The following is a 72,089-nucleotide window of genomic DNA, read 5'->3' as shown; positions in this document are numbered from 1 at the left end:
TCCAGTGGTCAACTCACTCGTACATTGACTAGCCTTAAGACCTTAATTCTTACTATTATTTTAAAAAGTGTCATAAAAACATCAAATCTTATTAAAATAGAAATCTCCTCAAACCATCCCTCAAGAGAGATATTAACAATTTTGATCTAATATTTTTTTAAAAGACACAAGTTAAGGTTGCAATTAATAGAAATTTTTAAATATTTTATTTTAATAAATACAAAATATATTTTGAAAACTTAAATTTGATATTTTTTATAAAAAATATTTTAATTAGTAACTTTATCATATGTAAGGCATATGTTATAGCTAAGGTTGGAAGTGGACTAAGCTATCCATCAGAGTTCGTGGCTTGACTCATTTTAGATTCGTCTCAACTCAATTTGTTTTATTAAACATGACAGGTCTAGGCTTTTTGTAAAGCCTATTATTTTTTTTTTTTGGTTTACACCAAGGTGTCTATTAGGCCGAAATCCCAATAACTAATTCCTCGGGTACTATAGAGGCACAAAGTAGGCGACCCTCCCAAGCAAGTAAGTTCCATTTCTATCCTCCAATGAGTATCAAACCCGAAAGAGATGGTTAAGGAACACAGACCCTCATCCATCTGTGCCAACTTGCATTGGTTGTAAAACCTATTAGTTGAAAATGTCAAGTCGTAGGTTTAAAAAAAAAAAAGCTTACCAAGCTCGTTAGATCGGCTCATCAAAATAATTTTTTTGTAATAATAAATTAGTTTAGACTTTCAATTATTTACTTGTATTAAATGCAAAATAAAACTAAAAAAAATAATGGTCAAAGATTAGTTAAGATTGTAACTTTTTTTTTGGTTCAAAGAAAAAGTTTAAGGATTGTAAGTATGGTTATGATATGTGATTAACGATTGATATATAAATGAATTATGGTTTACAAATTATAAATTATAAATTTTAGAATGCATTTAATAATTTCAATTTAGAACTTTTAAGTTTATTGTTTTGAGATATAATTTACGAAACAGGCTTTTTAAATAGGTTCGTGGGCTTATCAGATTTTATATCGACCAAATTCGAGTTTGAAAAAAAGCCTACAAAAAATAACAGAGAGACCTAGACTTGAGTCATCTGTTTACAACATAAATCAGACTCGTCAAAGCTAATGTTCAGCTTGGCTCGACCCATTTTCACCCGTAGTTATAGCTAAACCATTATTTATTATTATTATTATTATTATTATTATTATTATTATTATTATTATTATTATTATTATTAGGTAAATTCTACTGTACCCTTCTTATAATAACATATAAATTATCCTCTGTGACATGACGTTCTTTAATTGGTTGATATGTTAATTATGGTTAAACTATTTTAAAATTAAATTATAGTCCAAAATGGATAATTATATAATTTACTAAAATATTAAAAACTGAATCTTTTCTTCTTCCCCAAATCATGCTCCCAGAGAACCCTAATTAAGGGAAGGTATTAGTTGATGCAGTGGAAGCAACAGGACCAATTCTAGAACCTGCTCTACTTTCAATGAGTGAATATTTGATGTCTAACTTCAATGAATCCTACCAATCTAGGTTCGTAAACGTCAACTTTCTGATCCACTCTTGATTTGTCATATTTCAGAACTGTAAGCATTTGTGATAAGAAATTATATCAGACTTGGAAAGAAATATATCATTAATATGGGAAGAATGGCATAAGATGGGAGGATAACAGACCTGTCTTATAAAAAGAAAAAATCAAAGAGAAAAGAAAAAACAACCGGTGAATCATAGCCTTTCGATCTTACAATATATCTAAGTAGGAAAGTCCTCTAAAAAGATGTCAGTCTTTGCATCGTATAAAGGCTGTTAGTTCTGTCCCATAAAACTTGTTTAACCAAAAATCTACCATTGAAGGTGCATAAATTGCATTTCAGTCAAATATATGTATAAATTTTCTAAAATAACTAAAATGAAAAAAATAAAAAGGCGAAGGCGAATCTTAGTAGGAAGGAATAGTGGAATGGAGGAAATGTTCTTACTCACCAAGAGAGGTGTTTTTCAATGAAATGGTGGAACGAATCAAATTAATATTGATTTGGTAAAAAACATATAAATTTATTTTTTAATATTTACAAAAATTATATAACCATCCATTTTAAAAAAATATTTAATTATAAAATGACCCTACTTTAGTTAAGATGTTAATTTTTATTGGGTTAAATTAATTCAAATTAAAACTAAACATCAGAATAATTTACATGTTGATTTAGAGGGATTGGGTAGAACTCACCTTATTCTTATTATTATTATTATTATTATTATCACAGGAGGGATTAACAATTTAACAGTTGAAACTTGAAAGTTCTAAAAGTTAGTGGCCATTTGCAGAGTTAATGAGTCGGTCCGCTCCATAGACAAGTATGCATCAGCTGTGACCAACTGACCATCTTCAATTCATGCATATTTCACGGTCCTTTGTTTCTTACCTTTTTCTTAAAAATAAAATAGATTCCTTGGTTGCCACTTATCAGTAATAATTTCACTTTCAAGACATGCCAAAAAAGAATAAAAAAAGAAAACGATGAAAAAGAGAACAAATCAAAGGTTATTTGGGAAATAAAATGGTTAGAAACTTAGAATTAGGGGGAAGGGGGTAAGTAAGCTGCATTAATGATAAAGAGAAAATAAATATGAAAAAAGATGATGATAATATTTTAAAAACTTTGTTTTTTTGTTATTTTTTGGGTATATGCTAAACATGGGACTCCTAGCTATAGCAGCCATATATTAAAAACTATTACTGGCCTGGGGTGCACTTTCTCTTTTCCTCGTTCTTCATTCAAAGAGAAGTGACACCACTCCACCAACAAAAACATGAACTCCCAGCCAGCCATAAATTTAATCGTTAACGAAGAAACAATTAGGAGCTTTAGGGTGTGTTTGGCAAACCCGTTGGAAGGGAAGAAGCACGTTTAAATTTCTTGAAAGTTTCAACTTTTGGTTTGGCAAATTTTTTTCTCATGAACGCAGAAGTGATTCTGCTGCCAAAACCAGCGTTTACAAGAAGCAGCTATTTTTAACTTCTGCGTTTTCTTAACGGGCTTTTAGCCATAGATAGTAACCTTTTATTTACTTTTTACCAACTTTATCCTTTGTATATGTTATTGTATTATTTATAAAATTCTTGTTATTTCTATTTATATGAGCTCTAATTTTCTATTATTTATTATTTTTATTTTTTTAACTATTTGTTTGACATTATACACTTTTATAATCGTGATTTTTGTGTATTATGTTTGTTATTATCTTTTTATAATATGATTTATTAATTCTATTAAGTAAAGTAAATTAAATAAAAAAATTAACTGTAAATAATAATAATAGTAAAAAATTATAACATACTAAAAAAAGAGTACTAAAAATACTAAAAATATATTATATAAAAAGATCATTAAGAACTTTTAGATTTGTTTCAATCACTATAAAGTAAATATTTAATTTTTTTTTATTATTTTCAGTACTATCTTTTATAATTGTAATTCTCCTATACTATATTTTAGTATAATTTTTTATAATATAGATTATGATTCCATTAAAAAAGATATATTAAATAAAAAATTAATCATATATAATAATAAAATCATAAATGTTGGATTTTAAATTAATATTAAGAATAAAATTATTGAGAGTACTAGAATAAGAGTACGATGTAAAAAAATACTAAAGTAACATTTAATACTTAAAAAATGTAACATATTTGATTAAATATTCTTATATATATATATATATATATATATATATATATATATATATATATATCTAAAATATATAATTTTTATTTTTATTTAAAAAAATATTTTGTCTATTTTTATATGTTATTTTTATTTTAGTAAGTAAATATTAATTTTATTATAAAATAAACTAATAAAATCTATTTAAATATCTAAATTAAAATAATAGGATAATATAAAAAAAATCTAAGTTGATGTCCATTTTAGTAATTTTTTATCTAAAAATGATTTTAAATGGTATAAGTCAAACAACATTTATTTTACTATAATCCATTTTGATACAAAAATTACCAAACATAAATCACTTTAACACAAACCTACTTTTGACCAAAATCAAGTTTGCAAAATCAATTTTATGCAAACTCCCGTTTACAAACTGTAATCCAAAAACACACTTAATTTCATTTCAAGGCCATAGTCAATAAGGGTAATGATTAGAGGGTAGATCCCTTGCCCTCACCAACAAAACTTTTCACATCAATGGCCAATTCCACAAATTAAACAAAAACCAATCCCATTATCCCATCACATTATTATCCCTACTACTCTACTGCTAAGCACTAACTAACAAGTAACAAGGGAATTTAGATATAATAGCTATTAAAAACTTTTACTCACCATTGCTTTTTCCAATGATATTTTTTAATCTTACTTATTACTATGTGTCTTAAGAATATATTTTAGTATTATAAAAAAAATATTTTATTAAAAATTATTAAAAATATAATTTTTTTATAATTATATTTTTAAAATATATTTTTAGAACACAAAATAATTAAATCTTATTTTTTTGTTTATTGCAACAATAAAGTGTTGTTTCATTAATTGTGGTCCTTATATTTATCAAATGACATTATCACGAAGTTATTATGCTTTTTCATAAATTATGTATAAATTTAATCTTATATTTATTCTTAAATATCTTTTAGTTAACTGATTTAAAGTCTTTTAAAATGTTTTTCTTTTTCTAATTATCTGTTTATCACTCATTTGATATATTTTTGTAGCTAATATTTACACCTAATAATGGATTATAAAAAAAAATATTTATAATTTTGACATTAAATTGTAATAGTTTATTTTACACTGCTAACATTTTTTATTACTATTTCTCTTAATATATAATATAAATAAAAAAACAAAAGAGTATATGAGAGTATTTAATTTGGTTACTTTTATTATGCATGTAGTTAAGTTAACTCTCTTAGCAGCCCCTTCACTTACCCCACTTATAAAGTAATTAAGAAGCTTGTATGGTTCTCCCAACAGCACAACAAAATTAAATGATCAAATACTAATTAAAGTGATATTCCTCTCCAAACAAATGATTCTCTATGTTATCTTTTAAAAAAAGAAACACATAAAGCAAGAAAATTTTTCTACAAGCTAAGTCTCCTACAATGTAGGTGGTCAGAATTTTGGACTAGATGCAAAATAAAATATTAGAAGACACTGAAGATGGAATAAATAACATAAATTAGTTTATTTTTATTTTGAAAATTTTATAAAAAATAAAAATAATATTTTTCATTTTGATAACATCCAAAAATTAAAGAAGACACTTAAACTAAAAATAAAAACAACTATATTACATAAGCATTAAAAATCAATCACATATATATAAATTCATGTAAAAAAATGAAATAACTACCTATCAACACTTGGAATCAATGTTATAAATAATATAATCGAATTAGCTTTACATTTATGATAAAATACAAACAAATATAAGCAAATATAAATAATTGATTATAAAAAAATTTTTATTCTAATAATTGATAATTCTAACCAAATATATTACCTAATTTTTAATATCATGGACATTTTTTAGTAAAAACAAATAAAAAAAATAAAAGAGAAATATACCTTAATTAATAAAAATTAAGATGTTTTTTTGTCTCATGGATCTTTTTAATGTTTTTTTTTCTCAATTGATGTTATGAAGTGTACTCCTTTATTATTCTAACATTTTTTTACATTTTTTAAAATATTACTTAAAAATTGTATAATAAAATATTAGACTTTATTAATTAATTAAAAAATTTTTGAGAAGATAGTGTTTTGTGCATGCATTAGTGGGTTTACCAAATATTGCCACATAGATCTACTAGAGGGATTTGATGTGGCACCATGACTAGTTCATTCAACTGAGATTCCATATTATTGGTCAAGCTCCTATTGAGCATAAAAAAACAAGTCAACAATATGCACTAAATGTAGGGTACACATACATATGTACATTATTACACGAAGAAACGTAAGGCATAAATCAAACGGCCACATATAAATAAATCATGATGCAAACATCTCACTAACTATAACAACACTCCAAAATCCAAGGGGACAAGAGAGCGCCTCTTTCTCTCGCTTTGCTCTGCTTTGTAAAGCGGACAACAAAATGATCTCTGCTTCTTCCCCTTCTAAGGTAACAACAACTTCTTCAATGACCTTAAATGCTTCTCCACCCTCTTGCATTAAATTTCTTACTCTTTTCTACGCTTTGCAGGAAGTTCAATCTGAGCAAAAATGGGTGGAGAATGGCCCCCAAAGAAGGGCCAAATGGTGGTACTCAACCTTCCACACTGTGACAGCCATGATAGGTGCTGGTGTTCTTAGTCTGCCCTATGCCATGGCATATTTAGGATGGTAAACTTTTTTTTTTTACAAGTTGTTTGTGGTTTTACTCAAAGGTGATTAGACTTTTCGTGTCAATTTACCAACTTTTTCACGAAAAGTTTCGTCCTTATTCCTTAACATTAGGACTTTATATCTTTTGTGTTGTAATTCAGAAATTAAATCATAGAATATTAACTTGTAAGAACTAGATTACTACGGAATTACACAATTAAATTTTCTTATTATACGTTTGCCCATTATTCTATATTAGAAATTTTTTGGATCTGTTGCTAAGCTTATCTAAAAATGAAAAAATGTAGAGTTGGAAACTTAACTTCCTTTGGTTTTTCTAATTCCTGACTCTGCAGGGTTCCAGGGACTTTAATGTTATTGTTATCATGGCTCCTGACTTTAAACTCAATGTGGCAACTAATCCAACTCCATGAGTGTGTTCCGGGGACCCGGTTCGACCGATATATCGATCTTGGGAGACATGCTTTCGGAGCAAAACTAGGACCATGGATTGTGCTGCCACAGCAACTGATAGTTCAAGTTGGGTGTGATATTGTTTACATGGTGACTGGAGGGAAGTGCCTGAAGAAGTTCATGGAGATTGCATGCACCAATTGCACGCAGCTCAAGCAGTCATATTGGATTCTCATCTTTGGTGCCATCCATTTCTTTCTCTCTCAGCTTCCTAATTTCAATTCTGTTGCTGCTGTTTCCTTGGCTGCAGCTGTCATGTCACTAAGGTAAACTTTTCTTCAATATTAAAAGCATTCTTTTGTTCTCCATTGGTACTTGTTTAAGAAATAAAAAGATAAAGGTATATTTTTTGTTGGTGACCTTTGCGGTTTTTTTTAATATTCATAAGGTTTAATTTCATTCAATTATTTTTTTAACTTTTCGAATCTTTTAATTTTGCCATTAATATTTTCGAATTGTGTCAAAATTATTTTTAAAATTTTTTAATTTTGTCTCTAATATTTAATATAAAATTAATATTCAAAAATAATTTTAAAATAGATTGAAAACATTAAAAAAATTAAATGTAATTAAAAGACAAAAATAATTAAAAAAAAATACAAACGGTGGAAAACAAAATTAAAAAGTAAACTTTTTCCTACTTAAAGTATAAGTAGACAATGAACAATGGATATATTGGATGTTTAACTCACTAAGGGTCCGTTTGGAAAGCTTTAAAAGTAATTTTTTTTGAGCTTTTGACTTATGAAAAGTAGTAGTATTAATGTCTGGTGTAATTTTCAAAACTAAATTGTAGTTTTCTAAGAAGTTATTTAGGAACTTATAGAGAAGTTAAAAAAAATGACTTCTCTCATAATACTATTACTTTTTATCATATTTTTATAAAATAAACACTTTTAAAATTAAAAACTCAAATACAAAATAAGTGTGTGAATGGGTTATCCTAATAATAAAATTTAGGTGAATAATTTAAGAATGTAGTGTGTTTTTATTTTATTAGACTAATTTTAGAACTCATTATTTACATTGTTCACAAAAACTATTATCTATCTAACAAAGTTCTTAGTTAATATATGTTCTAAAAATATGTGATAAGATTACTAATAATAAAAATTTTTAAATATTTATTTTAATAAATATATTAAAAACTTAATTTTTTTATTTTTAATAAAAAAATTTGTATTTTTAATTTTAACATATATTCTTAAACCACAAATTAACTAAATCTTTATAGTGTGTCAAGTAAGAATTCATTAATTCATTTCTTACTTGAGGAACCATTTTATGTTACTGACTGAGCAACTGCCATTTTCATATATAACTTGGTCTTGGTATAATTATTAATTAATTTTTCATTAATTATTATTTATTATACATTTTTATAAATAAATGTGAATTAATTGGTTAACTCAATAATAATAATAATAATAATAATAATAATAATAATAATAATAATAATAATAAAGTTGTATCCGTTACAAAGAAAATTCTTGAAATTTTTTTGAATTAAATTAACAAATGGAACATTTTAGATATTCAAGTTAAAAATATTATATTTTTCATTAATTCAGTAATTAAGAAAGGATGTGTCTAAAAATATATGTTAAAATATAATTAGGATCAATTAGAATTATTTAGTATATTTGAATATTTATTATAAGAGATTACGTTATTATTATGATTCTCTTAGTACTTATAAAGTTTTTTATATTAAATATTCAGATATATTAAATAATTCTAGTTGATCCTAATTATATTCTAACAATATGTATTTTCGATAAATGTAGGATAACTAGATTTGAAAAATGGTTTTTTCACTACATTATTTTATGTTTATTATTTAAAAAATAAACAGTAACTGTATGATATAAATTTATTCATCACTATAGATAATATTTTTTATATTTTTAAGTGACTTTTTCCATTCAAATTAATTTAACTCCGTGTATCACACCGGTCAAAAAACTATTATTTAATTTGTCTAAGAAAAACGCGTGTTAACTAAAATAAAATAGTAAATAAATTTTATTTAGTAATATTTGTACAAAACTATTTTTCAATGACAACATTTGTGATTAATGTTTATTTAATATATACTTACTATTCTCAATATGACAATATATAACTATTTCTACACTTATTATATAGAAAGAAAATTGGAGAAATTTGTTTTAGGAACTGCACTTTGGACCTTCTTACCCATTTTTTTTTTTATCTCTTTGGCTTGTTGCTCTCTTTCTTATAAATCACAAAATTGACGATTTACTCTATTTTACAAATAAACTTTTTCCAACTAATTTTACTGAGTACTAAATATAAAACAATAATAAATTGATAATAATTTAGTATTTTATTTAAGAAAATATATTAATATAAAAAAATCTTATTAATTACAAAGAGAAACACGCTAAAGATTTAATTTTGACGAAAACAATAGCAAAAGATGAAAATTAAATAACAAAAATGTCAAAATAGTATTAATTTAACAAAAATTATTTTTTATAAGCAAAATTATTTTTTCTATTTGAAAAATTACTTGTGCATTTGATTTGAATTTTTGTAAAAATATTAAGATAATTCTTTAAAAAATGTATGAAAAAAATCCAAAAAATGTTTTATCTATTGATCCTTTTTAAAAAATTTTGGTCATTCATAAAACAAAAATCCCAAAAAATTACTTGGTATAAAATTTCCAAATTTTTCAGATGAGGTCTCACTTTTCTAATTATATATGTAAAAGTTACATTAAAATTTAATCCCTAAAATCCTCTTTATACATTATATATCAAGATAATATTATATTTTGGAAATTTTATCATTTCGTTTTTTAAAATTACTTTTATCTATACTGAAATCTTTCAAGTATACTTTTAGAGTTCACCCTATTGAAAATTTGATAAAACGGCCCACATGATTCATTTTTCCTCTTTGAAAATGCAAATTAATATTCTGTTGATATTAAAAATTTACAAACATTTAGAAATTAAATTTCAAATAAATCTTTTGGAAAAAAAATATTTTGAGATGAAAAGAGTAGTATATATTTGTCATCTGAGTGTTTGGCGAGCTATCTAGTCTTCTAGCAGTTTAAAACTTAACTGTCCATAAAATAAAGAAGAATGGAGGAGTCCCTGGAAAGATATATTTTGGATTGTTTCCCAAAAACCTGTGAGAAAAGCGAAAAGTCCTGTCCCAGAGTTGCTGAATTTCATATATTGGTTTACTTTACGCAGAAAGATCTGAATATATACGAAATAAATAAAATAATTGCAGTTTTGTTTGTCGAAAAGCAGAACCCTCTATGGCTTTCTACAAAGTTGTCGGCACACAATATCCTGCTTTTGGGAAAGATTCTATGCTTGAACATGTGTTTAATTACCACTTAAAACAAAATATTGCACAATAATCATATAATCATTATCTTTTTTTTTTCTTCTAATCTCACTTCCTGCCGTTCTAGTAAAGAATGAAGTTCACACATGTATTGGCCGTAACCAAAACTAGTTAGCAGAAAGTTAATCTGATTTTAGTTGAAAATTATTAAATTATTCAACTTTGATTGGCTTGAAAAAATCATCCATTCTTTTCTTAATAGGTACAACTAGGTGTCCTTTTGTTTCTTTTTAAATTGAAAAGGAGAGAAAAAATAGATAAGATCCGCGAACACCCTTTACAACTATGAGAATAAAGCAACATTTCAAGAACACAGATTTTTATGCCTGTTCGATCTATTTATTTATTTATTTTGGAGAATTTCTATGAGTATTTGATTACCATTCATTTACTAACTAGATACGTATTTTCTTCCCCAAATTTTGAGATGAAGAATTGCAAATAATAGAGTAAAACAAAAACAAGCAATTAAAGCTGAAATTTTATGACCTCTTCGTTATTTTGGAGAATTCTGAACTATTAGTTATTAAATGCTCAAATCCTTTTGAATAGCTAAAGTAAGAAAAATAAAAGACAAATTTGTAGTGTTAAACATAAACAAAATTATGCATGAAAGATTATAAAGATGACAAAGTGATCCCAAAAGATGTTAAAATAATTCAATACACTCTAAAAATTATTTTGTTAAGTCAAAATTGTCATTCTCTGATCTAATTTTCTGTTGGTCTAACCTAAAATTGCAGCCACATGTATTTTGTTATCTTGATGCAATAGCTCAAGAAATTATTTTTAGGTTGTCTTTGTCTGAACCACCATCACTGCATCTATAATTAGAACAACCATTTTGCCTTGTCAAAATAATTTTTGGAATTCCGTATTGGACAATTTTCTAACTTTTGGGGTCTTTTTTCTTCTTTCTGCACTTTTGTTTATTTATTCTTGAATTTAAAGGTGTTCAGAAATTGTATTTGGTCAGAATTTCGATAGATCCACACTAAAAAAGTCGAATTCGATTAAAGTAAATATATATATAATTTTTACCTTTGCAGTAGACCCAATAATTTTGAATCGAAATGGATAAGATATGCAAATATGAGACATTCCAAATTTAAATATATATATTTTAAACATTTTTCATGAAAATACCAATTTTTTTCTCTTTTTTTAGGATGTTTTACTTTAAAAGTATTATTCATACATTATTTTTTTTAATAACAAAAATAAGATAACAAATATAAAAAAGGAAGAAATAATAAAATTTAACCAAAAGTATATCCATTATATATTATTAATTTCATAACTAAAATATATCACATAATACTTTTTTATTGGAATTGAGTTAAAATTTTTTCTTCCAAAATTAAAGAAATTTCTCCCTCTTTTCTTTTTCATCTCTTTTTCCTTTACTTATTCTATCTCTATTATATATTGTTACTAATTACTAATTTGACAAAATTAAACATATCACATGATACATTGCAATTGAAATTAAAATATATTATATATTATATATTATATCACATGATGATGGTGGTTTTGGTTGCATTGATTTTCAGTTATTCAACAATTTCTTGGGTGGCATGCTTGGGCAGAGGTCGGATTGAAAACGTTAGCTATGAACACAAGAAAACGAGCAGAATGGACCTAATGTTCAGAGTGTTCAACGCATTAGGTGAAGTCTCATTTGCATTTGCAGGCCATGCAGTGGCCCTTGAGATTCAGGCCACAATTCCATCAACTCCTGAGAAGCCCTCAAAGATTCCTATGTGGAAAGGTGCTGTTGGTGCTTATTTCATCAATGCCATTTGCTATTTCCCTGTTGCACTTATTGGATATTGGGCCTTTGGGAGAGATGTTCAAGATAATGTTCTTATGGCTCTTGAAAGACCTCCTTGGCTTATTGCCTCTGCTAACTTGATGGTATTCATTCATGTTGTTGGTAGCTACCAGGTATGCTTAGAATAAAATAAAATCTGTTTAGTTAATGAATATATTATCAATTAGTTGAGCCATTTATTTCTTTTTTACGCTACTTGACCTATTAATGCACCTTGGTTAATTTGGAGACCAACTTGATTCAATAATTGAAATTTCGAAACCATTTTAGTTAAAGAAAATTTAGTACAATAGTTAGCTTAATTACTTTTTTACTTTATTCTCTAGCATTAACTTTATATATACTAGCCTCATTAACTTAGTTTTGCAAAATAAAAATTCTTCGAACAATAGTTTTTAGTAATTTCGGTCAATATTTGGTCAACACAAATATCAAATTATCTTCAATAAATAAATTTTATAAATTTATGTGTAAATTCTCATAAATATAAATACAAATTATATTAATTCATGTGTGTAAATTTTAATAAATGTAAGTGTAAATTATATTTTTTTTGTGTGTAAATTTTTGTAAATATGAGTGTAAATTATTATTCATTATCAGGTGCTAACACAAAATGATAATATATATTTGTTGGCTATGTAGTATTGTTATTTTCAAAATATATTTCCTTTTTCCTTCGATTCCAAATAATTCTCTAATTTTAATACGTACATCATACATATAAAGATAATTTAAAAAATAAATAAAAACATCTTCGGATAAATTTGGATGAGTATATATAATTGTTGTTGTTAATTCTCTTTTTATAACACTCTTTTTGGTTATTCTCTTTCCTTCATTTAGTAGAGTTATCTTTCTCTCCACTCATCAGTCATGGAAGTTCAACAAACACAAAGATATGCTACCACCTATATATGTTATTACTGTTTCTGACCTGATTAATGGGGAAAATTACGGATTCCAGGTTTATGCTATGCCTATTTTCGACTTGGTTGAGAGGATGATGACAAAAAAATTTAATTTCCCTCCTGGACTAGCACTCAGACTTGTTGCTAGAACTACTTATGTAGGTAAGATATTTGCTATCCTCCCTATAGTAATTGTTACATGAACTACCTTTTTCTACCTTTTTCAACTAGAATTTAACTTTTATTTAGTAGTATGATTGTCATAAGGATCAAAGTTATATGTCTTCCAATTCAGAAATTTTAAATATCATATGATAAATCATTTTATATCTAGCAGCTAACAAGTTGTATAATTTTATTTTTTATTTTATTCGAAAATGATGTTTGTACACCAAATTCAACTATTATGTATTTGTATATAAATATTTAAATTTTTTAATATGTATTTTGTATATTAACATGTATTTTATACTAATAGCTGATTTTAATGACTAATTTTAGTATATATCTAGTATAATTGAATTTTATTATATTATAGTTGTAAAGAACTGTGTAAGACGTAGAAGGTTTTTTTCTCCCATATGAAAAATTTTCATGTCATCATAATTAAGTTAAGCAATCCCGCTACGTTACCAACAGCATATCTGCCAACTTCTGCCAACTCTTGCTTATAACTGTGTTTAATGGAAGTGTCTTTGCGGATGTATCTAATAAAAATGTTTTTTTTACAGCTGTATTTAATGGAAGTGTCTTTATAGATGTATTTTCTAGATGTGTCTTCTTATACATGTGTTTAAAATATAATAATTAATCATTATTGGCAATAAGTTGGCAGATTGTATATTGGTACCCTATACTTTTCCTTAAGTTTAAAATTTCGCAGCTGCTACATTGTTCGTTGGTGTTACCTTCCCTTTCTTTGGTGATCTTCTCGGGTTTTTTGGTGGATTTGGTTTTGCTCCAACTTCATATTTTGTAAGGCCTACTTTTCCTAGCAATCTTTAGAATTTGTATCAAATCACTAATCTTTGATGTTGTTTGTAAGGCTATGTTTCATCAATCCTTAGGGATAGTAATGAGGCAGGTTGAGGCAGATTTTTACTCTCTTTAATTCTATTTCACTCTACTTAGATTTATAAAAAAAAACTGCACATAATAAATCTTGCACTCTAACCTTTTCTTGTGGGTACCTGTCCTGCCTATGCATATTTTTGTAATCTCTAAAATTCAACATAAAAGAAATTAAATTTTAAAATTTATAAAACAATAAGATAAAAAAATTCAAACAACATATTAAAAAAACAACGCCTTTGAATTTTGTGTTAATTTATTTAATGACTAGACATTCTTGTTTTTTTAAATATGTTGTTTGAATCTTAATTTTGTTTATCATTATTTTATTAATTTTCAAATTTATAATTATTATAATACCATGGTGGATAAAAGCGAATTCACTGTGAAGTCTGAACCCAAACTTATTTTGTCCGACAAGAGAACCCGCCTCAATCGGGTAGGACGGAGCTGGTACCTGGAGGTCCAGCTAGAAATGCCATCCCTATCAATAATGATTGAGACAAAAAAATAAAAGAAAAAAAATAGATAATAAAGATAGACGAGGGACAAAGATGCAGGAATTTTCTGTCTTTCATCTGTCTCGTGGACCAAAAACTCCTTATATATTTTCTTTTGTTTTTAAAAGTAGGGTCATAAAATATTCTTTTTTCATTCAGGGTCTATAACATGAATAATATCCTCTATCTATTGTTTCAGCTTCCTAGTATAATGTGGCTAATAATCAAGAAGCCGAAGAGATTTAGCATGAATTGGTTCATCAATTGGGTAATTATCGATTTACAGTAGAAAATTCACTTTTGAAATACATCAAAATATAAATGCTTACGAATTATGATCAGAGTTGACCCACAATTGTATTTTCAGGTTTCAATATACGTTGGAGTGTGCATTATGTTGGCATCAACCATAGGGGGCTTGAGGAACATTGCTGCCGATGCCTCTACTTATAGTTTCTACACCTAAACTAGATTATTGAAAGAATGTGTTAACTGTAATTAAACGAGTTAATTATTGGACTGGGACTTGCTAATGATCTAGTTAATAATGTGCCCTTGTTTGTTGGAGTAACTATCTTTTTGTAGTCTTCTTTTTTTTTGTGGTCTTATCTGAGCACTTAAGATTTCTTGTTAGCCATATATAGTACCTAAATTTTACTAATATATATTTGTTTGCATTATATTCTGCTTCCATGTTAATTCTTGTGTTTCAGTTAGCTATTCAACCTCTACATTTTGCATTTTTGGATTCTTGTAAGAATTTGTATCTACTTAATTTCGTCCATGATCGCTTAGTTGGCCATTGAGATTTAAATAGTTATATTAGACAGAATTTGTTTGGGGAGATAAATGTTATTAAAATGCATATATGAATGACAAACTTCACCAAATAGCTTTTTTTTTCTTTCTCTGTTTTTAACTCAGTATACTAAGACAGACACATTTTTAAAAGGAATGAAATATGACAACACGATGTATTTTAGTTCGAGTGTAAGAGTTAAACTTTTTTTAATTAAATTAGATTTAAAAAGTATAAATCAGTCTAACCAACTAAATTTGACAAGTGCTGTTTGAGAATTAGCTAATAAATTTTGGATTTACAAAATTATGAAAAAATGAAAGTACAATTATTTTTAACACTTGTGTCATAAATAATAGAATATATTTTGGTCGGCTCCATACTGCCAACGACGTAAAAAGAAAAAAAAAAAACCTAGAAAAATATTTTGGAGAGAGAGAGAAAAGAAGAAAAAGGTTTCTATTCACTTCACTTTCTTCATTATTTGATCAATCGAGGGCTCTAATTAAAATTCTGCTATGGTTAAAAGTTTCACCTCTTTTTTCACTACAAAACCACATAAGTTTTCAAGGTAAAACCAAAATTTTATTTTCTTCCTATCTAGGTATATTTTAGAATTTCTTGATAGAGAACAAGAAAATGACGTTTCTGGATTTGATCTTGTTATGAAAACTTGATTTCTGAACTCTAGAGTTTTAAAGGTCCAGACCCTGAAAACTTTAAAGTAAGAAGAGTGCATATTTTCTTTAACCATAGAAGAGAAACGTGCTCATATGAGCTAGAATAATGATTTTTGTGTAAATGTTGTAATTCATTAAGAGTTCTTGGTGATTGATTGAAGACTTAGAGCTGCAAATAGTTTAGAATCTGAGGTAGAGAGAGATTTCAGATAGATTTTATATAATGCTATATTGAATTCTAGGGTAGACGCTTTGATAATTTGAGATTGATTAATATTGTTGATTTTGAGATTGATATATGAAAATTTGATTGATCATATATATAGTTATGAAATGATTTGGTGATAGTTGTGATTAATGAGGAACTTGGGTTATTGAATAGGTGCGATTTGTAGTGGCTTTGGCAATTCAGTGGCTAATGTGGTCATAAGATTTGAATCAATAGAAAAGGGACATATGTAACCATTGATCATTGACCATAGAGGGGGATTCGTTGATTCTTTTAGTAACAACCATGGTAAACCATTTGGTGCATCAAATTAGGTTAATTAAGATTTAAAAACTATTATGCAATTTCGTGTAAAAATTGGGGAAGAACAAAGAGCCTTCAAAACTATCAGTAGTCACAATTGTTCTTTGTTGAATCAATGGAAAAGTAGGATTGTAGTTACAATTGGGGGTGAAATGTCCGATTGTTGAGCCTTGCAAGTCCCGAATTCGGGAGTAGCTTCTTCACAAGTGGGAGGTCCATCTCAACTTGATTTTGAGGGAGAGAAATTTAGTTGCTGGTGGTTTAGCGAAGAAGGGTGCTCTTGAACCGAGTGGATATTTGGAGTGCTTGGAACATGATAGTGTTACTCTGGATGTTCTGCATCGGAACATGCTAGTTCTCCGAGCAGTGTTGGTAGGTCCCCAACTCAAGTGGGGTACACAAGCTAAATAAAAAAAAAAGTAAAGAGAGAGTGCATTAACACACATACAAAAGAAAAGAAAAACACAAGGAGAAAGGAAAGAATGACATGGAAGAAAAAAAGAAAAAGGAAAAGAGAATAGTGCCATTTTAATCTCATTAAATTGGTAAACTTATTTTATTTTTTATAAAATTTTAGTATGTTATTCTTAGTGTAAAGATGAATATTAGGATATAAATTATTAATTGTATTGTCTTTTCTTTTGTTTGATTTGAGATATTCATTTTGTAGAGGCTTTATGTTGATTCTATCATCTTTGTTGATATATTATGTTGATTGTTGAGATGTCCTAATACTATTAAAAAGACTGATTGTGTACCCATCATTTTGATAGTAAAAGATTTTACTGAATTAAGTCTCATGAATTTTTTTATCTTTTTTTTTTTGGGATTTCCTCATGATAAAATTTCTGGTGTCTGAGATTTTAATTTTTAGCCATTGTATTTGCTACTTTGAGTATCTTTGGTGTTGCCTATTTGATTGAACAAGTTGTGAAAAAATTATCTAGTGCTTCTACTGTCAGACATGTTCTTTTCTAAATTTTAGATTTTTTCAGCAAAGTGGTATCCAGAGTTTCAGTTGTTTATTTCTGTGCTAATTAAATGGAGAAAAATATTCAGGGCTAAATATGGTCAAATTGAATTAAAAAAAATACTCAATTTGAAAGATTCTCATGAAAGATATGTTATATAGCAAGGACTTGTATGATCTTGTACAGTGAGATAAATCCAAAGGTACCAAATCCGATGTTGAATGGAAGAAGTTGAATCCGAAGGTAGTTGTTTTGATTAGACATTGGCTTGATCTTAGTGTGTATCCACATGTTAACATCAAAACTAATGCCGAGAAGGTGTGGAAGAAATTGAAGGAGTTATATGAGAGAAAAATGTGCAAAACAAATCATTCTTGATTCGAAAGCTGGTCAATATGAAATATATTGAAGGTAAATCAATACCAGAGCACTTGAGCATGTTTCAGGAGACTGCAAATCAAAGTACAAGCAATGACATCATTGTAAATGATGATTTGCAAGCCTTGTTGTTGCTGGTTTCTTAGCCTAATAGTTGGGAAGTTCTGGTTATGACATTGACTAACTCAGCTCAAAAAGAAAAGTTGATGTTAGCAATATTAAAGAAAGCATATTGAATGAAGAAGCTAGAAGAAGAGAGCGAGATTTGATCAATACCTCCTCCTAATCAGAAGCAATTGTTTCAAAGTCACGGGGGAGAAGCCAAACTAAAAAATCTCACAATTCTGACAGGTCAAAGAGTCGAAGCAAGTCAAGAGAAAAATACAAGTCAAGAAAGGAGTTTATTTGTCACTGTTGTGGCAAGCTAGGGCATATCAAGAGGTATTGTAAGTTCTTGAAAAGAGAACAACTAAGGAAAAGAAACAAAGACAATGGTAAAGATAGTGATAAAGAAATTGTTCCTATTATTCATGAAGATGTTCTTATTACATATGATGAAATTTATGTTAATCTTGTCTGTGATGAATCCACTTGGATTATAGACTCTGTTGCCTCATATCATGCCACTCTGAAGCTTGAATTTTTCACTTCTTATACTGTTAAAAATTTTGGTAAGATCAAATTGGGAGATAAAAAGGTGTGTGACATCATTGGTATAGGTGATTTGTGGCTTGAAACTAACATGGGATGCAAGTTGCAGTTGAAGAATGTTAGGCATGCGCCAGATATGCGGTTTAGTTTGATTTCAGTGAAGATATTGGATTAAGAGGTGTATTGCACTTCTTTTGGTAGTAAAAAATGTAAGATTACCAAATGAGCTCTCATTGTTACTAAAAAAGATAATAGTCTTACTATTATTGATGACTAGTCATCTTAAGTAGCTTCTAGGCTTTTTTTTATTAGTTTTCTTAGTTTTTACATCAAATTCTTATGATTTTAGTGAAGTTTTGATAACTAATCATATGTTTGAAATTGTGTTAGAATAATTGTAATTTCTAAAGGGATTTCCTGAAAGAGGTTTTAATGAGGCATCATAGCACGGGCTAGGGATTATAAAAAAATCTTTAGCAGCAACTTATGTAAACCCCTTTTCTTCTTATCAATAATAAGATATTTCTTCTACCAAATCTTCCATCCTTAAATGCATTAATTTAAACTCGAAAAACCGTAAAAATCGTTGACCGACCTATATGGTCGGCAAGATGAAGCGACGAGGTACAAATTAATGTAAGAAGTTATATAAGCAATTTGTAAACCAACCTCAAAAGAAAGTCGGAACAAAAACGAAATGTAAAAGTAACTTGGAAAAGTCCGATCACACGAAGTCGGAACTTACAAAGAAAAACATAATATCTGTATATGAAAAGTCTAAAAAGGACCGATCTACTTCGCCAACAATCATTTCTAACTTAGCGAAAAAACAGCCTCAAAAGTTGTCAAAGCAAAAATTTTCAACTAAACAGCTGTACAAGCTAAGATATATTTCAAGAGAAGCAATCACTTAAAACTTAAAAACCACTATCGAAGTGAATAAAGGTTTTTTAACAAGATTCTACAGTTGTTTAAAAACTACTACTAAGACAAAATAAAAATTGTTTAAAACCAACTACTACAAAGATCCAAAGACCATAGATCGGGCCATTCAAAAGCCACGAAGGACGAACAAATTTACAAAGGATTAAGTTTTTCTCCTGTGACAGCATCCTCGCCTTGAGTGGAAGAGGTCAGATCGTACTCAAACACTGGCACTACGGGAATTGGACGAGTTGGAGGAGGAAGGAGTTTGACACCAACGAGCTCGCCACCAGATTGAAGGTTAGGATCTTGGGAAATATGACCGACTTGTGCCCCGATGTTTTCGGGTCGGGAAAAGGGGTATCCTTCTCATCATTTGGAGCAGGAACAATTTTCTCGTCCACCACTATATTGTCCGGGCCGATTAGGGAAAGGTTCGCCTCGGGCGCAATAACTCCTAACTGGGCCTTCAGGTTTTCAACCATCTCGTCCATACCCTTAGCCACAGATTCCTCGAGCTCCGCATACTTGTCCCAGGCTTTAGTAACCTCATCCACCAAATCAAGATTCTCCCCAAAGATCTGGGTATAACTCTCTTAAGCTTTTTTCTTCAACCCCTCTGACATGGCCAAAGCAGCCTCCGCTTATTTGACTTTGGCCCGAGCTTTACCAAGGTCAAAGAGTAGTGCATCCCTCTCTTTCTCGAGCTCCTTTTTGGATTCCTTCAAGGAGGCCACCTCCGCCTATGAAGCCACCAAAGAACTATGGGTGGCATTGAGGTGAGTCTTCTCCAATTCCCTGGCCAAGGCTACATATGTCCCCGCCATCCAAAATCCACCTCGGGCTAAGGGCTGAAGGTAGCTTTTGATGGCCACATCATCCATGCTGATGTAGCCATGAGGAATGATGTGTTTTTTGTTCCACGCAAGGTCGTCAAAGTCCTGCTCATATATACTCCCTGACTCTGAGGTCTTGCGCCTTTTAGGATTTGGGTCGTTAGTAGGAAGTGGAGGCCGAGTTACTTGTTTGGCCGGGTTGGGAGGAGGAGTGGATAGAGAGGTCTAGTCGAGAATAATCTTATGAGAAGATGACGGGCCTAAATCCAATTTCGAGGGAGAGGATAAGTTAGCAGTTTCACCGGCTTCTTTTAATTGTATGTTTCGCCCAACAACGTTTTTCCTGGTAGAACGGAGTGTTTTCATGGCAACCGACTTAGGAGTCATCCTTTCTGGAACATCCAAATAAAGGAACATTAGTCATTAACATAAATATACAAGCAAAATCTATAAAGGGAAGAGAAAACTACCTAGCTCGGACTGAAGCTGGCTCGGGTTTCCTAAATACCTCTTTGTGTCCAGATAAGGAGCTCGGCTCCAAAACTCCTAAAACACCCCAACCACACTCGACTCTACCTCATCTAAATCATCTGAGTTATACTTAACTATCACGGGATTTTCTTCCCAATAAAAGGGAAAATGGGTTCATCCTCATCATTTTAAAAAAAGGTCAGACACCCTCTACAGCTCGAACCTTAAAAAAGTAATTTTTAAAGTCATGAAAGGACTCATCAAAGATAGCAAAAACTTTCCTACCCTGGATAGCACGGAAAGACAGCCAATCTTGTTTTTTAGAACTAAAGGATTTGGTGAGCACAAAGAGGTAAAAGAAAACATTGAGAGAAGGTCAGACATCTAGCTCCTTGATAAACCCCAATTTTGTGGTTTATCTTGTGTAAAATTTGGGGGGTTTTGTCAATATTTTCTGCACTTATTCATATAAATTGCATGGTTTTGTGTTTCCTTCCCAATTTTGCTTCATGGGTGAAAACGTGCTCCTTTGACCTTAAAAATGCTATATTTTAATCCTCTTCTATTACCATTCGATGCTGTGATGTGTTTGTTGAGTGAATTGAGGATCTATAGGGCAAGGATGGCCAAGAAGATGGAAGGGAAGCATGCACAAGTGGACGGAACATGAAGAATTGAGATTTGGAAAATTGGCCGCGACGCGCACGCGTGGCCGACGCGCACACGTGGGAGCATGTTGCTAGGATTGGCGCGCAAAAGTTGACGCATTCGCGTGGCTGAGCAGAAATCCCACCGACGTGTACACTTGACTGACGCGTACGCGTGGATTGCAAAACTCAGATGACGCGCACGCGTGGCCGACGAGCATGCGTGACGCTCGGCACGTGACATCATTAATGAACTCGTGACTAGCTATTTCTGAGGGGATGCAGGCCCAAATCCAACTGGATTCTGCATGGAAAAGACTTAGGAACTGAAGGGGGAAAGGGAGGGGGGATCAATCATTTTACACTTTACACACAATTTTAGCTAGTTTTTGGGGTTCTCATGTTCTAGGGAGAGAAACTCTTACTCCTCTCGAGATCTAGTTGTTTTTTATCTTCCCTTATTGAAATTCTGAATTGGTTTTGTTAATTTTAGTTTCAATTACTTAATTTGAATTTCCTAGTATAATTTTGTTTAGATCTTGTGTTTGAATTTAAATTTTATTGTTATTTCCCATTTTCTTCTCATTTTATGAACTTTGTGGATCTAAAATTTCTATTGACGTATTGATGTTTTCTACGATTAATAGTGTTATTTGAGTTGTTTTCTATTGATAATTGTTAGTGGGTACTTGTAGTTTCCAATTAATTTGCAATTTGAATATGTCTTTTATTAATGCATACCATGTGTTTGATGAAATGTTTCCTTTGATTATGGAGTAGTTTCCTTTACTCTTGGCCTAGGCTAAGGGAATTGGGTAAATTTGAGTCATTGGGTCTAATTGATTTGGTGATTTGAGAGCCCTAGTGGTCAAATTGATACCCATTGACACCAATCTACTACTAAGTCAATTAGTAGTTGGATTGGGACTTATGAGTTGAGACTGATCAAGCCATTTAACGTACTTCAAGCTTAGAAGTAGACATTATACGTACTTCAAGCATAGAGGTAGACTTGATGAGCTTGGTTCCTCATAATTATCAAGATATGGTTATTAGACAAGGATGGTGATCCAATTCCTATGCCTAGCCAAGAGTGCCTTTTATCATTCATATTTGAAACCTAAAAATCCCAATTGTTTAGTTCTTGTTGTAGCTAGTTTAATTGTTTACTTAGTCTTAGAATAGAAGTAGCTTATATGTTCTCTTGCTAGATTGAAATTGCTCATACCTTGCCTTAGTTACTTGATTTAGTTTCTTGCACTTTAAGATTCCTTGCATGTTAAGTTTAGTAGTTTAAATTATTGCTCATGACTCCCAACCCCGAAATTCTAACCAATATTGATGCACATATTTGCCCATTCTCTTGAGGACGATCCGAGACCAATACTCTCGGTTACTTTATATTGGGGTTGACTTTGTGACAACCATAATTCTAAATTTGATTTTAGGGTTATTAGTTGGTTCGGAACTATATAATGACATGACTTTCTTTCAATGAAATTTTAGATCAACAATAATCCCCCTATCACTCCTGACAAAGAAGTTGATATATTTTCAAGAAACCTCAAGAATTGGGATGCAATTGAGTAGGAGCAACATTGCAGAATCTTCTAAGGACCTCAAACTCAAATTCAGAAAACAGGAAGGTAACCCCTAACTTCGTGAAAAAACAATCATAGACATATATGAAATGCCGCTCCAACCTATTAAGTCGGGGAAAGCAGACTCTCTCCTCAGGTCAGCAATGACAATCTCATAGTTCCTCTCATCCTCTCGACTTAAACATAGCCTATGATGCCTACGAAAGGCCTCGGCATATTCATTATCAATCACAGGGACAGAGGTAAGAACAGATAAATCTACCCATTTCAAGTCGGACGGGACCTTAGACGACATGCTATGAACTACTAAATGAGAAATACAAGCTACACCTATAACACAACAAAATAAAAAACAATCACTACAAATCGGGAAAAGCAAACCAAGCAATTAGAATGTCTGGTCAATATCGCCAGATCAACATTAACATCTCGGACGTCAAGCAACAATAGCACAGGCATCAACACAATCCAAAAGAGGTCAGGCCAAATTTGTGAAATCTTTTCAGAACGCAAAATAGATATGTGATACCTCTAATACACAGGAATGGAGCCATCTTCTATATGAAAATGGCATCATTTGAGGGCAACATAGAACCCCACGAATAGAACCACAACAACAGTGAAAATCTTTTCAAATCTTTTTCAAAAAATCATATTTTCAAGAATGCAAAGCCCCAAAGTCAGAGTGATAATTACAAGCAATATTTCACAACTACCATTCATCCACACATGCCAGAATATAGAAAAATAAGAAAAAGATAGATAAGAGCACCAACCTTAAAGAAATGCGAAGATAGAAGGGCACGATTAAGCGGCAAAAATGCGAACGGTCCTCTCTCAAAGCACGAACAAAATCTTTTAAAAGGTTCAAGATAGAAAAATCTCGAATAATATAGTGAAGAACAAAAAAAGTGAAAGGAGGAAAGAAAGTGAATGTTTCAGAGATGGAAAAAGAAAGAAAGGGAAAAAAGTGAAGTATTTATAAGATACAAGGGGCAAAAGAGATATTTCACACCCTCGTTAATAGCACACACGGATTCCAAAAAAATTGCAACGTAACAAATGTTGTGTCATTAAGCAGCCCAACGTTTCAAATTTTTTGAAACACGTCGAGTACCCGACCTCTTGAAGGCAGTGTACCTGACAACAAAAACTAAAGTCACAAATGCTCGAGTCCGACCTTATAAAAGTTCGAATTCAAGCAGGGGTATCGTTCATACCCTATCCCAAAAATATAATGATAGACCCAATAAGAATAAAGGCATCACCCAAAAAATGGTGATTTTCTCTACTTACCCGACCTTCTAGATGTTGAACATGACGAGGATGGCTCAACCTTACTTATAAACCACCTCCTAGAGAAAATTACACTCCCCTCCCCTACGAGATCCTAAAATAACACTCCCCTCCCCTCTATTTTTTAAATGTACATTTTCCTCCCTTCTAACTTTTAAAAAACCTCCTCTTTAATCCATTTTAAACTTTTTGTGTTAATTAATGTTAACTTTATCCATTTTTAAGAAAAAATACATTATTTTTAAAAAAAAAATATCTATTAGTAAAAATTTTATTTTTTATTATTAAATTTTGCTTACCAAAATATCCTTTAATAAATTATTTTTTTATTGATTAAATTATATTTTTTTTTAAATTTAATAATTATATAATTTTTTTTCTAAAATACCCTTTAATAATTTTTTAATTATTAAATTATAATTTTACCAAAATTTTTGTTAACAACTTTTTTATATTTTACTATTAATTTTTGTCTTCAACTTTTTTTTTTTTTACTTTTTTTTTTATATATATATATATAATTTTAACATTAAATAAAAAATTTTAGTAAGATTATTTTTCAATATTAATATATATTAACTGTTATATATATTAACAGTGGTAAGATTTTTTTATTTAATATTAAAATAATATATATTGATATCAAAAAATTAATAGTAAAATATGAAAATAATTGTTAACAAAAATTTTGATAAAATCACAATTTAATAATTAAAAAATTATTGAAGGGTAGGTATTTTAGAAAAAAAATAATTTAATTATTAATTTTTTTAAAAGTATTTTAATAAAAATATAATTTAATCAATAAAAAATAATTTATTAAAAGGGTATTTTGGTAAGTAAAATTTAATGATAAAAAATAAAATTTTTACTAATGAGTATTTTTTCAAAAAATAATTTATTTTTTCTTAAAAAATAGATAAAATTAATATTAGTCAACACAAAATTTAAAATGGATTAAAGAGGAAGTTTTTTAAAAGTTAAAAGGGAGGAGAATGTACAATTATAAAATAGAGGGGAGCGGAGTATCATTTTAGCATCTCACAGGGAAGGAAAGTAAAATTTTCTCTATCTCCTACTATATCTCTACTCCATCTAAAAGAGAGATCTCAACAAATTCTTAAGATGAAGGGAACGGTTACCTATCATCAAAGGTGGAGCTACACTAAAAAAGTGGTGATCTCTCCATTATAAATACATTGACACACTCAAGTATATACAGAATCTAATATACTAAAAATCTGCTAAAAGTTCTTGCTAACTTAAGTATCAGAGTCTCTTGCAGATACCACATTCCATCTCTTCACAAGGAACTCGGACAGCAACACTTCGACATCAGAACAAGTTGGATGCTGCTTCTGTGCTTCAGAAAAAGACTGAACCTTACGTTCAAACCTAAATCACCGTTTCAAGTAACCCTCGAAACACCGTCCAAAATGCAAGTCTCAATAAATAAAATATTTAAAAAGTCCATCTCGTGTCATGAACTCATGATGAATTATCGTAATTATGAACGATTTGAATCTTGGATTCCTGGGAATATGTAAAACCAAAAATTGAACAGGAAAATAAGGGATTATAAAACCGAACACAACGATTTATTTTTTTACTTGCAAGACCATAATAATAATAATAATAATAATAATAATAATAATAATAATAATAATAATAATAATAATAATAATAATAATATCTATACCTATATCAGATACAAATAGAACTTTATAAAACGATTTGTACGAAGAGTCAAATCAAAATCTTTAAGTAAATTATAAATCTTATGCACGTTCTTAATTCATTGTGTTTTAATTATATGAATTTATATCCTTTTAAAATTAATTAATAAAAGTTTAATTTGACTTGTACAGTATGTGTGAGAAGACGTTAATAATAATAATAATATAAAGCCAAACAAAAATTAGCATAAACAAAATGCAATTGTATTTTCGGACAAAAATAAAAAAGAAAAAGGTAATCATATTTCTTCTGAAAAGAGGAAAACAATGCGAAAAAAGTAATAGCTTAGTCATGACCTATAATAGTATCTACCATGATCGTAAAGATTGAACGTTTACTTTTTGCCCCCACAAATGTGCAATACTACAGGGGGTAATCGTTTTATTATGAAGACCAAACGCATGATCGTTTTATTACATGTCACGTGTATTTTCCTAATAATATAAAGTTATTTTTCTTAAATTATTTTTGAAACGGTACTTTAGCAGATGTAATTTACCAAAATGGATGACTCGAGTGATGATATAGGGACATGAATTGGTTTATTTTTTTTAATATACAAATTGCTGACACTTGAATTTCACAATTTGCAAAAAATTAAGAAGCAGTCAGGTCGCAGATGTTTTTCATACAGGGGCACCCTGCATTACACAATCTGCAGAATGTGGAAGAGCAACCATGTATTGTCTGTGGCAAGGAAGAGTTTGTTAATGTGAGAAAGCAAAATCAATTTTGATAATTAAACGACTTGACTTGGATTAAAAGAAATATAAAATTTTAAGAAAGGATCAATTTAATATTATAAATTAGAAATTAATTTTGATTTGTGTATTAGTTAAAAATAATTATGCAAGTTGATAAATATAGATATTATTAAAAAATGTATTAGTTGCAAAAGTTTGATCATATTCAGAGACCAAAAAATAATTACTTGGTCAAAGACTTCAATTTGAGGTTATCAACTTACAAATCATAAATATGCAAGTTGATCATATCCAAAGTTATTATATTTATAATGTAATTTTTCTATTTATGAATTGGTATAAATAGGTGGCGTGGTTAGCTTGGTTTGGTACCATAAAAGTTAAATAATGTAGTAAATATTAGAAAAAAGATTGTAAGATTTTTCTTTATGTGATATGTCTTCACATTTGTTTTATATACCAAGTCATTAATCACTTTTTTGGTTAGAGAATATTTGGTTTGTATTATTGATATCTTCTTTTTATATTTGGATTGAGTATTTACACATTTTGGTTTAGTACTTTGGATGTAATTAAGACTTAACTTTAGGTGTAATATCATAAATTAACTGTTTAGGATCTTTTTGAAAAAGATTTAGTTTAGGTGAAGTAACATAATCAATTACCACTTTGTATGTCATTAAAAATTTCGTTAGGAACTTAGGATAGAGTTGTTACCCAATTTTATAACTCGGTTATATTATGTTTCTTTAGTAAAATATTTGGTATTTTTTTTTTGTGTCGATTGTGTAAAGTTTACGCTTTTGCTAGTACGCTTCACTTTCTAAGAGTGGTATAAAAATTCTATGTTGAGTTCTAGGCACATTTCTCAAAATATAGAGAAATTTATAAAGAGAAATGTTAGAAGGTCATTAGAATTTAGAGTAAAGTATTAAATTGGTTCTCTACGTTTGGACATAATCCTATTTTGGTCCTTAAGGTTTAAAATGTCCTATTTAAATCCAAAAAAGTTTTATTTAGCTTCAATATAGTCTCACCGTGAGGTCAAAGTTAATAATTAACGGAATGTCCTACATGACAGCAGTACAAGAACAATGTCGATAATCTTGAGAACAAATACAAGCTCCAGAGGCACAAAATCAACCGTGCATACATCAATACATTTATTTATCATTTTCATACAATTTAAATGAAATAATTTCTATAGAACTAAGGAGAATGATAAATAAATGTATTGATGCATCCATGGTTGATTTTGTGCCTCTGGAGTTTGTACTTGTTATCTAGATTATTGACCTTGTTCTTATACTACTGTCATATACGAGATTTCGTTAATTATTTAAGTTTGACTTCATGGTGGGACTACATTAAAGCTAAATAAACTTTTTTGGATTCAAATAGGACACTTTAAACCTTAAGATCCAAAACAGAATTACGCCTAAACGTAGGGGACCAATTTAGTACTTTACCCTAGAATTTATTATTTTTGGCCAGCAGCAGTTTACCATCAATCTTTAAAAGTGTGGGCTAAAATATGTTATTGGATTACTAAACTAAAAGAATTAGGTTGATGGCTAAAAGTAATGGCCAAAAATAATAAATTCTGATGGTCTTCTAATATTTCTCATATATAATACTTTCTTATATTTTATGGCAATTATGCAAGAAATTTTCTCTCACATATTCACTCACTAATTCTATGTAAAACTTGGCATACATTAACAAATGCCTTAACCACCTATATATAGTTTTCTAAAAGTAATATGATATCAAAAATAAATAAAACGCTACTTATTCAATCTTTATCAAATTGATAAATCAATTTAATCTTATCAACTTTTTATCTTGTATACAACTTTATCAAGTTATATGACAAGTTGATAAATATCAACTTGACCTTATCATCATGTACAATTTGTTTCTAACACATGATTAGCTAATAACTTATTCTTTAACTAAGACAATAATTTTAACTAGGCTTGCTTATCTAATTTTGACTAAGTCAAAAATTACAACTTAACCAGCTTAATTATTCAAGTCGTCGTCTTATCAACTTGCATGTTTTTGACAATTATAGTTAACCAAGTTAAAGCTTTCATATGTCATCACTCGTTACTACTTTAGTACATGCCACGATTTCTTACTTTAAATTCAAAAGAAGAATTTTGCTTCTTTTCACAATCTCCAACTCAATTATTCTTTTGGTGTATTTACAATACTCATATTTATAATAAGAAAAGAGAAGATCTATACCAACTAAATTTATCTATATTGATTGGTTTTGTAATGATATCTGCAAGATTGTCTTTAGTGTGAATTTTCTGTATATCCATTTTACTTTTCTCTACTACTTCATGAACAAAATGATATTAAATACCTATGTGCTTTGATGTTGAATGAAAGGCTGAATTCCTTGCAATGTACAACAAACTTTAATTGTCACATAATATTAGAATATTTTCTTAATTCTGTCTGAGTTCCTCTATTAATCTTTGCAACTAAATTGCTTTTTTAGAAGACTACGTAGCTGTCATATATTACACTTCTATAGTTGATAACGCTACAACATCCTGTAATTTTAATAATCAATTTATTGTACTTCCTACAAGTGTAATCATATAGTCTGTAGTAGACTTTTTTGTTCAAAGTCTCCTGCAAAATTTAAGTCAACATTAGCTTTAATAGTAAATTCATATCCTCCAAAATATAAAGTAGCATCGGTGGTTTCTTTGGTATATCTTAATATCCTCTTCACAGCACTTCAATGCTCTTTTCTTGGATTTGCCATGAATTTGTTGACCAATCTGACTGATTGAGCGATATATGATTTAGTACTAATTAAACCATGGTGTACATAGGGCTTTCCAATGCAGATGCATATGGTAAGAGACATTTATATCCTCTCTGCTTTCTTGCTATGACACATCTTAGAGAATAATTAAAATAGGAAGTGAAATAGATATTAACTTTTGCTCTTGCATGTTGAAGTTCCACAAGACCTTCCTCAAATAATCGGATTAGAGTAGAGTGATTATCTAATTTTGTAACTTTATTATATTATATTTCTTTAGTAAAATATCTTGTGTTCTTTTTGAGTCAATTGTATAAATTTTATATTTATGCTTGCTCGCTCTGTTTTCTACAGTAGTATCAGAGTTATAATTTGAGTTTTAGGCGAAACCTGTTTTAAGGATGTCGTCTATAAAATTAAAGATTCAACAGTTTGGTGGCCACCTCAATTTTGGAATATGAAAATTTTGTATAATGGCAATGCTTATACAGTAAGGTGTAGCAAGGTGTTAGAGAAACACTTAATATTTAGTAAATATTGTTGAAGATAGTGAACATATTCTCTAAATATTAATTATACTGGTTAATTATTCATGGAGACTTGGATTTGATGTTCTATATTTTATGTACTAATATTTTATTTTAGATGGAGTTTTTAAAAGCAATCATCAAAATTAATTTTGAGGTGGAGATTGTGAGAAAGCAAAATCACTTTTGATGTTTAAGCAACACTTGGATTAGAAAAAACATGAATTTTCAAGAAATGATCAATTTCATTGTGATAAATTAGAAATCAATTTTGGGTTGTACTTAAAAATTATAATGTAAGTTGATAAACATAAATATTACTAGAAAGTGTATTAGTTACAAAGTTTGACCATATTTAAAGGTCAAAAGCTAATTACTTGGTCAAAGATTTCAGTTCGAAGTTATCAACTTACAATTCATAAATATGAAGTTGATAATATCTGTTAGAAACAAGAGAGAGATCTGAGAAAAGTGTTTTGTGTATTATTCAGGTTGTTCAAGAATACAATATACAAGGGGTATATATAGGTGCCAAAAGAATCAAAGTAATAAAGGCATAGAATCCTACAATTAATACACAGATATGCTATATAAATATAAACGATACTAACTGATCTAAAATGATTCTAATGATTCTCTAATGATTCTCTAACATCCCCCTCAAACTCAAGTGGGAGCTAAGGATACCAACTTGAGTTTGGATAACAAAGTCCGGAAACGAGTCGGGAGATGAGCTTTCGTGAAGATATCAGCAATCTGATCCAGTGTTCTAACAGCAATGAGACGAATAGCATCGATAAGGATACGTTGCCTAACAAAGTGACAATCAATCTCAATGTGTTTGGTGCGTTCATGAAAGACATCATTATGGGCAATCTGAATAGCACTGCGGTTGTCACAAAAAACATTAGTAGGAGACGACTGAGGAGCACACAAATCCTTCTTCTAGTCTAGTCTCTTATTTCTAACATGGTATCAGAGTCATGATATCCTCCTTGAAGAGAATAGGTTATTTTTCTTGCGGTGAAATCACCGTAGTTTTTGCATTTTTTTATGCCATTCTTTTTTCCCTTTTGTCACTCATTTGATACTTTTTCACCTCACCGACTAGCCTATTTTCTCTGTCTTGCATTTTTTTTTCGATTCGAATTATCAAATACCATTGTCATCCGCTGATTACCTATTCTCATGAAGAAATCATATAGTTTTCGCTCTCTTTCGGCAGTTCCATCTGCGTTCTCTCGTGGCAGTTTCATCTGCGTTCTCTTGTGACAGTTCTGTTTGTGTTCTCTCGTGACAGTTTTGTCTGCGTTTTCTCGTGACAGTTCCACATGAAAGTTATTATATTTGCAATTTAATTCACTATTTATGAATTATTACAAATAGGTGGCTTGGTTATCTTAGTTCATTATGATAGAAGTAACAATATAGTGAGTGTTAAAAAAAATTGAAAGATTGTTGTGTTCTTTACATTTGTTTTGTATACCAAGTTATTAGTTATTCTTTTGATTAGAGAAAATTTTCTTTTCACTTTTGGTATCTTATTTTTATATTTCGCTTGAGTGTTTACACCATTTCATTAGATAAGTTGGGTGTAATTGGAATTTTGTTTTAAGTGGTATATCTTTTTGTCAGAAATTTGGTTTGGGTAGAGTGATTATCCATTTAGGATCTCTTTGAAAGGAATTTGGTTACAGTGGAGTAGCTTCATTAAGTACCACTTTGTATCTCGTTAGAGATTTTACTAGGGTTGAGTGATTACCCAATTTTATAACTTAGTTATATTATATCTTGTTAGTAAAATATTTAGTGTTTTCTTTATGTTAATTGTGTAAAATTTTTTTGATACATCACATCTCTCCAAGAGCCAAAGAGAGTAAGAGATCAATAGAGACAACAAGACATTACAAACAACTGCTATTCTAACACAGTAAATAAAAACCTCTAAGAAAAACTAAATCAACAATAAACTTAATGTAACCATCACATACTATATCTACTCAAAACAAACAAAACTAAAACAATCTCTAGAGGAGCATGCAACTAAGCCAGAGCAAACAAACAAAGGACAACATCACCTAAACATCATTCTTAGATCGCTAGTACTATTACACTCCACAACCACCTATATTTCTTAGATCTTTCTCTTTTTTCTACACTTTTTTTCACTAAACAATATCACCTTTGATCTCTTGCAAATGGATCTTCTTGCCTTTGAAAATTTTTGAGTTCCTTGAGTCCCAAATACACCAAACAGTGGTGAAGAATGTGTCTATCCACTCCTCTTTTTCCTTCTTTCGAACTGGTGCCTTACACCAAGCCTCAAAGTAATCCAAAAAGTATCCTGGCCTCGACCATAATAGGTTCTTTCTGTTTAATATATCACAAGAATTCACTTAAGGTCAAATTTAATAGCAAGAGTAAAAATTCTATCATTATTAATTAGATAAGGTTAGGTATAAAACAAAAATTGTTAACAATGTATGTGTTATTGAAAGGCACAAATCACCCAATCTGGGTCTTACAATGGTCCAACTATATGCGGCTGATCCACGAGCTAATATTTTGGGGTATTTGAATCATGATTCTCAGGACCAACTTGAAGATCTCCCCAAAGGGAGAAAGATTTGATCTCTATCAAGGAGTAGATCCTTTTCGATTGGCCGACGTCTTCACTACTTAAGAGGTGGCACCACAACTTCCCCAGGTCTGATACACTCTACTCTAATACTTGTACCTTCTTATCTCTTCTGATTTGAGCGTCGAAGTATCTTTGTAAATGCCATTCCCACCTTTTCATGCTAAAGAGCCCACGGTTTGCAACTGTAGCTTGCCTCCGTACTTCACATCTAACCACCCAAGTACTTACTATATATACAGTATGCAATCGCCTCCGTACTTCACATCTAACCACCCAAGTACTTACTATATATACAGTATGTAATATAAATGACTTTTTTTGTATGTTATTTAAAAATAATAGTTTAATGAAACCTTTTATATGTGAAAAAATGACTAATAATTTTATTTTTTATTTTATTACTCAATCCATCAATATAGTTGTTTTTTTTTGTTGTAGTTGATAATTTTTTTTTATGTTTTAAATCTTTGTGTTATTTTTTAATAGAATTTAAAAATAAAATAGAGACAAGAAAGAAACATAGAAGGAATTATTATTTTGAAGTTATGTTGTGATATATTTAAAATGATATTTTGAGGTTAGTAGGAATTAAATTTTTTTATGTTTATTAATGCCATTCTATTTGTGTGAGGGGCTATAAGAATCTTCTTGTTGTTGCTTCTACATATCTCAAAATGAATTTTGATAATTAATAAACTCGAATATAATTTAATAATTTTACTAATGTATTATCTAATGTTTGTTCAAATATGAAATGTACTAAGGATTCTTAATCAGTATAAATAAATTAGGTGTCTTCTTAATCTGAGAAATCTAAATACTAAAGTATATAAGCGCAAAAGCTAAATTAAGTAAACAAGACCACCTCAGAATCACTCAAGCTAACTACCTCAGAAGCAACATAGCACACCTCAAAAATACAGATATCTCATTTCTAGATTTGAAACTATTGAAGGCGCAAAATTATTTACCTCAAAAAATCATTCTCAAAAACCTACATTTTAGCTCCAACGTTTAAATTTTAAGCGTGCTTAACAAGTCAAACCATTTAGAGAAGTTTTCTCTCTCATCTGTACAAAGTATACTGCGAAGGTTTTTCATATATGATAAAAGACGCTGAGAGAAGTAAAACATTTTGAGCTTTACCATATTTTCGAGAAATAATGAGACAAAAATAAAATTTTTTTTTAACATATCTTTAATACTCTCTCCTTATATATAAGAGAAAAAAAACTCTAGAAGATTGAATTGCTGTCGAAATGAACAAGCTAAGTGCTAAAGATCATTATTTTTTAAGTTTTGTATTGTTATCTTCTTCATTCTTTTATTATGGAAGAATTTTTTTTTCAAATTGTAATTTAGGCAAATTATTTTTCTTATCTTAGACCAGATTACATTCTTGTAATTCTAAGACTAAACTATGTTCATCTTATAAATTTTTTTAACAAGTTCAGCATATCAAGAGAGGTTCTCAAACTAAGATGTCAAGTTTGTGAATTTTCTTAACATACTAATTATCATTGTGAATCTTTGAATTTAATAGTTTCTCTTGTAACTTAATTTAGTAATGGTCTCTAATTTTAAAAATATTTAAGAAAATAATATCTAATGTTTTTAAATTAGATTGCCATCAACCTGCACAAGTGGTTTAAAATATCTGAATGCTCTAATATAAAGATATAAACTCCAAAATTCCCAGCATCTTATCATCCATTGCTATATGTGCAACATACCGGCAAAGTTTAATAAAAAGCTTTCTGTCCATCAAAAATCTTTTTCAATGAACTTTTTCTTTTTGCCAATTACACTTGACAGTAATTAATAGGAGTTCTCAAACTTATTCTCTCTATTCACGTCTGAATTCAAACTTAGAATTATTTTGGAAAATTCTAATAACCATGGTAAAAATATATACTCCTATCATTGTATCTCATTGTATCTATTTATCTCCTAATAACTTAAATAAGTCACTCACAACTTTTGTTATACTTTTTGCACTTGACAAAGAATATCATAGGTTCAAATTCACACTCCGTGCAATTGACCTCTTTAAAAATAATGTAATTCCTAATTGATGTGACCACTAATTGTTTGGTTGTACTTAAAATAGCCATTGAGAAAGTCTTATGTGATCTAGGTGTAAGCATTAATTTAATACCCTTGTCTGTGATGAAAAATAGTTAAAAGAAGTTGAGTGATTTATTTAGTCAGACAAGCAAACAAGAGTGTTTTTGAGTTTAAATCGAATTAAACAGTAATTCAGATGATTTAAGAAAATAAACACTAAATTGATTGTGAAAATTATATGGAAAAATAGTTAAGGCTTTGGAGATGTTCAAATTTTAGGATTCACAATTCTTATTAACTACTTTGATTATGCACAGATTCAATTCATAGCAAACTTTAAGTGATTAGACTGTAATTTCTTGGTAATTTAATCCTCCTCTAACTCAATTAAACGCCAATTCCTTGGTCACTTAATCAAATTAGAGGGTTTAGGTTCAAATCCTAGTTTATAAGCTACACAAAACCCTAAAAATCTAAAGATGATATGATTATATGTCACATATCACATTAAGTTAAGATAGTTAGAGATTTATGAGAATTCAGTTTCAAGCAGTTATTCAGATAACTTTTCCAAAATTCAACAAGAATTCAAGTTAGAAAAGAGTTATTTTCCAATATACTCTAATTCGTAGGATGAAGAACGAAACTGATTCTTGAATATAAATCAATCCATAAATCAGAAGTAGAAAACAATAGTCATTAATCCATCCAAATAAACAGAGCTCCTAACCTTAACAATGGTGGTTTAGTTGCTCATAGTGTGGAAAACTCTAACAGAAAAAAGTGTAAAGTGCGGAAGAGGAGAAGAAGTCCTTCTAGGTCAGAATATCTTCTCCTTTTATATCTAATCCTAATTAATGTAAAGTATAATTTCTAAAATCTAAAAATATCTTTTCTTAATTCAAAACTAAATAAAAGATTAAATTAAATCCTAAAGATTTGGTGCAGATTCATGTGGAAGCCTTTCTTTTCAGCATACTGGCGCCAAACTTGAGATTAGTGGCGTTTGGCGCCATGTATGCAGTAGGTACATACGCGTTCCCAAGTTCCTAGTGCCAAACTTCAGGTTGTGGCATTTGGCGCCAGCATAGCAGTAGTGAGTGTGAAGTATTTGTGTTCTGGCACCAAACTTCAGGTTGGTGGCGTTTGGCGCCGTGTTGCCAGAGAAAAAGTATAGTTGGAAAGCTCTGAAAGTTGGATTTCTAATGTCGGTAAAACTGCATCAATTAGACCTCTATAGCTCAAGTTACGCTCGTTGGAGTGTGAGGAGATCAGGGTTGACAGCATCCACTTTTTTCCTTTTCTTCTACACGAACTCTGTCAAACTGACCTGAATGCTACCTGTAATAAATCAAATTGCAAAACAACTCAAAATATCATTCATGATAGCTTAAAACACCTAAATCTTGATTTAATTCAACAATTTCACATGCAAATTCACTAAAAAAAGATAAAGAAAATGCTCATACATCAACCCCAACTAAGTTTATTAAATTTTCTCACCACAACCTAACAAATTAAAAGAATTTAATGAATTTTTTTTTGAAAAAATAATTCTCTCATATTTATCTATATTCAATTTTTTTTTTAAAAATGCATGACTCATAAAGTTACTAACAAATTCTACTTTGAAAATCAAAAAGAGAAAAAAGAATTATACCTTCTTGTGATTATCACTATAAGTTGTAATAACCCAATTTATAATTTCATCTATTTTATCTATTATTTTATTTTGGGTCAAGGACTCATTAAAGGAGAGTGTTATGGTGATGAAGATTCTTTCTACACATATAGATGCCATTTGTCGAGATATGAGAGTGATATGATGTTATGTATGAAATGAGAGACAATCACTAAAAATGCGGGACCCAATGCAATCTAAAATAGCAGTGTTGTAGGTAATGATGTCGCTTTGCTGTAGTGCTAAAAAGACATTATCAGTTGATAGTTAGTAGAATAATTAAAGAGAGATTATGATTTGTTAAATTTTTGGAAGAGGACTCACTAATGTTTTTTTAGGGTGTGTTTGTGAAACACGTTGCAGAGAGGATAAAAGTGCGTTTAAGTGCTTTGAACGATGTTCTTTGATGTTTGGTAACTTTTCTTCTCTGAACGCCAACGTGATTTTACATCCTAAAAGTTCGTTCACTAGAAGTAAGAAATTATAATTTCTGCGTTTACTCAATTTGTTGCTAGTTATTATTGGTTTTTTCCATAATTTTTTCTAAATAAAAAATACTGAGAGTATTAAAACAATTATTCTAATTTTTGTGCACTGTTTACTATTTTAATTTTTTATAATATGTATTATTGTTCCTATTAAAAATGATAAATTAAATAAAAAATAATTATAAATAATAATAAAAATATAACTAGTAAAAAATTAGAACATAAAATAATAATAAAAATAAGATTATTAAGAATACTTAAAAAGAATACTAAAATATGTTATTTTATATATTATTTTTAATTAAATAAATATTAATTTTACTATAAAAAATACTTAAAAAATTGTCAATTTTTATATGTTATTTTTAGTTTTATAAATAAATATTAAGTTTTATTATAATAATAAAAAAATTATAATATACTAAAATAGAGTATTATAAAAAAATACTATATAAAAATACTAAAAAAAATATAAAAAAAGATTAAATATACTTAAAAAAATAATATTATAATTTAATAGTATATTTTTTAATAATTAATTATTTATTTATTTAGAAGTGATTTTAACTAATATTATCCAAACAATATTTATTTTATCAAAATCAATTTTAATAAAAATTGCCAAACATAAATCATGTTGGCACAAATTCACTTCTACCCAAAATTAATTCTACAAAATCACTTTCATTCAAACTTCAATTTGACCAACGTGAATCCAAACACACACTTAGAATGTTATTATGTTTTAGGTCTAGACTTTTATTACAATAAACACAAGTAGTCGTTTAGCCTATAAAAAAAAATTAGAAAAAGTCATCTAACAAAAACCAAAGTTAGGAGTAGTCTCTCTAACAATATGATGGTCATGATAATTTTATTCAAATTTCACGTTAAATTCAACTCAATTCTAAACAAAATATTTGGATTTTCTATTTCAAAAACCAAAATTTCAAATCCAAAATTATTATTTTGCAATCTGGCACAAATAATAATGATAATCGTAATCATAATTTATACTAGTAACGATAATGATAAATTTTATCATTGAATTAGTAGTTTATTGTCCTATTTTGCACCTTTCTTAATTTTACATAACCTAAAATATATTGAAACAAATCCATAATATCTCCCAAAAAAATGATTATTCATACCTATCATTAAATATAACCAATATAATCCCAATTATCTAATCCAATTAAAATTTAATCATATTGACTAAAAAAAAAGTTTACACCATAAACCATCAACATATCCTTAACAAATATGCAATCAAATACAAAGCAAAATCCTAACAACACAATCTCAATTTTTAACCACAAAAACGTATCTCATCAAGTCAATCTTACTTCTCTTCTATTAGAAAAACCATCATCAGATACTACAAAATATTATCAAATGCCTTCAACTAATAATTTTGCAAGTTCATGGCAACAAAGAAAACTCTTGCTTAAACAACTATTAGTACAATTTCATCACTAAATTCTCCGAAAATCCTTGCAACATATTACATGAACATGAGGCTATTTCATTTTTATTTTAGAAACCAATCACGTATGCTACTAACAATTTCAATTCATTAAAACTAATGTCGTCACAACTTCTTCATCCCCCATAATGTCGTATTACCAACATTAGAAACTAATGCAGAAAGAAATGTATGAACAATTTTTATGATCCAACATTTTTACATCTAATTATAATCCAACTTAAAAGTAAAAAAATGTAAATAATATATTCCATTGTCTTAGCTGTATAATTACCACTTACGAATAAATTTCACATTATTTTTATTTGTCTTTTATGCATAATTTTTCTTGTCTAAAGAATTGTTAACCACTTGCCTTTAATGTATTTGCATTTCTCATCATTTTACTTGTTTTCAGGGGATGTTGGATCGATTACTAATTGAATTCAGAAACAATATAATCGGGTTGGATCAATTTTAAATGGATGATCGAATTATTCATATTTGTGAACACCCATGTAAACAACTAAACAAGTAAGATGATGAGAAATGCAAATACATTAAGGACAAGTGGTTAACAATTCTTTAGACAAGAAAAATTATGCATAAAAGAGAAATAAAATTAATGTGAAATTTATTCGTTAGTGGTAATTATACAGCTGAGACAATAAAATATATAATTAACATTTTTTTTTACTTTTAAGTTGGGTTATAATTAGATGTAGAAATGTTAGATCGTAAAATTATTCGTAAATTTATTTCCGCATTAGTTCCTAATGTTGGTAATAAGATGTCACGGAGGATGAAGAAGTCGTGACGACATTAGTTCTATGAATTGAAATTGTTAGTAACATATGTGGTTGGTTTTTAAAATAAAGATAAAATAACCCCACGTTCATGTAATATGTTACAAGGGTTTTTAGAAAATTTAATGACGAAATTGTACCTGTAGTTGTTTAAGTAAGGATTTCCTTTGTTGCCATGAATTTGTAAAATCATCAGGCATTTGATAATATTTGTAGTGTTCGATGATAATTTTTCTAATAAAAGAGAAGTAAGGCTGACTTGATGAGGTATATTTTTGTAGTTGAAAATTGAGATTGTGTTGTTAGAATTTTGCTTTTTATTTGATTTTGTATTTCTTAATGATATATAGATGGTTTATGGTGTAAATTTTTTTAGTCGATATGATTAAATTTTAATTAGATTAGTTAATTGGGATAAACGTTATATTTGTCATATTTAATGATAGACATGAATAATATTTTTTTTGGGGAGATATTATGGATTTGTTCAAATTATTTTAGATTATGTGAAATTGAGAAAGGTCTAAAATAGGACAATAAACTACTATTATTTGTGGCAGAATGCAAAATTATTAAATTTAAAATTTTGGTTTTTGAAATAGAAAATCTAAATATGTTGCTTATAATTGAATTGAATCTAACGTAAAATTTGAATAAAATGATCATGATCCTGAAATTATTGGAGAGACTATTCCTAATTTTTATTTTTGTTAGATGACATTCTCTAACTTTTTTTTATAGACTAAAACTAAACCACTGTTTCTGTTTATTGTAATAAAGTCTAGGCCCAAAACATAATAACATTCTAAAAAAGTATTAGTTAATCTTTTTCCAAAAAATACCAAATTATAATCCTTTGTAATTATTCTACTAACTATCTATTGATAATATCTTTTACCACTAAAGTAAAGTAGGGTTGACAAAGTGGGTCGGCCCGTCCCAATCTGTCCCGCTCCGCTTAGGCCCTCCCTATAAACGGGGCGGACCGACCCGCCCCGCCAACTAAAATGGATTTAAAATACTAGCTCGTCCCATTTTATGGTGGATTGGCGGGTTGGCGGGCTAGTCCGCTTGACTCTTTTTTTTTTTAAATAAAATTCATTAAAATTAACCAAAAAGTAATAATTAAAAAATCAAATACAAATAAAAAATAGTCAAATTATAATATAATTTGTTTACTATTTTTTTTAAAAATTTTTAACTTCAATAAAATTGTTCAAAATAATATTTGTCAATAGAATCATCTTTATTTTAAAAAATAAGTCACATAATTTCAGCATATATACGAAATTGTAAAATAAAATAAATAAAAGTAATAACTAAAAGAAGAATAAAAACAAAAAAAAAAGTGTTTAAAAATTCCATAATTATTAATTTTATAACAGTAATCACTCTTTTATTTAATAAAAAAAAATATTCAGCCCGACGGACTGGCCCGTTCCACCCCGCCAAAACTCGCCAATTTGACGATACGGATTTAGCGAATTTTTTTAATTTGGCGGACTTCAAATCCTAACCCGACCCGCATTTTTTAGCGAGTTTAACAGATTAGCCCGACATACTCGATCCATTTTGCCACCTCTAAAGTAGAGTAAAGTGATACCATTATGTGTGACCATGCTTTTTTAAATTACATTGAGTCCCACAATTTTAGTAATTGTCTCCCGTCAGTCACGTTTCATACATAACATTATATCTTGACAAATGACATCTACATATATACAAAGAATACACGTTTTATACTATAGCACTCGTTTATGTTAAATATGTAATCGGGTAGTGATTTTCAAGTGGTTGTGTATTTACGTGTGAACAAGTTTATAAAAAAGTGAAAAATCAAGTACATTTAATTTTATATAAAATTAATAATTAAAAATGGTTAAATAAAATTTAATCAATTAAATTATTTAACAATTCAATTATCATCTTCATTCCATATAAAGCACCTGAATTTTTACCTTATAAAAATTAATTCTGTAAAAAAAAAGATTTTAAAAAGTAACAAAAATCTAGACATGTAAACGCAACAGCAAATTTCCGAGAGTTGGGAGGCGGCTGTTATTCAGAATTCAGATGGAATCAACAATGTTGTATGCAACAAGGTTTAGGTATTCTGTTCGTCAAATCCCTAATTTTGTTCCACTCTCTACTCTCCTTCCTTCCTGTTCCTGTTCCTGTTCATGGACAAGCCTTCAGTTTCATTCTGAGCCTCCATCCCTTCGTGAAGTTGACGATGCCGTTGATTCCTTTACTCGCATGCTCTGTATGCGTCGCCCTCCATCCATCATCCAATTCACCAAGATTTTGGGATCTCTTGCCAAGACCAACCATTTCCCCACCGCCATTTCCCTTTTTCAGCAATTGCAAGCCAGGGGAATCGCTCCCAATTTATTTACTTTGAATATCCTAATCAATTGTTGCTGCGGCATGGGTCGGATCACTCTCGCTCTCTCTGTGTTGGCCAAGATTTTCAGGATGGATTATCAACCTGATATCATAACATTGAATACACTCATTAAAGGTCTCTGTTTCGGTGGTAAGGTTGAAAAAGCACTACACTTTCATGATACAATGCTGGCTCAAGGATTTCAGTTTAATGAAGTCACTTATGGGACGTTGATCAATGGACTCTGTAAGACTGGACAAACATCAGCTGCTATTCAAGTGTTGAGAAATATCCCACGGCATGGGATTGTTCCTAATGTCATCATGTACAGCGCAATTATTGATAGCTTGTGCAAGGATACACTTGTAAGTGATGCTTTCCATTTATTCTCTGAAATGCTTGCTAAGGGAATTTCTCCCAATGTTATCACTTACACTACTCTGATTTATGGATTGTGCCTTGCGGGTCAACTTAAGGAAGCCATTTATATACTAAATCATATGAAGCTGGAAAACACTAATCCAAATGTTTGTACCTATAGTACTTTGATTGATGGGTTTTGCAAGGAAGGAAATATCAAAGATGCTAAGAGTGTGTTGGCTGTAATGACAAAAGATTGTGTGAAACCAGAGGTGGTTACTTATAATAGCTTAATAGATGGTTATTGTTTGGTTAATGAGGTAAATAAAGCAAAATTTGTATTCAACACAATGGCAACACAATGGCCCAAAGAGGAGTGTCACTTGATGTTCAAAGTTACACTATCATGATTAATGGTCTTTGCAAAAGCAAAATGGTTGATGACGCCTTGAATCTCTTTGAAGAGATGCGTTGCAAGCACTTGGTTCCAAATACTATAACTTTTAGTATTCTTATTGATGGCTTGTGCAAATCAGGGAGAATATCTTGTGCTTCCAAGCTTCTTGTTGAGATGCATGATAAAGGTCAACTTGCTGATATAATCACATACACTTCCTTTCTTGATGCTTTATGCAAAAACCATCATGTTGACAAAGCACTTGTTTTATTCAACATGATTAAAGATCAAGGCATTTGCCCAGATATATGTATGTACAACATACTTATAGATGGTCTTTGCAAAAGTGGAAGATTAGAAAATGCAAGAGACATTTTTCAAGATCTTTCTATTGAAGGCTATCGTCCAGACGTGAGGACATACACTATTATGATCAATGGGCTTTGTAAAGAGGGCCTGCTTCATGAAGCATTGGCTTTCTTGTCAAAAATTGAAGACAATGGTTGCTTACCAAATGCTGTGACTTATGAAATAATCATTCGTGCTATGTTTGAAAAAGGTGAAAATGATAACGCAGAGAAACTTCTTCGTGAAATGATATCTAGAGGCCTATTGCAAGGATAAAAGTAGGTGAGATTGTTCTTGTTAGACATCATAAAATGTTGTTTGTATCTCTTTCTTTTTAACTTGTGTTTTGTTACCTTCTTCCTAATCATTATCCATTCCATATTATTGATGCTTCTGTTCCTTTCTCTACATGATGGTGATTCTTTGTTGTGTTTAGCCACACTTGGATATTTTCAGTCATTGCTTATTTTATGGCTTTTTGTGTCAAGGTGGTTGTCACATGTGTCTTGTGGGGATATATTGTTATTTCCTTTTTTATTATATTTGTGCTTTGATGTTAAGTTATTCCTAACTAGGTTTGTTTTGATTTCCTCGTTCAAAGGGAATCACTTGTTAAGTTTCTCTACACTCTTGTTATTGTCTTTCATTCTTTTCATTTTCCCATGCAGCAATATACTTGCTGATGTAGCCATCTAATGTATTTTGGATCATGTTTCCAAAATTATTTTTCAGACATCTTCTCATTTTCTGTGTTCATGCAATTGCCTTGCCCTATAAGGCTGTACCTGAGGCATATTGTACAAATGCGATTAACTTTGACAAACAAGATCATTGATTTTCTTCTCATAATAGAATAAATAAATGTTTGAAGGGGAGCCTTGTTGTAACGGTTGAGTTGTCTCCATGTGACCTCAAGGTCACGGGTTCAAGCGATGTAATTATCAGGTTATAGAATAAATGAATGTTTCTTTTGATTCAAGGTCCAAATATCCATGGCTAACAAAAATCAAGCTTTGATTGAACTACTACTTGGCATATATGAGACAGTTTGCTTCCTAATATTTAAGGTATGTGTCCACTTTATATGAAGCTTCATCCAACTTTTTCACATTCCGGTTATTCTATATTTATTATTTTATTTTGTTCTGATAACTGCATCTTATCATTTATAGATAGAAATGCGGAATTAGAGACAAGAACCTGAAATGCATGTTTATCTGAATTCTAGTTTTTTTTTTCTCTCAAGTATTTTGTAGTTTCCTGTTAGATTCTGACATTTCAATTTGCTAATTGGACTTTCCAAAACTATGTAGTCATTCAAATAAATTGTAAGAATATTTGGCTGTACCGTTAAACTGCTCGAGTATTAGATGCCAGTGAGTGTAGAATAATCATGTTCCTCTTTTCTTTCTTTTAAATTGTTGCTGTCATTTATGAAAAGTTTGTTATTTTCAAAACAATAGGTGATCATTCTTCTTTCTTTTAAATTGTTGCTGTCATTTACGAAAAGTTTGTTATGGGCTTAACAGCAACATAATCATTTTGTCCCACTAGTAGCTAAATACAAGTTACTTTGGGTGGATTATTTTATTTTATTTAGTATTAGTAGCATATTCATAGTGTATTTTAGTGTAAAAATATCAAATAGAATTTTTAATTTAGTTTAAAAAGAGAAAAAGTTTAAATTTGTTATTACTCAAAATTTTTTTACTATATATCAAATAATATGTTTATTAGTTTTTATTTCATTGTGAAAATTATCTAGATCATAATACTAATATTATATCATAGAGTTATTATTATTAATGTATTAATTTTATTTTAATATTTATTTACTTTCATAATAAATGATATTTTTAAATTTGAATAATTTATTAATTACTTTGTACTTATTATACCATATATTCAATAAAATATTAAAATATAGTAATATAATAATAAAAAAATAATTTAAAAAAAGATATTGTTTAAAGAATAAAGACGAATAAATTTTCAACCAATTTGAATTTAGAAACAATTAGGTTCCTGTACATTTCTGAACTTGATACGTCATCGTTTTTCGTTCAAAGTTAATGGAAAAATACCCACAAAAATTGTATTGCGTCACGAAAATAAAGAACAAAAATTAAAATGAATAGTTTTTATTGTAAGGAGTTGTGTTATTATTTTAAAAAATAGACCACGTGAAAGGCTCTATTATCATATATATTTATAAAAATATCTTGTGCTGTTTATACAACTTGCACTCAGTTAGAATATAAATATTTATCATTTTAACTATTATTATTATACATTTGTCAAAAATAAAAAAGTGGATACACTAGTATATATAAAATCAATGTAATATAATTGTTTGAAACGTATATATGTAAGACTTGTTCAATTACACATTTATATTCCTCTGTAATGCATGGAACAGGCCAAGCTAGAATTCCATGATTGTTAAGTTTTTTTTTTTACCATTTTATTCGACAAAAATTCAGGCAAAGACGTTTAAAATATTTTTAAATAAAGATATTTAATTTTATTTATTAAATAAATTATTATGTATTAGATTTTTGATATATGACATAAAAATTAAAAAAAATTATCATTATTAAAAAATATTATTATATTTTTAAAATTATTACTTTAGTTTTGATATTAATTTTTTAATATTTAAAATTTAATTTTTTATTAGCAAAATTGTATTAGAGGATTATTTTATCTTTTTATAAATTTTATAATATTATTTTCTGCTTCTATTTCGTTATGATTTTGATTTTTTTTCATTTTTTGAAAATTTAATAATTTTTTTATGAGTTGAATTTTTATTTATAATTTTTATAATTCTTCTAATAATTGTTTTATTTTTGAAGATTTATATTTTAATTTACCAATTCTTATGGTTAATTATTCCATTTTAAGTCTAACAACTCTTATTCATTTTTGAATTTCTTGGATAAAACATTGTAAAATTGAGATTTAAAAAAAATATTTTATATTGATTTAAGAAATTCAATGTAATTTGAATTAATATAGTTAGAATCATTAATTTTTGGTTTATTAGTTTGGATAATTTAGTTATTTTTTTCTTAAATTTTTTAATTTACTAGTTGATTTAATTTTATTCGTATTTTACATTTTTATTATTAACCCACGATTCTTACACTACAAGAAAAACATTGAATACCGTCGAATGTAACGTCGAATTTAATCTCAGGTTTACCGACGAATTTACCGACAGATTTAGTAATAAATTCGTCGGGTAAAAAAATTACCGTCGAATTCGATTTTTCGATGGTAATAATTTGAGGGAATGAAAGAAAAATTGGCGCGAACATTACCATCAGAATTACTGGCGGATTTATCCGCCAGTAAAGCTCAGTTAATGGAACACTGCATTTTGGTCACACGCAATATCGAGTCTCATTAACATCTTTTCCATTTTCATCCTTATCAAGTTTAGTATTAGGGTGCATTGGTGTACTCATGAGTTTAGAGCTTTCTAAACTGAATTTCTTCACCAATTCATTGGCATATTTACCTTGGTGCACAAAAATGCCACTAGGAGTTTGTTTGATTTGCAAAGCAAGGAAGAATGTGAGTTCTCCCATCATTTTCATATCAAACTCACCAGTCATTAGTTTTTCAAATTCTTCACACAAGGATTCATTTGTCGATCCAAACACAATATCATCCACATACACTTGAACAAGTATGAAATCATTAGATTCTTTTATAAATAGAGTAATATCCATAGTACCCCTTTGAAAATCATTTTGTAACAAGAAAGAACTAAGCCTTTCATACTAAGCTCTAGGAGCTTGTCTCAAATCATAGAGTGCTTTTGAAAGTTTAAAAGCATAGTTTGGAAATTCTTTGTTTTCAAAATTGGGAGGTTGAGCTACGTATACATCTCTAACAATGAAACCATTTAAAAATGTACATTTAACATCCATTTGAAACAGTTTAAAACTTTTGTGGGCAGCATATGCAAGCAATAATCTTATTACTTCCATTCTAGCCACAGGAGCAAATGACTCATCAAAGCCAATGTCCTCTTCTTGATTGTATCCTTAGGCCACTAACTATCCTTGTTTCGAATCACACTTCCATCCTCACCCAACTTGTTTCTATATCTCCATTTGGTGTCAGTTACATTTTTGCCATTTGGGTAGAGTACAAGAGTCCAAACCTCATTCTTTTCAAATTGGCCTAACTCTTCTTCCATAGCTTTAACCCAAGAAGTGTCTCCAAGTGCCTCTTTTACAGTTTGTGGCTCCAATTGAGATAGCGAAGTAAGGTTGTTGATTTTGGCTTTCTTTTTGCTTAAGGATCTAGTGGTGACTCCATGGGACAGATCTCCAAAGATGAACTCATGAAGGTAGTTCTTCAAGAACTTCCACACTCTAGGCCTTTGTGATAGGATTTCAGTTTGGCTTTGATTTGGTTCAGCAATACTCACAGTTCTAGAATCTCTTGCCTCATCAGGAGACAAAACTGAATTGTCTCCTGCATTCTAAATAGCAGGGTCAGTGCTAGTATTCGCCACAGATAAAACTGGTTTATCTTTTTCTTGATTCTCTTTTGGATTTAGCTCAGCTTCAGTACCTGTATCATCCTCTATAACAGAGCTTGGAATGGTGTTAGTATCCTAAAAAGAGACATGTATGGATTCTTCTATGGTTCTATGGTTTTTGAGATAAACCCTATATGTTTTACTAGTGGCTGAGTATCCTATAAACATACCCTCATATGACTTTGGATCAAATTTTCCAAGATTGTCTTTATTATTTAACACAAAGTATTTGCATCTAAATATATGAAAGTACTTAAAATTTGGAGGTGTTCCTTTCCATAGCTCATAAGGAGTTTTCTTTAACCCTTTTCTAATGATGGTTCTATTTAGAATATAGAAAGCTGTATTCACAGCCTCCATCCAAAGAAATTTTAGAACTTCATTTTCACAAAGCATTGCCGTAGTAATTTCTTGGAGACTTCTATTTCTCCTTTCAACAACCCCATTTTGTTGAGGAGTTCTAGGACATAAAAAATTATGAAAAATTCTAAATTCATCACAAAAATTTTCAAAATCTTGATTCTCAAACTCTTTTCCATGATCACTTCTTATACAAGCAATTTTTAAATACTTTTCATTTTGAATCTTTTTGCAAAGAGAAGAGAAAGCAATGAACGCAACATTTTTTTGAGCTAAGAAAAGAATCCACCCAAATCTAGTGAAGTCATCAACCACTACTAAACCATAATGTTTTTCTCCCAAACTTTGTGTTCTAGTAGGACCAAAAAGATCAATGCATAGCATTTCTAATGGCCTTTTGGTAGAGATTCCATCCTTGGGCTTAAAAAAAGATTTGGTTTGTTTGCCCATTTGACAACCATCATAAGTGATGTCTTTGTCAAACTTTATGTTAGGAAGGCCTTGAAGAACGAAACTCTCGTGCGATCTAGAATTTTCACAAATAAATTCTCGTTGTAAGTATAGCTTCTAGACTGACAAGAATTCCTTTCTTACAAAAGTTTTGGTTGTCACAAGTAACAAACCCCTTAATAAATTGATAACCGAAGTATTTAAACCTCGGGTCGTCTTCTCAAGGAATTGTAGGGAGGTGTTCTTATTATTGGTTATGAGTCTTGTAAATTGGGAGTTTTGAAAGTAAGGAACAGGTAATTAAATGACAAGTAAAATAAATTAACAATAATAAAATCTCTTGGCAAGGTATAAGAACTGGAAGTCCTATCCTAGTTATCCTTATCAATTGTGATGAGAATTGGATTTTTCTCCCACTTTATAGCCTCTAATCTGTGTTTTCTGGGCCGAGAACTGGGTCAGAAACAACCCAGAATTCGCTGGTTTCGAATTCAAACATGCTGGTTTTTTCGTCACTGCGATGTGTCCGCGTAGATCACGCATTCGCATCACTTATCGTCAGGGCAACTATGGAAAATTATATATCAAATTGAAGCTCCAGACGTTTGCTTTCCAACGCAATTGGAACCGCATCATTTGGACCTCTATAGCTAAAGTTATAGCCGTTTGAGTGCGAAGAGGTCAGGCTGACAGCTTTGCAGTTCCTTCAACTTCTTGTATTCCTTCCACTTTTGCATGCTTCCTTTCCATCCTCTAAGCCATTCCTGCCCTGTAATATCTGAAAACACTTAACGCACATATCAAGATATCGAATGGTAATAAGAGAAGATTAATAATTAGCAAATATAAGATCAAAGAAGCATGTTTTCAATCATAGCACAAACTCAGGAAGGAAAATATAAAACCATGCAATTTATATGAATAAATGAGTAAAGAGTCGATAAAAACCACTCAAATTAGCACAAGATAAACCATAAAATAGTGGTTTATCAACCTCCCCACACTTAAACATTAGCATGTCCTCATGCTAAGCTCAAGAGAAGCTATAAAGAAGTGAAGAGGAATGGTAGAGTGTATGAAATGCAACCTATGAATGCAACTAAATGCAAAATGTACCTACTTGGTTAAAAGTAAATAAGCTCTTCAAGACAAACATAAATCAGATTTCACTAATTCAAATTATACAATAAAAGACAAGTAAACTTGTAAGAAGATAGCTCATGAAAGCAGGGAACATAGAATCAAGCATTGAACCCTCACTGGTAGTATATATCACTCTAATCTCTCAAGTGTATAGGGTTATTCACTCTTCTCTTCTCTAGTCATGCTTTCTAAACCTTGTTCTTCATCTAACCAATCAAGAAATATTTAGTATACCAATGCAAACATCATGAGGTCTTTTCAGGGTTGTAATGGGGCTGAGGTAAAGGTAAGGATATATATATATATATAAGGCTACGTGAGCTAACAAAGTGAATCCTTGATTAGTCTAAGAGCTCACCTAACATATACATACTTTATATAATTTAAAATGCTTTACCTAGCTACCCAAATTTTTTCCACTTTTGTATTACATGCTCATGTATCAAACTTATTTTTGAATTTTGTCCCATGTGCATTGATTCTTTTTATTTTGCATTGGGGTAATTTTTTTGTATCCCCCTATTTAATTACTTAAAAAAAATTTATTTATTATTTATTTATTATTTATTTTTTTTAATTTTTTTTAATTTTTTTAAATCATTGCACATGGTAATTTAATTATTTTGATTTCACATGAGCATGCTTCCCAAATTTTCAAATAACTTATTCAATTTAATTTTCCTTTTTTTTTCTATCATCCCATGTTCCCATAAAATTTCTCATACTTAAATTATACACAATATCTATCTTAAGCTAACCAAGGATTCAACTTGGGATTTTTAATTTGTTTTTCTGCTTAAGGCTAGTAATGTGGTTATAAAACAGAAGGAGATTAAAAAGCTCAAAGTGGCTAACAAGGGTGACATAAAAGGGTAGGCTTATTTGGGATAAGTGAGTGAAAACAAGTAATGGCTTCAATCATATGCAAGCATGTAAATACACTAAATAATGGACATATAGAGTGGAACAAAGTAAAGATTGCAATCATAGAGAAGAACACAAGAATAAAAATTTATGGTTAAATAATGTAACCATGTAAATAAGCTCAAAATCTCACAGGTTGTGTGTTCTTTGGCTCAAAAACCATGTTCCAAATACAACTTCAAACAAATTTAACACATAGAAAATTTTAATTTTAATTTTTTTATTATTTAAATTAGTGAAAATTTTCAAAAATAGAGTCTTAAAAAAAAACTTATTATTGTTCAACTAAGTAGTACTTAAATGCAAACAATCAACTACACATGCAATCTATTATGCAATGCAACAATGAACTAATAAAGAAAATAAAATAGTGGTGTTGGAAAGAGAAAAATGGCTAACCCATGGAGATCGGTATCGACCTCCCCACACTTAAAGATTGCACCGTCCTCGGTGCATGCTAAGATGTGCAGGTGGACGGGTTGTTCCATCTGATGCTTTTCTTCAAGGATTGTGCAGATGGACTTGTTTGTCTCCCCTTTTAGAAGTTTCTCCCTTTTTCCGTCTTCGGTGGCCAGCCTAAAAGAAGAGAAAAAGAAGAACAGTAACCCAGAAACAAAGATAAGAAAACAAATAAAATATGGTTGGGTTAATGTCAAATAATGAGGGTCTCAATTACATGGTGGTTACAACATGCAAGTGAGAAAATAGTAGAAGTACATGGCAAATCAAGAGTGCAAAAATTTGCAACAATAGGGAAGAGAGTGTGGGTAAGGAGAGATAATATAAATTCATGTCAATGCAAAAGTAATACAGGTATAAAAGATTGGCATTGATTTAAATAATATTACCTAACCAGAATAAAACAAGTCACTAAGCACCCAAAATAATTCAAGAGAAGATGCAACAGTTAAATAAGAAAATCAACACCAAAGAAAAAATAATGAATTTAGAAAAGAAAATAAAAATATGCACAAAATTAAGATGCAATGGATGAAAGTATGTAAATAAATTAAATAAAATAGAATGGAGGTGAAGAGGGATGAGAGGTTAAAGAGACGAAGAAGAAGTAAGTAAGAAAGAAAGAAGAAAGAAGAAAAGATAGAAGAAATTAGGATTAGAAAAGATAAGATAATTGGCGCTAATTTGGATAAGTTATGCGACGCAAGCGACGCGGACGCGTGGGTCACGCGATCGCGTGGCCTGATTTGTGCGATTGGCGCGAGTGCAGCCTCGCATTCGCGCAACCCTCTGTTTGAAATTCATTTTGCCAAAATTTTGGGTGACACGGTCGCGTGGTTGACGCGATCGCGTGGATGGCCATAATTGCAAATAGACGCGGACGCGTGGGGCACGCGTTCGCATGGTAAGGCTTGTGCTTCTAGCACCGTTCCAGCCCCATTCCATCCTAACTTGCTGCCAAACACCCGTTTACGTCGATTTTACAGGGCCACGCGTTCGCGTGGATGACGTGGACGCGTGGGAGGCATTTTTCCCACATGACGCGGATGTGTCAGCGACGCGGTCACGTGGATCAATTTGTGCCAAAGGCACGCCTCCAGCCACGCTCTCGCGTGACTCTCTGTTAACTTTTCTTTTCTTCCTAATGCACTTGTGACGCGGGCGCGTCAGCGACGCTTACGCGTCGCGTGCATTTTTTTTTAGTAATGCAGTATGCAGAATGCAATGCTATTATGAATGTTATGCAAAACTCTAGGTTTAATACAATAAAATAAAACTCGAAAACTAAATAAAAATGAAAAAAGAACGATCATACCATGGTGGGTTGTCTCCCACCTAGCACTTTTAGTTAAAGTCCTTAAGTTGGACATTTGGTGAGCTCCTTGTCATGGCGGCTTGTGCTTGAACTCATCCTGAAACTGCTACCAATGCTTGGACTTCCAATGGCCTCCGGGATCCCAAACTAGGCGCAGAAAGACTTCAAGCAAGTTAAAGCAAGTGACAAGGCCCCAAGAGTGTTGATTTTTAGACTGAATTCCGGGGTCCCAGACCTTGCCTTTGCACCCGTCTTCGTGTTGATCATTATGATTCCATCCGGGTAGCAAGCAATCTGAATTCTCACTGAGGCGGCCAAACAACTTCCTAGACCCATTCAGTTGAGCTTTACACCAACCCTTGCATTTAAACTTTGAGCACACAACTGTGTTGAACCTTGCTTGACAACTCCAACCACTAACCATCTTCCTCTTACTCTTAATGCCACAAAGAGCTCTAAGTTGACCATCCGTCTCCAGTAGCCCATATTCAAGTGGGAAAGTAAAAGTTAAGGATATGAATTTTAACCACTTGAATGTTGTATTGGATGGTAATGGCTTTGGGGGAGAGGTCTCCAATAACTTTGGCAAGGTGATTTCAAGCTCCATTCCCTTGTGCTCTTCCTTGATAACTTCCACCTCCTTGTAAGCTTCTTTAATTTCAACCGCTTCCTCTTGGTAGCTTTCTTCCAATTCAATCTCCTCTTCACTGCTTTCCAAGGGCATGGGAGGTTGTGCTTCTTCTTCTTGAATCTCCATCTCTTGATCGACCTCTTCCAAGTCCTTAACCATGACATGCCTTGGAGGTTGTACACCCTCCTCAACATCAAATGCAACCGTCTTGGAAGGAGGCTCTATGTCTTGACTTTCCCATGGAGCTTCAGCATCTCCCAAGTCTTCAACCACTTCTTCCTCTTCAATAATTACTGCTTTGTCCAGTAGTTTTAATATAAAATCGTACTCATCCTTGATGATTTTCTTTCCATGACAACTCCTTTCAACTATTCTTTCATCTTCAAGGGTCTCTCCTATCTCCACATTTTGGGCCTCCTCTTGTTCTAAGACAAAATCAGACTCCTCTTTGATGTCTTCCTTCACTAATTCTTCAACTACTCCTTCGACTTCAAGGGTCTTTACTACCTTCACCTTTAGGGCCTCCTCTAGCTCCTTATGAAGTATGGATTCGCGAAGATGATCCCTTCTCTCTTGTTCCATGTCAATAGCATCATTGGGACCATGTTGCTCTTGGATTGATGGATGTGGGTGCTCTTCCATGGATGGTGGTGATGGGATGGAGAGATCATTCTGTGGTTGAAAAGGAAGTGCACTAGAGCTCGAGGGTTTACTGTTGAAGGTATTTGGTGGTCCGATTTGGGCGACGAGAGCTTGTATAGTAGAGTTTAGATCGGTAAGTGCTTTCTCCATGGAGGTTTGGGGTGGATAGGAGGGTTCATTTGTTGGGAGAAAGAGTTCATGGTAGGAAGGTGGTTCATCTTGATAATAATAAGGAGATGGTGTATATTGAGGTGGTGGTTCATGAGAGTAGTTATGTTGGAATGGGGGTGGTTCTGTGTATGGTTCATTTGGCTCATAAGGTGGTTGGTATGGTGGATAAGGATTATGGTCACATGGGGATGTTTGGTTGTAGGGGGCTTGTGAGTATGGTGGTCCAGAGTTGTGTTAAGGAGGTGGTTCATAAGCATATGGCGGGGCTTGCTGGTAACTACAAGGGGTCCACCATAGTCATCATTTTGGTATGCATCACAGAATGGTTGTTGGTTATAGTGCATTGGAGGGGGTTGTTGCCAAGAGGGTTGATCAAATCCTTGTAGCTCCTCCCATCTTTGATTCTTCCAACCTTGATGCCTATTTTTATTATAGTTTCCATTCCTTACAACAACATTGGAACCAAACTTGAAACCAGAGGGGTGAGAATTCATAATAGCAAATAAAAATTAAAAACGAAAATAAAAACAAATTTAAATTAAAAGATTATTGAGATTTAAATTTTGAATTTGAAAATTAAATTTTTGAAATTTGAATTTTAAATTTTGAATTTTAAATTTTTGAAAAAGTCAACAATATAAAATAAAGATTTGGAAAAGATTTAAATTTTGAAAAGATTTGATTTAAATTTTTTTTTTAAATTTAAATTTTGAAATTTGAATTTTGAATTTTGGAATTTAAATATTGAAATTTGAAATTTGATTTTTAAAATAAGATAAGATAAGATTTTGAAAAAGATATGATTTTTTTTAAAAAGATTTGAATTTTGAAATTTAAAACTAAGATAAGATAAGATAAAAATTTTAAAATAGAAATCTGAAAATTTTTTTTATGGAAATTTCGAAAATTCAATTAAAATAAAGAGAAAATATCTTTTTGAATTAAATGAGGAAAGAGAAAAACAATAAAATAACACCAAATTTAAAATTTTTAGATCAAAACGAAGAGAACAACTAAGAACAACTTGAAGGTCAAGATGAACACGAAGAACATATTTTTGAAAAAATCTTTAATAACTAAATAAAAAAACCAATAACCTCTTAATTTATGAAAAAGAAAAAAAAATAAAATAAAAATAAAAACAAATCAAAAAGCGAATATTTACAATAACCAATAATAAGGCACACGTTTGCAATTCCCCGGCAATGACGCCATTTTAAAGAACGAAACTCTCGCGCAATCTAGAATTTTCACAAATAAGTTCCCGTTGTAAGTATAGCTTCTAGACTAACAAGAATTCCTTTCTTACAAAAGTTTTGGTTGTCACAAGTAACAAACCCCTTAATAAATTGATAACCGAAGTATTTAAACCTCGGGTCGTCTTCTCAAGGAATTGCAGAGAGGTGTTCTTATTATTGGTTATGAGTCTTGTAAATTGGGGGTTTTGAAAGTAAGGAACATGTAATTAAATGACAAGTAAAATAAATTAACAATAATAAAATCTCTTGGCAAGGTATAAGAAATGGAAGTCCTATCCTAGCTATCCTTATCAATTGTGATGAGAATTAAATTTTTCTCCCACTTTATAGCCTCTAATCTGTGTTTTCTGGGCCGAGAACTGGGTCAGAAACAACCCAGAATTCGCTGGTTTCGAATTCAAACACGCTGGTTTTTTCGCCACTGCGAGGCGTCCGCGTAGATCACGCGTTCGCGTCACTTATCGTCAGAGCAACTATGGCAAATTATATATCAAATCGAAGCCCCAGACGTTAGCTTTCCAACGCAACTGAAACCGCTTCATTTGGACCTATGTAGCTAAAGTTATAGCCATTTGAGTGCGAAGAGGTCAGGCTGACAGATTTGCAGTTCCTTCAACTTCTTGTATTCTTTCCACTTTTGCATGCTTCCTTTCCATCCTCCAAGCCATTCCTGCCCTGTAATCTCTGAAAACACTTAACGCACATATCAAGGTATCAAATGGTAATAAGAGAAGATTAATAATTAGCAAATATAAGATCAAAGAAGCATATTTTCAATCATAACACAAAATCAGGAAGGAAAATATAAAACCATGCAATTTATATGAATAAGTGAGTAAAGAGTTGATAAAAACCACTCAAATTAGCACAAGATTAACCATAAAATAGTGGTTTATCAGGCCTTTAACCAAATTTTTCTTTACAAGTTTAGAAATTTGGAACATGCTAGCATGTCCTAATTTCTTATGTCATAGCCATTTTTCAGATTCCATGGAGGTGAAACATGCCACATTTTGTTTTTTTAGTTCCTCTAGAGTGAGTCCATACACATTATTGCACCTTTTTGCTTCAAGCATTACCTCACCAGATTTTTTGCAAATGATTAAGCAATACAATTTTCTAAAGACAACTAAGTATCCTAGATCGCATAATTGGCTGATGCTCAGTAAATTGTGTTTCAATTCGTCAACAAGAAAAACATCACTAATGAAGGATGATAAGCTTTTGCCTACTTTACTTATGGCCACTATCTTTCCTTTACCATTATTGCCGAAAGTTGTGAAGCCTCCGTCATACTTGTCTAGCTTGATGAAGAACGTAGATTTTCTGGTCATATGCCTAGAGCATCCACTTTCTAAGTACCACATGTTGTCCTTCCTTAGGTATCCAAATTTTTTTGGATCCTTTAATATTAAACCATCTCCTTTGGCCAAGACCATTATAGTTGCCAATTATTTTGTAGACTTTATCACCAATTAGTTTTTCAATTATAAAGCATTGAATAGGAAAATGTCCATCCCGATTGCATAAATGACAAAGTCTTTTGGGTTGCTGTTTTTTTTAGGAGATTTGGGTTTTGAAATTTGATATCATTAGAAGTGGAGGCCACATTTTCAAATTTTGAATAATCAAAAATAGTTTCAGATTTTTCATAAAAACCCAGACCAGCCTTTTCATAAAGAGGTCTTTGACTAGCCAATAGGTTAGTTAAGTTTTCAGAACTTTGAGCAAACTTGGCTAGATCTTGTTTTAAACTTTTAACCTCATTATGCAACCTATAATTTTCTTCAAAACAGTTTAAGTATGCAATCACTGAATGCTATTTCTCACGACCACTAAGTTCATCCTTAAGCCACTTATTTTTTCAATGAGATCAACAGTGGTTTCGGTTTCTCTTAATTTTTCTTTGAGAAAAACGTTTTCAGCTTTTAGGATGTCATTAGCCGATTCAAGATCATGACATTGGTTTAGAAAACTTCTTAATTTTTCAGTGAGATGATCAATCATGAGATGAAGATCTTCATTAGAGGGTTCAATAAAAATTACCTCATCAGTTTCGTGATGGTTGGCCATGAGACAAGCTTGAGAACTTTCTTCTGAATCCTCAACTTCATCTGAATCGTTTTCCAAATCTTCCCAAGAGGCTTTAAGCTCCTTCTTCTTGTCTTTGTGAGTTTTGTCTTCCTTCTTCAGTTTAGGACAGTCAAACTTGTAGTGTCCTGCTTTTTTACAGTTGTGGCAGATGATTTTACTTAAATCCTTCTTTGGTCTTCTTAAACTGCTTCTCTTGCTCCTTTCTCTTAGTTTCATCATTCTCCTAAGTTTTCTGGAAAAAAGCACAAACTCGTCATCTGATGAATCATCACTGGATTCATCACCCAGTGATTCGGCACATGATTTTAAAGCAACTCCTTTCTTTTTTGCATCATTTTTCAAGTGTGTAATTTCAAAAGCAAGTAATTTTCCTCTCAATTCATCATAAGTCATTTGACTAATGTTACCACTCTCAGCTATAACTATAGCCTTTATTTTCCACTCTTTTGTGAGACTTCTGAAGACTTTTCTCACGAGCACTGGTTCAGAGTGTGTAATCCCCATAGCATCTAAGCCGTGGATGATGATAGAGAATCTTTCGATCATATCATCAATTGATTCTCCTTCCTTTATAAAAAACATCTCGTATTCTTACACAGCATGTCTATTCTGGTCTACTTCACTTGGATAGTGCCTTCGTGTGTGACTTGAAGCTTATCCCAGATTTCTTTTGTTGTTTTGCACCTTGATACCTTTTGATATTTCTCGAAGCCAAGGTTGCAAAAACTGGACCGGTCAATAAACCGGTGAGGTCAGTGGTTCAATGGTTCACTGGTTCGACCGGGGTTCAATCGGGGTTCAACCGGTTTAATTAAATATTAAATAAAATTATTAAACTTAATAAAATTCAATAATTTATAACTTAATAAAATTTAATATTTCACATAATAAATTATCCATTACTTAAGATTAGAGGTTCACAAACAACTTCAAACATCAAAGTTTATAACTAAACAAAAAATAAAACGTACATAATGACAAACCCATAGTGTTCTACATTCAAAAGATACAATTACTAGCAAATTTTCAACTAATCAAAGTTGCAACTCATCAAAAATCATAATTATCATTAAGTGTTCCAACATCTCCATCATAATTTTCATGAAGCAACAAACAGAAGCAACAAAACTGGATTAAAAACAATGGCCACAATATGAAAAAGATTAAAAACAAAAGCCAGAGTGCAAAAAGCTCCATGAAGAAAATAAAATTAAGCCAAATCGAAAAGCATCAGATCGGCAGATCCAAATCAAACACCAAAGGCAAGAAGCAATAAGAACAAAGTGGCAGGAAAATAGAAGCAAACAATGGATGAATCATGAATTACCCCTATACTCGTCACTGAATCAAACAGAAGCAACAAAACCCTATTTCTAAACAGATTCATGAAGCAGCAAAATTGAAGCAGCAAAAAGTAAAAATATTCCCCAGCTACCTTCAACGCCCCAGCCTCAATTTGCTTGCAATGATCATCATTCAATCCCAAGTCACCAATAAACGCATCATAATAGAAAGCCAAAAACAGATTGAAGATTCATCAAACAGAAACCAAAATCATGTAATCCAGATAAACATGAAGCAGCAACTCAAAATCATGTAATCCAGATAAACATCAAGCAGCAACCAAAATCATGTAGTCCAGCATGAACAAATAGGAACAGAAACATGAACAGAAAAATCAAATTATAAACATGTTCTGAACTTCTGATGAACACAACTAACAAAACATGAACAGATGAACACAGACTTAACAAATCATGAACAGAAAAATCAAAAAATTATAAAATCAAGCACAGAGTAGGCGACGATTGAATAGGAGCCGAGGTGGAAGGCAGAGTATTACTGGCGACGACGGTGGAGGTGGAGAGCTCGGCGACGACGGTGGAGGTGGCGAGCTGGGCGAGGACGATGGAGGAGAGGAGCTCCGCGACGGCGATGGAGGAGAGGAGCTCCGCGACGGCGATGGAGGATAGGTGGGACGACGAAGAGGGGCTGTGGGATGCGGTGGCGATGGCGGTGGGATGCGGTGGCGATGGTGGTGGCTATTAGGGTTCGTCAGAGGGTGAGAGGGTGAGAGTTGAGACTGAGATACTGAGAGGATGAGATGAGGATTAGGAATTAGGGTTCGTGGCTTCGTGTTTGTGCATAGCCCTTTTCTTTTTTTTTTCCCTTCAAAACGACGCCGTTTTGAAGTTTAATATGCAAACCAATAAACCGTAAAAAACCGGACAGTTCTCCCGGTTTACCGGTTAACCTCCGGTTCGACCGGTTTTTTCACCGATTTTCTGCCAGACGGTTTCTGACCTTACCCGGACCGGTTAGGTGACCGGTTCTCGGTTTTTCTGGTTGAACCGGCCGGTCCGGTTCGGTTTTCAGAACCATGCTCGAAGCTAATTGCACAGTTAAGCATGTTGATAGCTTTAGCATTAAGTTCTAATTTCTTCTTATCGTCATCATTCCATTCGGCTTTTGTCTTGGGAACAACGACACCATTTGCTCCTGTTTTGGTAGGGACCTGGAGACCGTTCATGATGATCTTCCACATGTCACAGTCCACCGATTGAATAAAAATATTCATTGTTTCCTTCCAATAGTTGTAGTTCTTTCCGTTGAAGAATGAAGGTCTATTGTTTGATTGCCCCTCCGTAAGAGTGTATGCCACTATGTTGGAACCATTGTTGCTTGCCATCATGATCTTTCCTCCAAGTTGCAAAGGTTGATCTCTTTGAGACCAAGCTCTAATACCAATTGATGATTATTAGTGGTTAAGAGAAGGGGAGGTTGAATCTTGGCACCTGTTTCTTTCTCGTGTGAATGATAAACCACTATTTTATGGTTTATCTTGTGCTAAATTGATTGGTTTTTATCAACTCTTTGCATACTTATTCATACAATTTGCATGATTTTACAATTCCTTCCCAATTTTGTTATATGATTGAAAACTTGCTTCCTAAGCCTTTAAACTACCAATCTTTAATTCCCCTTTATACCATTCGATGCCGTGATCTGTGTGTTAAGTGTTTTCAGGCTTTATAGGGCAGGAATGGCATAGAGGATGAAAAGGAAGCTTGCAGAAATGGAAGGAACACAAGAAACTAAGGAGCTGACCAGCGAGGATCGACACGCACGCGTGGCTCACGCGTGCGCGCAACTTGGCGCATTCCACAACGAAGCGTGCGCGCACCTGGCGCGTACGCATGACATGCGAAGAAGACTATTGACGCGTACGCGTGACTGACGCGTATGTGTGACGTACGTCACGTGCAGAAATTGCAGAACACACTGGGGGCGATTTTGGGCTGAGTTTGGACCCAGTTTTTGGCCCAAAAACACAGACTAGAGCCAGGGGACAGGCAGAGACTCAGGACATTCTCATTCACTTAGTTTTTAGTTTTAGTTTTGAATCTTAGAGAGAAAATATCACTTCCTCTAGGGTTCTTCATATTCATAGATTTCTAGTTTTATGCTTTGGGATTGGATATTGAGAAGAGTTACTACCTCCGTTGAAGTCTTTATCATTACAGTTTGCTTTCTTATTTCCTTACTCTTTTATCTCCCATTTACCCTGTTCAGAGTTACATATGGATGTCTTTGATTTTGGAATTCATTAATGCAAAGAACTATTTTTACCCTTAATTAATTTTCAGTTATTATTTTATTTAATTTATTATCTCTTCTTTTTATTCCCTTTATATGTCTATGAAAGTGGTATTCATGTCAATGGAGTAGACTCCTAACTTGACTTTGGAGGTGATTAATAGGAGAACCTTGAGTTGGAATACTCAAGTGTTAATTTTAATTGGAAGTTGTTGCCAAAAACTTGGTGCACGAAATTACAATCACACTTTTGCAATTCCGCACAACTAACCAGTAAGTGCACTGAGTCGTCCAAGTAATACCTTACGTGAGTAAGGGTCGATCCCATGGAGATTGTCGGCTTGAAGCAAGCTATGGTTATCTTGTAACTCTCAGTCAGGATATCAATAATTCTCATATTTAATTGTAAAAAGTAAAAGAACATGAAATAAATACTTGTTTTGCAGTAATAGAGAACATGTTGAGGTTTTGGAGATGCTCTGTCCCCTGAATCTCTGCTTTCCTACTATCTTCTTCTTCACACACGCAAGGCTCCTTCCATTGCAAGCTTTATGTTGGGCATCACCGTTGTCAATGGTTACTTCCCGTCCTCTCAGTGAAAATGTTCCAAATGTGCTGTCACCACACGGCTAATCATCTGTCGGTTCTCGATCATGTTGGAATAGGATCCATTGATCCTTTTGCGTCTGTCACACGCCCAACACTCGCGAGTTTGAAGCTCATCACAGTCATCCCTTCCCAGATCCTACTCGGAATACCATAGACAAGGTTTAGACTTTCCGAATCTCATGAATGGCCGCCAATAATTCTAGCCTATACCACGAAGGTTCCAATCTTAGATTAGAAACCCAAGAGATACACATTCAAGCTTGATTGCATGTAAAACAGAGGTGGTTGTCAGGCACGCGTTCATAGGTGAGAATGATGATGATTGTCACGGATCATCACATTCATCAGGTTGAAGTGCGAATGAATATCTTAGAATAGAAGCAAGCGTGATAGAATGGAAAACAGTAGTAATTGCATTAATTCATCGAAACACAGCAGAGCTCCTCACCCCCAACAATGGGGTTCAGAGACTCATGCCGTAGAGGATACAATATGAAATATGTAAAGTGTCATGAGGTATAAGATGAATTACTAAAAGTAGTTGTTATAGTAAACTAGTGACCTAGGGTTACAGAAAATGAGTAAGCTAGGGTGTTTAGTGTAAAAATCCACTTCCTGGGCTCACTTGGTGTGTGCTTGGGCTGAGCATTGAAGCTTTCATGTGTAGAGACTTTTCTTGGAGTTAAACGCCAGCTTTTGTGCCAATTTGGGCGTTTAACTCCAGCTTTTATGCCAGTTCTGGCGTTAAACACCAGAATTCTTAAGCTAACTTGGAACGCCAATTTGGGCCATCAAATCTTGAGCAAAGTATGGACTATTATATATTTCTGGAAAGCCCATGATGTCTACGTTCCAACGCAATTGAGAACTCGTCAATTGGGCTTTTGTAGCTCCATAAAATTCACTTTGAGTGCATGGAGGTCAGAATCTAACAACATCTGTAGTCCTTTTTCAGCCTCTGAATCAGATTTTTGCTCAGGTCCCTCAATTTCAGCCAGAAAATACCTGAAATCACAGAAAAACACGCAAACTTATAGTAAAGTCCAAAAATGTGATTTTTATTTAAAAACTAATAAAATCATAATAAAAACTAACTAAAATATACTAAAAACAATGCCAAAAAGCGTATAAATTATCCGCTCATCACACAAAAACTTGGTGCACGAAATTGTGATCATCAATGGCGCCAACAACTTGGTACGCACAATTGTAATCTCAACTCTTTGTCACAACTCCGCACAACTAACCAGCAAGTACACTGAGTCGTCCAAGTAATAAACCTTACGTGAGTAAGGGTCGATCCCACAGAGACTGTCGGCTTGAAGCAAGCTATGGTCACCTTGTAAATCTCAGTCAGGCGGATTCAAATGGTTATGGAGAATTGATAATTAAAATATGAATAAAACACAAAATAAGATAGAGATACTTATGTAATTCATTGGTAGGAATTTCAGATAAGCGTATGGAGATGCTTTGTTCCTTCTGAACCTCTGCTTTCCTATTGCCTTCATCCAATCATTCATACTTCTTTCCATGGCAAGCTTTATGTTGGGCATCACCGTTGTCAATGGCTACTTCCCGTCCTCTCAGTGAAAATTTTCAAATGCGTTGTCACCACACGGCTAATCATCTGTCGGTTCTCGATCATGTTGGAATAGGATCCATTGATCCTTTTGCGTCTGTCACACGCCCAACACTCGCGAGTTTGAAGCTCATCACAGTCATCCCTTCCCAGATCCTACTCGGAATACCACAGACAAGGTTTAGACTTTCCGGACCTCAGGAATGGCCGCCAATAATTCTAGCCTATACCACGAAGGTTCTAATCTTAGATTAGAAACCCAAGAGATACACATTCAAGCTTGTTTGCATGTAGAACGGAAGTGGTTGTCAGGCACGCGTTCATAGGTGAGAATGGTGATGAGTGTCACATAATCATCACATTCATCATGTTCTTGGGTGTGAATGAATATCTTAGAGAAGAAATAGACTTGAGTTGAATAGAAAAACAATAGTACTTGTATTAATTCATGAAGAACAGCAGAGCTCCACACCTTAATCTATGGTGTGTAGAAACTCCACCGTTGAAAATACAAAAGTAATGAAGGTTCATTGGCTTCGGCCCCCAGAGGGGGAACCAGAATGACCAAGATGAAAATACAATAGCAAAAGGTCCTATTTATAGAAAACTAGTAGCCTAGGGTTACAGAAATAGGTAATTAATGCAGAAATCTTCTTCCGGGCCCACTTGGTGTGTGCTTGGGATGAGCATTGAAGCTTCCATGTGTAGAGACTTTTCTTGGAGTTAAACGCCAGCTTTTGTGCCAGTTTGGGCGTTTAACTCCAGCTTTTGTGCCAGTTCTGGCGTTTTGACGCCAGAATTCTTAAGCTGACTTGGAACGCCTATTTGGGCCATCAAATCTCGGGTAAAGTATGAACTATTATATATTGCTGGAAAGCCCAGGATGTCTATTTTCCAACGCAATTGAGATCGCACCAATTGGGCTTTTGTAGCTCTAGAAAATCCACTTTGAGTGCAGGGAGGTCAGAATCCAACAGCATCTGCAGTCCTTTTTCAGCCTCTGAATCAGATTTTTGCTCAGGTCCCTCAATTTCAGCCAGAAAATACCTGAAATCACAGAAAAACACACAAACTCATAGTAAAGTCCAGAAGAGTTATTTTTATTTAAAAACTAATAAAAACATAATAAAAACTAACTAAAATATACTAAAAACATACTAAAAACAGTCACAAAAAAAAATACTAAAAACAATGCCAAAAAGCGTATAAATTATCCGCTCATCACAACACCAAACTTAAATTGTTGCTTGTCCCCAAGCAACTAAAAAAAATCAAATGGGATAAAAAGAAGAAAATATACAATGAATTCCAAAAACATCTATGAAGATCAGTATTAATTAGATGAGCGGGGCTTTTAGCTTTTTGCTTCTGAACAGTTTTGGCATCTCACTTTATCCCTTGAAGTTCAAAATGATTGGCTTCTATAGGAACTCAGAATCCAGATAGTGTTATTGATTCTCCTAGTTAAGTATGTTAATTCTTGAACACAACTACTTTATGAGTCTTGGCCGTGACCCTAAGCATTTTGTTTTCCAGTATTACCACCGGATACATAAATGTCACAGACACATAACTGGGTGAACCTTTTCAGATTGTGACTCAGCTTTGCTAGAGTCCCCAATTAGAGGTGTCCAGAGCTCTTAAGAACACCTTTTTTTGCTTTGGATCACGACTTTAACCGCTCAGTCTCAAGTTTTCACTTGACACCTTCACGCCACATGCACATGGTTAGGGACAGCTTGGTTTAGCCGCTTAGGCCAGGATTTTATTCCTGTGGGCCCTTCTATCCACTGATGCTCAAAGCCTTAGATCCCCTTTTTTTATTACCCTTGACTTTTGGTTTAAAGGGCTATTAGCTTTTTCTGCTTGCTTTTTTTTTCTTTCTCTTTTTTTTTCGCATATACTCTTTTTTCTGCAAGCTTTTCACTGCTTTTTCTTTTTTCAAGAATCAATTCATGATTTTTCAGATTATCAAATAACATTTCTCCTTTTCCATCATTCTTTCAAGAGCCAACAATTTTAACATTCATGAATCAACAATATCAAAAATATGCACTGTTCAAGCATTCATTCAGAAAGACAAAAGTATTGCCACCACATCAGAATAATTAAACTGTTTTAAAATTTGAAATTCATGCACTTCTTTTCCTTTTCAATTAAAACACTTTTTATTTAAGAAAGGTGATGGATTCATTTTCATAGCTTTAAAGCATAGACACTTAGACACTAGTGATCATGTAATAAAGACACAAACATAAATAGACATAAGGCATAATTTTCGAAAAAACAGAAAATAAAGAACAAGGAAATTAAAGAATGGGTCCACCTTAGTGAGGGCGACTTGTTCTTCCTCTTAAAGATCTTATGGAGTGCTTGAGCTCCTCAATGTCTCTTTCTTACCTTTGTTTCTCCTCTCTCATGGTTCTTTGGTCTTCTCTAATTTCATGGAGGAGGATGGAATGCTCTTGGTGCTCCACCCTTAGTTGTCCCATATTGGAACTTAATTCTCCTAGGGAGGTGTTGATTTGCTCCCAATAGTTTTGTGGAGGAAAATGCATCCCTTGAGGCATCTCAGGGATTTCATGATGAGGAGTTTCCTCATGCTCTTGTCCATGAGTGGGATCTCTTGTTTGCTCCATCCTTTTCTTAGTGATGGGCTTGTTCTCATCAATGATAATGTCTCCTTCTATGTCAATTCCAACTGAATTGCAGAGGTGATAAATGAGGTGAGGGAAGGCTAACCTTGCCAAAGTAGAAGACTTATCCGCCACCTTGTAGAGTTCTTGGGATATAACCTCATGAACTTCTACTTCCTCTCCAATCATGATGCTATAGATCATGATAGCCCGATCTATAGTAACTTCAGACCGGTTGCTAGTGGGAATGATTGAGCGTTGGATGAACTCCAACCATCCCCTAGCCACGGGCTTGAGGTCATGCCTTCTTAGTTGAACCGGCTTCCTTCTTGAATCTCTCTTCCATTGAACGTCCTCTTCACAGATGTCTATGAGGACTTGGTCCAACTTTTGATCAAAGTTGACCCTTCTAGTGTAGGGGTGTGCATCTCTTTGCATCATGGGTAAGTTGAATGCCAACCTTATATTTTCTGGACTGAAATCTAAGTATTTCCCTCGGACCATTGTAAGCCAATTCTTAGGGTCCGGGTTCATACTTTGATCATGGTTCTTGGTGATCCATGCATTGGCATAGAACTCTTGAACCATTAGGATTCCGACTTGTTGAACGGGGTTGGTGAGAACTTCCCAACCTCTTCTTCGGATCTCATGTCGGATCTCCGGATACTCATTCTTTTTGAGATTGAAAGGGACCTCGGGGATCACCTTCTTCTTGGCTACAACTTCATAGAAGTGGTCTTGATGCACCCTTGAGAGGAATCTCTCCATCTCCCATGACTCGGAGGTGGAAGCTTTTGCCTTCCCTTTTCTCTTTCTAGAGGTTTCTCCGGCCTTTGGTGCCATTAATGGTTATGGAAAAACAAAAAGCTTTAGCTTTTACCGTACCAAACTTAGAAGGTTTGCTCGTCCTCGAGCAAAAGAAGAAAGAAGAGCGTAGAAGAAGAAGAAATAGAGGAGATGGAGGGGGCTTAGTGTTTCGGCTAAGAGGGAGAAGTAGTTTGTATGTTGAGTGAAAATGAAGGAGTGAAGATGGGTTTATATAGGAGTGGAGAGGGGGGTATGGTTCAGCCATTATGGGTGGGTTTGGGAGGGAAAGTGGTTTGAATTTGAATGGTGGGGTAGGTGGGATTTTATAAAGGATGGAGGTGAGTGGTGAAGAGAATGGTGGGATTTGATAGGTGAGGGGTTTTTAGGGAAGAGGTATTGAGGTGATTGGTGAATGGGTGAAGAAGAGAGAGAGAGGTGGGGTAGGTAGGGATCCTGTGGGGTCCACAGATCCTGAGGTGTCAAGGATTTCTCATCCCTGCACCAAGTGGCGTGCAAAACGCCCCTTTCTGCCAATCCTGGCGTTAAACGCCAGGCTGCTGCCCATTTCTGGCGTTTAACGCCAGCTTCTTGCTCTTTTCTGGCGTTAAACGCCAGTCTGGTGCCCATTTCTGGAGTTAAACGCCCAGAATGGTGCCAGACTGGGCGTTTAACGCCCATTCTGCTACCCTTACTGGCGTTTAAATGCCAGTAAGTTTCTCCTCCAGGGTGTTCTATTTTTAATTCTGTTTTTCAGTCTGTTTTTGCTTTTTCAATTGTTTTTGTGACTTTGCATGATCATCAACCTACAGAAAACATAAAATAACAAAAGAAAAGAGAAATTTAACATAGATAATTAAAGATTGGGTTGCCTCCCAACAAGCGCTTCTTTAATATCAATAGCTTGACAGTGGGCTCTCATGGAGCCTCACAGATGTTCAGAGCAATGTTGGAACCTCCCAACACCAAACTTAGAGTTTGAATGTGGGGGTTCAACACCAAACTTAAAGTTTGGTTGTGGCCTCCCAACACCAAACTTAGAGTTTGACTGTGGGGGCTCTGTTTGACTCTGTATTGAGAGAAGCTCTTCATGCTTCTTCTCCATGGTTACAGAGGGATATCCTTGAGCTTTAAACACAAGGGAGTCTTCATTCACTTGAATGATCAATTCTCCTCTGTCAACATCAATCACAGCTTTTGCTATGGCTAGGAAGGGTCTGCCAAGGATGATGGATTCATCCATACACTTCCCAGTCTCTAGGATTATGAAATCCGCAGGGATGTAGTAGCCTTCAACCTTTACCAAGACATCCTCTACAAGTCCATAAGCCTGTTTCTTTGAATTGTCTACCATCTCTAGTGAGATTCTCGTAGCTTGTACCTCAATGATCCCCAGCTTCTCCATTACAGAGAGAGGCATGAGATTTATGCTTGATCCTAGATCACACAGAGCCTTTTCAAAGTTCATGGTGCCTATGGTACAAGGTATTGAGAATTTTCCAGGATCTTGTCTCTTTTGAGGTAATCTCTGCCTAGTCAAGTCATCCAGTTCTTTGATAAGCAATGAGGGTTCATCCTCCCAAGTCTCATTACCAAATAACTTGGCATTTAGCCTCATGATTGCTCTAAGATACTTAGCAACTTGCTCTTTAGTAATATCTTCATCCTCTTCAGAGGAAGAATACTCATCAGAGCTCATGAATGGCAGGAAGAAATTCAATGGAATCTCTATGGTCCCTGTGGGAGCCTCAGATTCCCATGGTTCCTCATTATGGAACTCCCTGGAGGCCAGTGGACGTCCATTGAGGTCTTCCTCAGTGGAGATCACTGCCTCTTCCTCCTCTCCAGGTTCGGCCATGTGAGATGTGTTTATGGTCTTGCACTCTCTCTTTGGATTCTCTTCTGTATTGCTTGGGAGAGTACTAGGAGGGAGTTCAGTAATTTTCTTACTCAGCTGACCCACTTGTGCCTCCAAATTTCTAATGGAGGACCTTGTTTCAGTCATGAAACTTTGAGTGGTTTTAATTAGATCAGAGACAATGGTTGCTAAGTCAGAGTGGCTCTGCTTAGAATTCTCTGTCTGTTGCTGAGAAGATGATGGAAAAGGCTTGCTATTACTAAACCTGTTTCTTTCACCATCATTGTTGTTGAAACCTTGTTGAGGTCTCTGTTGATCCTTCCATGAGAGATTTGGATGATTTCTCCATGAAGGATTATAGGTGTTTCCATAGGATTCTCCCATGTAATTCACCTCTTCCATTGCAGGGTTCTTAGGGTCATAAGCTTCTTCTTCAAAGGAAGCTTCTTTAGTACTGCTTGTTGCTGCTTGTATTCCAGACAGACTCTGAGAGATCATATTAACTTGTTGAGTTAATATCTTGTTCTGAGCCAATATGGCATTCAGAGTATCAATCTCAAGAACTCCTTTCTTCTGATTTGTCCCATTATTCACAGGATTCCTTTCAGAAGTGTACATGAATTGGTTATTTGCAACCATTTCAATGAGTTCCTGAGCTTCTGCAGGCGTCTTCTTCAGATGAAGAGATCCTCCAGCAGAGCTGTCCAATGACATCTTGGACAGTTCAGACAGACCAGCATAGAAGATACCTATGATGCTCCATTCTACCAGCATGTCAGAAGGGCACCTTCTGATTAATTGCTTGTATCTTTTCCAAGCTTCATAGAGGGATTCACCTTCCTTCTGTCTGAAGGTTTGGACTTCCACTCTAAGCTTACTCAATTTTTGAGGTGGAAAGAACTTTGCCAAGAAGGCATTGACTAGCTTTTCCCAAGAGTTCAGGCTTTCTTTAGGTTATGAGTCCAACCATGTCGTAACTCTGTCTCTTACAGCAAAAGGGAAGAGCATAAGTCTGTAGACCTCAGGGTCAACCCCATTGGTCTTGACAGTGTCACAGATTTGCAAGAATTCAGCTAAGAACTGATGAGGATCTTCCAATGGAAGTCCATGAAACTTGCAATTCTGTTGTATTAGAGAAACTAATTGAGGCTTAAGCTCAAAGTTGTTTGCTCCAATGGCATGGATTGAGATGCTTCTCCTATAGAAGTTGGGAGTAGGTGCAGTAAAGTCACCAAGCACCTTCCTTGCATTGTTGACATTGTTGTTATTTTTGGCTGCCATGTCTTTTTCTTGTTTGAAAAGTTTTGTTAGGTCCTCTATAGAGAGTTGTACTTTAGCTTCTCTTAGCTTTCTCTTCAAGGTCCTTTCAGGTTCAGGATCAGCTTCAACAAGAATGCCTTTGTCCTTGCTTCTGCTCATATGAAAGAGAAGAGAACAAGAAAGTATGAAATCCTCTATGTCACAGTATAGAGATTCCTTGAGGTGTCAGAGGAAAAGAAGAATAGAAAGAGGAGATAGATAGAAGAGAATTCGAACTTATCAAGAGGGATAGAGTTCGAATTGCACCTTAAGGAGGAGTGTTAGTCCCTTAAATAGAAGGATGTGAGAAGAGGGGAAGAATTTTCGAAAATTAAATTAAAAATTTTGAGATAATTAAAAAGAAATTTGAAGATTTGATTGAGATTTTCGAAAATTAAGATTGGGAAAGAAATTAAGTGATTTTGAAAAAGATTTTGAAATTAGAAATTAAAAAGATATGATTGAAAATTAATTTTGAAAAAGATGTGATTGAAAGGATATGATTGAGAAGATATGATTGGAAATCAAATTAAAAAAAGGAAAGTTTTAAAATTAAAGTTGATTACTTGACTAACAAGAAATTAGAAGATATGATTCTAGAATTAAAACTTTTGATCCTTTCTTAATAGGCAAGTAACAACTTGAAAATTTTGAATTAAATCACTAATTATAGCAAGGATTTTCGAAAATAGTAATAAAATAAAAAAAATGGAAAGAAATTGATTCTGAAAGGATATGATTGAAAAGATATGATTTGAAAAAGATTTGATTTTGAAAAATCATAAAAATTTGAAAAAGATTTGAATTAAAAACAAAATCTTCCCTCTAGTGTCCTTCTGGCGTTAAACGCCCAGAATGGCATCCATTCTGGCGTTTAATGCCCAAAATCCTACCTTTTTGGGTGTTTAACGCCCAGCCAGGTACCCTGGCTGACGTTTAAACGCCAGTTTTCCTTCTTCACTGGGCGTTTTGAACGCCCAGCTTTTTCTGTTTGATTCCTTGGCTGAATGTTCTGAATCTTCATTTCTCTGTATTATTGACTTGAAAAGAAATCATTTTTGAAATTTTTTTTTTGGATTTTTCAATAATGAGAAACAACCAAAATAAAACTAAGATCAAATAGACAATGCATGCAAGACACCAAACTTAGAAATTTTTGTATACTAAGGACAATAACAATTTGAAAATGCATATGAAAAACATCAAAAGACACAAAACAAAAGAATTTAAAGATCAGAGCAAGGAAATCATCAAGAACAACTTGAAGATCAATGAAGAACATAGTGCATGTAATTTTCGAAAATTAGAAGAATAAAGACATGCAATTGACACCAAACTTAAGATTAGACACTAGACTCAAACAAGAAACATAAAATATTTTTGGTTTTATGATTTTATAAATTTTTTTTTGTGATTTTTCGAAAATTGAGTGGAAAAGAAAATAAAGAGATTCAAAACTTTTAATAAGAATTCCTGGAATCATGCAATGTTAGTCTAAAGCTTCAGTCTAAAAGGATTTAGACATGGCTAGCCAAGCTTTAGCAGGACATTACATTCAACAGCTAAATTGATGAGAATCAATCAGCTTTTGTGATGATAAGAACATCACCTTGAAACTCTAAAATTCATTCTTAAAAATTCTGAAGAACAAAAAGAAAAGTACCTAATCTAAGCAACAAGATGAACCGTCAGTTGTCCAAACTCGAACAATCCCCGGCAACGGCGCCAAAAACTTGGTACACACAATTGTAATCTCAACTCTTTGTCACAACTCCGCACAACTAACCAGCAAGTGCACTGAGTCGTCCAAGTAATAAACCTTACGTAAGTAAGAGTCGATCCCACGGAGACTGTCGGCTTGAAGCAAGCTATGGTCACCTTGTAAATCTCAGTCAAGCGGATTCAAATGGTTATGAAGAATTGATAATTAAAATATGAATAAAACACAAAATAAGATAGAGATACTTATGTAATTCATTGGTAGGAATTTCAGATAAGCGTATGGAGATGCTTTGTTCCTTCTGAACCTCTGCTTTCCTATTGCCTTCATCCAATCATTCATACTTCTTTCCATGGCAAGCTTTATGTTGGGCATCACCGTTGTCAATGGCTACTTCCCGTCCTCTCAGTGAAAATGTTCCAAATGCGCTGTCACCACACGGCTAATCATCTGTCGGTTCTCGATCATGTTGGAATAGGATCCATTGATCCTTTTGCGTCTGTCACACGCCCAACATTCGCGAGTTTGAAGCTCATCACAGTCATCCCTTCCCAGATCCTACTCAGAATACCACAGACAAGGTTTAGACTTTTCGGACCTCAGGAATGGCCGCCAATAATTCTAGCCTATACCACAAAGGTTCTAATCTTAGATTAGAAACCCAAGAGATACACATTCAAGCTTGTTTGCATGTAGAACGGAAGTGGTTGTCAGGCACGTGTTCATAGGTGAGAATGGTGATGAGTGTCACATAATCATCACATTCATCATGTTCTTGGGTGCGAATGAATATCTTGGAGAAGAAATAGACTTGAGTTGAATAGAAAAACAATAGTACTTGTATTAATTCATGAAGAACAGCAGAGCTCCACACCTTAATCTATGGTGTGTAGAAACTCCACCGTTGAAAATACAAAAGTAATGAAGGTTCATTGGCTTCGGCCCCCAGAGGGGGAACCAGAATGACCAAGATGAAAATACAATAGCAAAAGGTCCTATTTATAGAAAACTAGTAGCCTAGGGTTACAGAAATAGGTAATTAATGCAGAAATCTTCTTCCGTGCCCACTTGGTGTGTGCTTGGGCTGAGCATTGAAGCTTCCATGTGTAGAGACTTTTCTTGGAGTTAAACGCCAGCTTTTGTGCCAGTTTGGGCGTTTAACTCCAGCTTTTGTGCCAGTTCTGGCGTTTTGACGCCAGAATTCTTAAG

General features: G+C 32.2%; 1 protein-coding gene and 2 pseudogenes across 1 annotated transcript; 2 read left to right on the top strand and 1 right to left on the bottom strand.

Moving 5' to 3' along the window:
- The first annotated feature begins 6,020 nt into the window (after window positions 1–6,020).
- On the top strand, window positions 6,021–15,262 carry LOC107643824 (lysine histidine transporter-like 6). Its single transcript, XM_016347578.3, has 8 exons — window positions 6,021–6,193; window positions 6,275–6,414; window positions 6,753–7,136; window positions 11,820–12,213; window positions 13,068–13,173; window positions 13,895–13,986; window positions 14,782–14,850; window positions 14,950–15,262. The coding sequence occupies exons 1-8, from the start codon at window positions 6,167–6,169 to the stop codon at window positions 15,046–15,048; spliced, it is 1,311 nt and encodes a 436-aa protein (XP_016203064.1). The 5' UTR covers window positions 6,021–6,166; the 3' UTR covers window positions 15,049–15,262.
- A 4,488-nt stretch (window positions 15,263–19,750) lies between these two features.
- LOC148565614 (uncharacterized) lies at window positions 19,751–23,367 on the bottom strand (annotated as a pseudogene).
- A 17,920-nt stretch (window positions 23,368–41,287) lies between these two features.
- On the top strand, window positions 41,288–43,154 carry LOC107643823 (uncharacterized; annotated as a pseudogene).
- Window positions 43,155–72,089: the final 28,935 nt, after the last annotated feature.

This window comes from Arachis ipaensis, chromosome B5 (assembly GCF_059453495.1).
Source record: "Arachis ipaensis isolate K30076 ecotype BB chromosome B5, ASM5945349v1, whole genome shotgun sequence".
NCBI lineage: Eukaryota > Viridiplantae > Streptophyta > Magnoliopsida > Fabales > Fabaceae > Arachis > Arachis ipaensis.
The sequence above is the reverse complement of the archived record's forward strand: the minus strand, read 5'-3'. Positions and strand labels throughout refer to the sequence as shown.

Bases quoted from the DNA above. Each gene is read 5' to 3' on its own strand.
- LOC107643824 (XM_016347578.3), top strand. From the start codon at position 6,167: ATGATCTCTGCTTCTTCCCCTTCTAAG. The intron at 6,194-6,274 runs GTAACAACAACT...TACGCTTTGCAG, and splicing joins CTGCTTCTTCCCCTTCTAAG to GAAGTTCAATCTGAGCAAAA. The intron at 13,987-14,781 runs GTAAGGCCTACT...CTATTGTTTCAG, and splicing joins TTGCTCCAACTTCATATTTT to CTTCCTAGTATAATGTGGCT.